At 41.6% G+C, this 72,089-nt stretch overlaps 2 protein-coding genes across 3 annotated transcripts in view; one reads left to right on the forward strand and one right to left on the reverse strand.

Moving 5' to 3' along the window:
* The window catches only part of alx4b (ALX homeobox 4b), a 19,425-nt gene extending 16,128 nt beyond the window's left edge, over nucleotides 1–3,297 (forward strand). The window contains exons 3-4 of the mRNA XM_085357557.1: nucleotides 2,583–2,711; nucleotides 2,977–3,297. Coding sequence (XP_085213683.1) covers nucleotides 2,583–2,711; nucleotides 2,977–3,297 — 450 coding nt within the window. The remainder of the gene's footprint in view (nucleotides 1–2,582; nucleotides 2,712–2,976) is intronic.
* Nucleotides 3,298–22,677: 19,380 nt separating this feature from the next.
* Nucleotides 22,678–58,292, reverse strand: tspan18b (tetraspanin 18b). Of its 2 annotated transcripts, none has more exons than XM_085357558.1 (9): nucleotides 58,029–58,292; nucleotides 38,466–38,549; nucleotides 27,322–27,417; nucleotides 26,055–26,249; nucleotides 25,694–25,768; nucleotides 25,010–25,108; nucleotides 24,593–24,769; nucleotides 23,855–23,938; nucleotides 22,678–23,545 (listed from the first exon to the last, which is right to left on the reverse strand). In XM_085357558.1, exons 2-9 carry the CDS (start codon nucleotides 38,466–38,468, stop codon nucleotides 23,498–23,500), a joined length of 777 nt encoding a protein of 258 aa, XP_085213684.1. In that variant the 5' UTR covers nucleotides 38,469–38,549; nucleotides 58,029–58,292; the 3' UTR covers nucleotides 22,678–23,497. The 2 variants fall into 2 exon arrangements, with proteins under 2 accessions (XP_085213684.1, XP_085213685.1); XM_085357559.1 differs by lacking the exon at nucleotides 58,029–58,292 and adding an exon at nucleotides 42,482–42,659.
* Between the last annotated feature and the right edge of the window lie 13,797 nt (nucleotides 58,293–72,089).

Raw genomic sequence — 72,089 nt, forward strand, 5'->3', positions numbered from 1 at the left:
AGAATAAATGTGTTCATGCCTATGCCAAATAAAACAGTACTTTTGCAAAGTACTGTTTTATTTGCTAATCATCTTCTTTTCATTTTAGTTCCCAAAACAATAGGACACACAACTGGGCTACATAAAACAGAATAGTACTAAGTTTGCAACTGAATATTATTTTCATTGTTTGTTATTAGAACAAATGAATTCTTCATTTATTAAAACATTAATTATTTTACCAGGTAGTTGTATGTGTGTAATCAATATCTAGTATCTATTTTTCCTTATTTTTATCCACACTCATCAATATCGTGTAACCCTAGATAAGGAAGAAACCTTTGGAAGAGCAAAAGTGATGAGATTTGTCTTCCAGTATGTAGAACATCATGAATTTCTACAGTGTATTAGGCATCACATCAATTAACACTAAGATTTTAGGGGGGAAATGTTCTTGGGGAGTTCTTTTAGGCTTCAGCCTTCATAGCCATCTTCTACTTTGCAGTCATGGAGAAGTGGACTAAGCAGCCTGCACTTGGTCTGTCAGTAGGTTCCCGAAAGCTCAACCCTCTGAGAAGTAGCAAGTCTACAAATCTGAAGAGCAGTAGTCATTTCATGTGCTACAAACAATGCTCAGTAAAGCTAATGATGAATATACACACATACATATACTCTATGCTCATATATACAGTATATAAGATAAGATAAGATAAGATAAGATAAGATAAGATAAGATAAGATAAGATAACCTTTATTAGTCCCACACGTGGGAAATTTGTTTTGTCACAGCAGGAAGTGGACAGTGCAAAAGTTATGAGGCAAAAATTAGAATACAATAAGAATAAATACAGTACACAACTGTACAGAATAGAATAAAATAAAATACTATATACAGTAGAATAAAATAAAATAAATATACAATAAGATAAAAATAGAATACAAATACAAATACTATATACAACTGAGTAAAAATACAACGATGACAGAAAGGATTATTGCACTTAGTATTATTGCATATGTATGGATGTGTGTGCTTGATCAGTTAAAGTCTTTATTATGGAGTCTGACAGCAGTGGGGAGGAAAGACCTGCGAAATCTCTCCGTCCCACACCGTGGGTGCCGCAGTCTCCCACTGAAGGAGCTGCTCAGTGCTGTCACAGTCTGCTGCATGGGGTGGGAGATGTTGTCCATCAGGGATGACAGCTTAGCCGCCGTTCTCCTGTCACTCACCACCTCCACTGGGTCCAGAGGGCATCCTAGAACAGAGCTGGCCCTTCGGATCACCCTGTTCAGTCTCTTCCTGTCCCCAGCAGAGATGCTGCCGCCCCAGCAGACCACGCCATAAAAGATAGCAGAAGCCACAACAGAGTCATAGAATTTCTTCAGGAGTGGGCTCTCCACTCCAAACGACCTGAGTCTCCGCAGCAGGTACAGCCTGCTCTGCCCTTTCCTGTAGAGGGCGTCTGAGTTATGAGTCCAGTCCAGTCTATTGTTCAGATGAACACCAAGGTACCTGTAGCTGTCCACAGCCTCAATGTCCATACCTTGGATGTTCAGTGGTTGCAGTGGAGAATGCTTGTGCCTGCGGAAGTCTACCACCAGTTCCTTGGTTTTACTGGCGTTGATCTGGAGGTAGTTCAGCTGGCACCAGTCCACAAAGTCTTGGGTCAGACCTCTGTACTCCTTGTCGTCCCCATCAGTGATGAGGCCGACTATTGCAGAGTCATCAGAGAACTTCTGCAGGAAGCACTGGGTGGAATTGTGGGAGAAGTCTGCAGTGTAGATGGTGAAGAGGAACGGAGCCAGAACCGTTCCCTGTGGGGCCCCCGTACTGCAGACGACCCTGTCCGACACACAGCCCTGAGTCCTCACATACTGTGGTCGGTCGGTGAGGTAGTCCAGGATCCAGGTAGTGAGGTGATGGTCCACTCCAGAGTTCACCAGCTTGTCCTTTAGAACCGAGGGAAGAATGGTGTTGAAGGCACTGGAGAAATCAAAGAACATGATTCTCACAGTGCTTCCAGCGGTCTCCAGGTGAGTGAGGGAACGATGTAGGAGGTGATATATATATATATATGTCCTGGTCAAAAGTTCAACATTTGTTCCATGGATTATACAGAGGATTCCCCACTGGATCCCACTGTGCTGACATGTGGGAGAGAGCACACCTTTCTCAGAGTGATTTATGCACGGCTACAGGCCCAGATGTGGATCTGTCGACGCGGGCAGCCTGAAGGGAGGCAGACGTCTGTGTATCAAAGGGAGGAGCTGAAACATGCAGCACCAGGGGAGACTCACCATTTTCACATCAATAGCTCAGTGTGGACGGCACTTTAAAGACACGTCAAGTCTTAAAATCGGGTCTCGGACTTTCATGTGCGGGAGAATTTATTTGCTTCACTGTCCTCATTTTATGTGGTCTTTTACTTTGTCTTTCTTAGCAAGAAGATGGCCCAGTTTTCTGTGGGAAAAACTAAAGCACTCTGTGTACTTTTTAGGAGCTTTAATGGCCTCGTTTAAGAAGGATATTCACATTTCTGTTTGATAGTGTTTGGTCTCTATTTGGTTAGAGGTATTTTCCTGATAGTCTGTTTTCTTCGCAGGTGTGGTTCCAGAACCGCAGAGCCAAGTGGAGGAAGAGAGAGCGTTTTGGCCAGATGCAACAGGTCCGCACGCACTTCTCCACAGCTTACGAGCTGCCGTTGCTCACTCGACCTGAGAACTATGCACAGGTAAATGTTCAGTCCTCAGTGGTGTGCACATTACAGATACACCTGATGGCAGATATCAGAATTGCAGGGCTTCTACTATTAACAGCAGCTGATGTGGCAAAAAAATCAAATCAAATCAAAAATAATTCTGTGCAGGTGACTATTCCCTCGGGATGAATAAAGTATTCTGATTCTGATTCTGATTACTATGGCGGGACTAATATTTTTCATGTGTTCATTTGAAACAACAGTTATTATGAAAATATCTCCTCCTTTTCTTCTCCAGATCCAGAACCCTTCATGGATAGGGAGCAGCAGCGGGGCATCTCCGGTGCCCGGTTGTGTCGTGCCTTGTGACTCTATGCCCTCCTGCATGCCCCCTCACCCTCACGGTCCTGGAGGCGTCTCTGACTTCCTGGGTGTACCAAGTCCAGGAAGCAGCCACATGGGACAGACTCATATGGGCAGTCTGTTTGGGGGCGCTGGGATCGGTGGGGGAATCAATGGCTATGATCTCAATGTTGATCCAGATCGAAAGTCCTCCAGCATAGCTGCGCTGCGTATGAAGGCCAAGGAACACAGTGCAGCCATCTCCTGGGCTACATGATGTTCCAGCCCGATCCCAACCTGCCCCCATAAGGCCCCTGCCCCGGAGCAGCCGTCAGCAAGCACTATGGGGGGAGGAGGCGAGCACTAATGATAACACAGGTCAAATGAACAGGGAGAGACTGTGGAGATAACAGAGGCCACCGCAGCTGCCGATGCAACCAAGACAACTGTGTCTATGATAATCAGCAGATGCTGAAAGTGAGAGACAAGCAGAGGTGTGACTTAGATGAGAATATCACCTAGATGTTCATTCTTGATTCCTTGATCTCTCAGGTCTCATGCAACTATGGTGTTTACACCCCAATAAACCGTTTAACATGACGCTGTTTTCAGTAAAATTCAGCAAACCCAAACCTGGTTTTATTAATGTCCTCATAGCCTTATAGCCTATAATGCCAAGTACGGTATCGTCATTTAAAGAGCAGATCTTGATTCACATCATTTGCCTTCTTCATCCTATCTTTTATACCGACCATCCCACCACACACCATTCTGTTCCACTGCATAAACCAGTTCATTTCTGTACATTTCACTAGTATGTTGTTGGGAGTTTATTTCCCTGCAGAGAAGGGCAGAGTAAGTGAACAGAGTCTAACTGAGCGAGAGCAGACATGGCCTGCCAATTGAGTCTGGGTGGAGGGCAGGGCTTGGATTGGCAGCAATTTCAAATGAAGTTGTCATTTCCCTCCCAGGGTTCCCTCCACAGGTTCAACTAATAGGCTCAGGCTTCAGGTTACAGGAAATGGTGTCTCCATTGGCACAGGAATGCACAGCAGCAACCTTCAACACCAGCTTACCACGCCAGCTCTAATCAGCAACCAGCAGGAATAGACACAGTTAATTAGCATCAAAATGAGCCTTTCTGCCCTGTGAAAGCTGCAGTACATCACAGTCTACATGGTGAGGACATACGGCACACACACAGAAGTGATCGCTTCATCACTAGACGCGGGCTCAGCAGGGATGAAGGTTCGATTCATAGCTTGGTAACAGAATCTTATACATGCCAGAGACTGCAGGCCAAATCAGTGGGCCTAATCGTCCCGAAGAGCATTCAGTAATGTTTGGTCAATGTGATGACATTAGAGCTGGACTACAGGAATGTGGTGAGCATGTCCAGTGATTGTAGGGGTATCTGTGTGTGTGTTACCCCGCCGGAATAAGCTTGTCACCAGAGCTGGGCTCCAGGCCGAGGCTAGAGACAGGCTTCATTAGCTTTTTGGCTGATCTCTCTATGACGCATGCTGGGCTACATATCGGTTTTCTTTCCTCCTGCGTGGATGATGGCAAGAAACCCAGTGTGACGTCTTAAAATGTCTCGCTGCCCAAAACCCAAAGATATTCAGTTTATGGTAACATAAGATAAAGTTAAACATCAATTCAACAGTTTGTTTGGTGCTTTTGCTTGACAAATGACTTCATTGATCAAGTGTATATGATTATAGTGGTTGAGTTACTGTGACCCACTGCTGCAGTCACATCTGAGATTTCAGCAATATAAAAAACCCTCTTTTAATGGTGATACTTGTCTATTCAACCACTAAATGTTGCGTCAGCATCTCAAACCAAAACAAAAGGGCCCGCTGGCCACTGCTCACCTCCCTCATTTCATATTTCAGTTACAGTTAGGAAGGTATTTTACATGACAGCCAAAAACACCAAAATCCAGTCATGATAATTGGCTGACGTCTGCATTGTGAAACTTATTGCATGGTAGCCATGTGCTTTAAGTCAGCTGATCATGAGCCCACCGTGGTGATGAAAGTTTGTGTTGCCGTTCTCCTTTTCCGTTCTGCTGCGGCTGAGGTGGTAGAATAATTTGACAATGAAGTGGAGGGTTAGCAGTTTGATGCTCCTCTCTGGGCAAGACAGCAAACCCAGTTTAATCTCAGTGACAGGCCCACACCTTGCATGGCTCTGTCCTCTTAGTGGTTGCTTACTGGTCTTAATCTTCAAGGTTTAGTTTCCTGGACTTGGAATAATTCTAGTCCTGGACTAAAACGTTTTTCAGCGGGGATCCTTATCAACGTTTTCTTTTAGTCTTGAGCTAGGCTTAATACAAGCCTAGGACTGATACAAGCAAACGTGCTACATAAGAACTGTCCATTTACTACTCCTCTGCTCTCTGTCTCACTGTGTGTACAGTGCGATGGAAACAAGCACAAGCAAAAGAGAGCAAAACAACAGGATTCAGATAATCTGAAATGATGTGACTGCACAGAAAAAGATGGATAAAATACTTATTTGCTTCTTGGGAAAAATGCTGATTGCTCAGCCTCTACATTGTCTTTTCATTTTTAGTGTCATTCTGGTCTCTTTATGAAGACGTCCCAAAGAGAGGGACTCACATGCACTAGCATGTACAACCATGTTTTCCGTTCAGAACATCAAAAATGTTAACGTTTACCTTTGTGTGTGCAAGGAAAGACCATTTAAGGAGGACCAGATGATGATGTCTGTATTCTCTTTATATATTCCCTGCAGAGGGTACTCAAACCTCAGCAAAGTAAAAGACAAGGACCTCTAAGATTAGAAATGTGTGGCTCAATCCTTACTTTGTCAAGTTGACCTTGCGTTGCCGGTACTCCCTCAGTGCTCCACTCCTCTGCAGCTCCGTCCGTGTTGATACTACTGAAATAAAGCAATTGAAATCCATGGTTGTAATGTCATATTGTGTGAATATGAACAATATAAATAATATTGTTCATTTGCTTGTACATTTGTTTTGCTTATTTGTCAAATAATGGACCACAAGAGATAAGCCAATGAAGTATTACCTTAATATTGCCGAGAAATGTAAAATTATGTTCTTTGTTATTTTGAAAAGTAGCCATGGAAGAAAGGCTGAAAACTTGTTCACATTTTGTTTATGGCTTTAAGCGTTTTTTTGTATATTAATCAAATATTTCCATGTATGATTGTGCCAGTGCAATAAGTTATTGCACTTAGATTGTCCGAGTTTTTTTTTAATCATTATTTTTGCCTATTCCACTGGGACGCTTCCTTTAATAAAGCCAGAGACTACGTGGTTTTGGCTTTGTCCCAGGAGAAACTAAGAAAAACTAAAAAAAGAGAAAAAAAACGAAGCCCGTCCATATTTAGCGCTGCTCATGTGCTGTATTTTTGTACAGAAGTAACTCGCTGTGTTTGTTAATGATGGTTTCTAAATGATTTTGAAATAAATTGATCTCCAGTGGTAGAATGAGTGCAAATAGTTTTGTTTTTCTTTCTTTGAAAGGTTAAGAAATTTAACTCATGTCCACCACAATCATTTTCTGAAAGAGAAGGAGTTTGGTTTATTTGGGCTGTTTCTTTGGGTGAGTGAATGCTGGCTGTAGGATTGTATTTAACGGATAGATGGACAGCGACTTGTAAACAATTATTAAACCGACACATTGAAAAACCAAAAGTAGTGGCTCTATAGTTATAACTTTTGGAGCTACTTGGTGTTTTTGTCCCTTGTGAATTTGGGAGCAGCTGAAAACATTTCTTGAATAAACAATAAGAAATAATGTTGTGCAATGTTTTATGTTTTCAGCAGTAGCACAATAAAGAGAAAAGTAAAATTTTCAGACTCTAAAAACACTCAGCAGTGTACTGCATGATCACAACAGTGACCTACGAACTTTTCATACAGTATATGCAAAAAAAGCACTGACAGTAGAACCTATTGTTTAACTGTTTATCTATGGTCAGCTAGTTAAGAGTAGATCATATTTCTTCCATACAGAGAGAAATCATCTTTGTTGGTTTCTTGTTAAATTCAGAATCCGTTTAAAATGTGTCTCCTTACATAAAAAGTTCTGAACGATCAGACCTCATAATAGTTACCTCAAATCTCAAAAACATCAACATATTTCCATTTGAATGCATAAACATTCTGTCTTCTGTATCTCTTCTCTTTCTCCTCATTCCCAAACCAGTCACGACACATAGCTGCTCCTCCCTGAGCAGGGTTCTGCCGGAGGTCTCTTCCTGTTAAAAGGGAGTTCTTCCTCCCCGCTATTAGTAAATTGTTGTTCACATGGGATCATGTAATTGTTGTGGATCTCTCACTAAAATTGTAGGGTCGTTTCTTTATCTTGCAACATAAATAGCTCTTATGGTGATACAAGAAAAAAATGTAACTGAACTGAACATAAAATTACACGCATTTATTAACATAAATAGAAAAATACAATAGGTGCCTCTAAAAATGAAATAATTAACATTTTTAGTGATGTGTGTGTGCGAGTGTGGATGTGTGTCTTTCTGTCTTTCTGTGTTCTTGGGGTTGATATCCGATTCCATCCTTTTTCTCGCATCAACAGCGTCCAGATGGGATGCTCTGCCTAAGCCATTAGACTGAAAGTTAAGCCTAATAGTTTGAATGTGCTTTAAATACCTACAGGTGGTCAATCTAGCTGTAGCCAGAGCTAGAATAAACTGAGATGTAAGAAAATATAGAACCTCTTTTCACACAGATGTTCTTTGTTTTTGCTTTACAAGTCATGAGACAAGACAGTGTTCAGGAAATCTTTTCTTATAAATGCTCCAAAATATCTTTCCTACACTGCAAAATCTCTGTGTGTAATCAATCCCCCCGTTATTACCCTTTGTTCTGAAAATCCTTCAGAGAAGGAGCAACCACTTAGAACAACTCTCATGTAAGAGGAAGAGAAAGCATGGCCAGGAAAAAAAGAATAAAAACAATTATAGAAAACCTGTGGCAATTCACATCATGCCACTGCTTTGGTCTTTGGCCTGGAAAAAAAGAAGAAAAAAACATTGCACTGAGGCACATCCATTTCTGTTTGCTCCCAGAAACAAATGCTAGCTTTTCCACTGCGCCGCAACAGTTTACTGGAGCACTTCGATCACGTTACAATGGCAGAACTCATGAGACGCCTGCTGTCACCCAATAAAGCTTCCATGTCTAGCAGAGGAACTGGCAATCGTGAATACGAGAAAAACGGCTTCATTGCAGGCTTGCACATTTCAGACAAAGCATACAGATTTTTCAGAACAACGTAACAAGTAAAGTTTACTTAGACTAGAAAGTGCTCTTTAAAATTCTAAATGGTCTGCACTTATGAGGCACCTCTTAACCTTAGCAGTTCTACAAAGTGCTTTACAATGTGCTTCTCATTCACCCATTCACTCACACACTATTGGTGGCAGAGCTGCCATCCAAGCCTCTGGCCTGCCATCTGGTGTTTTCCAAAGTCACTTGGTCAAGTTGGAAATGCCTGGGATGGACCCTAAGATTAGAAGACAACCTGATCAAACTACAAACAGCATTAGGAAGCCTCATAGTGTTCTTACAATAGCACTACACAAAAGGACAACAAACTCTAGTGTTACCATGCTTTTCAGTACCTTTTTACCTTCTTATCTTGTCTTTGACACCCAGCTCTAAAGTAAATCTTAAAGCCAATCACAAACCTTCTCCAATTAACTTGGTAGTTGTGTGATTCTGATGTTTTAATACTTTTTAAACAAAGTAAGTCTGTAGATCAGAACAATTTCAGTGTTTTTCCACTGCAAGAATATGGAAAATACAACATAATTCATCCTTGTTAACTGACCATTAATCACACAGCCCTATTAAAAAGAGAAAGACCCACAGAATAAAATGGACTGTGAGCGTAAGAGACATTGCCGCTGCCTTTGCACTTTGCTTCAGTCCAAAACACAGCTAGACGAGATAAATAAACACTTACAGAGAGGAAGAAGAGCAGCCTACTGTGCCCTTAGCAGCACTCGTTAAACCTAATAGGTCACGCTGCTCCAGCCAGGCTCCACTGACACCCCTAATAGAAGCCTGCATGGTTAAAGGACCATGAAGACCATTAGGGCACTTCAAAGTTCACCCCACTACATTAGGGCCCCGCTGATGTGGCAAAGAGGGGACAGATCCAATTCCTCATTCAGTACTTTATTTTTCCATCAGTTGACCTGTCAGTCAGTCTGCCCTAATAAACAAGTAGATGCCTGAGCTGCTCATTAAGGGCCATCGTTAGCCAGGCTAAGGCTGTAAATGAGTGCTTATATCAGCTTTCAGCAAAGATTTCTTATAGGTCATATTTTAGAGCTGGCACTTGCAGTGTTAAATGATCCCTTGGTTTGAAAAGAAAGCTGCTGCTTGCACTGTAAATCAAATTTCTGCACACATTTTTGGGCCAATGAAGAGACCCGCAAACTGTAAAGGACTGTAGCCGAAGCAAAAAGACGTGCAAGCTCTCCAGTAAAAGGCCTCACTCCTAACAGGCTTAGACATGCGAATTCACACCAGTCATGTTCACTGCTCTGAAACCAAAGGATACCGCGCTCAAATAAGGAGTTGTCATTGTTAATCTAAAGAAGCTGATTTGTTGATTCTGCCCTATGGGAAGTATAAGCAGCAGCAGTCCCCTGTTGTGGCTGTACATCAGTGCGGGGGAGTAGGCAGCAGAAGATAAATGTCCAGCAAAACATCCCAGTAAATAACTCAGATTTATAATTTTTGACACACATAAGAAACTAATCCTCAAGAGGATAAATAATGAATGATCTAAGAGAACTGACATCTGTTTTTAAGTAGGCTCTACAACTAAAGAAGGAAAACTGACAAAGAGCGTGATCGAGAAATGTGATGATACTGCCTAGAATACATTTTGTGACTTGCTGTAGTATCCAATGAAAATTTTGCCTCACAAAAACAGAAATCACTGGGGCCCAAAATGTGTTGTGTCTGCACAAGAGCATGACATGTCACAGGTTATTGTGTTTGCAGTAGGAGATAAATGTTGCAGGAGGATATGGCTCACAGCTGAGATTAGAGAGGCGAGCGGGTGAAGCATATAGACCTGCCTTCCCTGGGCTCCTTCTAATGGGGTCTTTGGCTATGAGCCAGCCTTTGCTATTACCTTTAACTGAACTATCATTGAGATCAGTTTCATGTCTTTTCATGCTCATACAGAACATCTGCAATGTTGTAAATTTGCATTTACAGCAGTTATACCTGACGGGCACATGTGTTTTCTACTTACTGTTACTGTCTGCAAGAAAGAAAAAGTGTTGAACTTTTTCAAAGGATCTAAACCAAGTATTATTCTCCTTGTTGACTTAATTAATTTCAATTAAATTATCTATCTATCTATCTATCTATATATATATATATATATATATATATATACATACATATACATACATACATAAAGCGATAGATCTTTCAGTCCAATTCTACTTTTTCTACATAATCCATCATACAAAATGTAATCAAATGGAAAAGTCTCTTTTTTTAACTTGTTTTATCAGTTTTAATCTTTTAACTTTATGCATCAAGCAAAAATTTAATTATATGCAACATTCTCTGACTTGAATAAATTAGTTTAACATTTAAACCTATTCTCTGCACATTCCAGCACATAAAATAAAATATTTTTTGTGTTTACACTCACTCTTTCAAATAGATGCAAGTAAAACACAGCAGGAAATAAATAAAGTCAAAGACTCAGCGGTCCTGTTGCTCTATTTTCACCTGTAAAGCAGGACTGCGGTAGGCGGAGGTTTACCCTGGTGCAGGTGTGCCGCGGTCAGTTGAAGAATCCGCGAGTTTCTCTGTGAATTTCCCATTAAGTTGTAGCGCACTCGGTGCTTGCTCGGAAGTTTAGGGGGTTTTTTTCGCTGTAAAAAGAAATTTTCTTCCCACGCACGATGGACGCTAATGTTTTTGTCACTTTTTATGGAATCAAACTCAAAGTAAGGTCAGTACTTCCACGCTTTAAACGCTGCACGCTCATACTCTCTCCCACAATTGATATGTGATCCATTGTTGATCTGCACACAGCTGTTGTCACTAACGGCGCACTCGCTTACGTCACTGTCGTGAGACATTCTCGCAAAAAATCACGGTTTTAGTAACGCAGTAACGCAGCGTTCCTACGGGAAAGTAACGGTAATCTAATTACCGTTTTTGCAATAGTAATCCCTTACTTTACTCGTTACTTGAAAAAAGTAATCAGATTAACGCGTTACTGCCCATCTCTGTACATACATATATATATATATATATATATATATATATATATATATATATATATATACATATACATATATATATATATATATATATATATATATATATATATATATATGTATATGTACAAATCAAAACAACGGTGCCTCAAGGTGCTTTATCCTACAATAATAGAGAGAAAACTCCAACAATCAGACAACTCCCTATGAGCAAGCTCTTGGCAAGAGTGGTAAGGAAAAACTTCCTTTTAACAGGAAGAGACCTCTGGCAAATATGGTGTAAGGGAGGCAAAGGTTAGGGGAGGGACACAGGACAAACTCAGCACTTAGTACTCAAGTGGGATTATTGTCAAAAATGGAGATTCCCAACTAATGGGCCACAATTAGTCCTGCTAACAGTCACTGCCAGGCTACAAAGAAACAATATAATTTGACAAAAAGACCCTCAGAAGATACAGAAAAGGCTCTCCTGTGAACTTAACCTTGGCAGAGTCTCTCTTTGCTGCATTTTCTCATCTCCACATGTCCAGCAACAACACACAGTCTTTTGTAGGTATGCAACACAACAATCTTTCTCAAACCAAAATTTGAATGTTGTCATGAAAACTTTGGTGAATATAGGAAGTAATCATCATGAAAGACAGTAAATAATAACTTTATTTACTATTTACTATTAAATAATAATAAAGTTAAATTTCCATTCACACGTTCTTCCAAGGTTTATTTGTGCAATAGCAGCAACAAATTTGCCAACTTCCGCTTATCCAATTCAGGGTCATGGCTGCCGTCACAGGTGAGAGGCGGGGTAGACCCTGGACAAGTTGCCAGTCTGTCGCAGGGCTACTTTGCCAACTCGAAAAAACAAAACTCCCGATTGAAAGCCTAAACGAAGGCCCAGGTGAGAGCAAGCATACTTGGAAAGGAAAGCACAGTACACATGCGCTGGGTTGTCTTCAGCCATCAGCTGATGGTGGCCACGAAACACGCCACGGTCAGAAGCTGCTTGACAGCCATCTCTGTGGTCTGTAACCATGGAGATGGCCTGGCTGCAGTTCCCATCCTTCACTGGCTCTCACTAATAAAATCTAGTTTATTACAGTGTGGAAATGTCTAGTGTGGCTTTTTGACATGCTAACATAAATATAGAGGCAAAGGATTTAAAGTGGTACTGGCACGTGGGTGTAGGTTTGGGCAGGCTAAAAAAGAGATGAACAGCATCAATGTAAAAAAAACTGGGTTAGTGGGTTAAACCAGCACTCATGTACTGTTATAGGGACTGTTAAGACACAAGAATAAAAGTGCATATTTGCAGAAGCATTACACTGGAAGAACAGCCTGGTTGGGTTTATAACAGCAGCTTTTTGCATTTACTAGACACGTGTTGTAGAACATGAATAATACGACGGATAAAACGTGCTTCGACTGTGAGCTGGCATGCTGTAGCCATGAATGACTCACTGTGGTGATTGCTGTAGTTTTTTACTCTGCCTGAGTCAACATACTGAAAGCCTGACTGCAAGTTCCACCCCAACACCCTTCAAGTTTGCTATCAGCCTGTGTTTTTAACCCCTCTACGTCTTCGCTCTGGAGCAGCCTTTCGTCTCTCCGCTCAGCAATATGCTTCCAATTATGAATCCTGTGTATATGGGGATAGTAAAGCGTTCTTCTGATTTATTACGCGCTCAAGCTCAGTTTTGTTCAGTGCATTTGCACATGGATCCCTCCTGCTGCAGGGCTCAAAGGTCAGACATACACAACAATTGACCTCTCGAGGACTCATGTGCGCTGTGTCACTCTGGATGTGATTGACAGGCAGAGATGATGGCTCAGCAGCGAAAGCCAAGAGGCCGACGCAAAAGCTGCCAAGCGCTGCATTAGCCTCACGTTGTGTGGAAACTTTGGAACGCAGAAACACAAGACAAACAGTGAAACAAAAATAAAACAAACAAAAAACCCCCGACAATGATACTAATCCCAAGGAGGCTCCAGCACTCACTATCACCAGATTCATGGCCGGCCACTAAACTTTATTTTTTTCATTTGTAACCATAGAACACTTTGCGGTCCTCTCACATGGGTTTGCTGGGGCCATCTATTTGTAGTCATCTGTCCCACGGACTGAAAACACATGCTCCACAAGTGAGTCACAGATCTCTCAAGCCAGTGGTGATGCTTGGCCTGAGAAGCAACTCATCCCCGTAGACTAATTTCCCGGCCTTTCTCGCTTACTTCCTGTTTCATGTTGGGCCGTAGGCACCGCATTGTGCGTCACAAGTGCGGCCTGGTCAAGTCCAAAACTGCTGTTTCTGTGGGACAGTTCTGATGTGCTATACCACAACACTGCACAGGGACCTAGAGCATTACCGAAGCTATTATGCTGTCATATGCATTTCCTAGATCCTTACATTTCTATGAGGGTTTTTGTGGATAGATGTGAATCATCTCCCATGGTATAGTTTCTGCTAAACTGTCCTCAAGGGCTTCTTGTTGAGCACTTCAGCTCTGCACCGGATGTAACACCTTTCACACTGGATCAGCAAAACACAAAAGAGAAACCCAAGTTTTATGTTAAAGAGTGGGTTATTACATGCAGGAAAACGACTCTCTGATTCCACTGGGAAGCTAACCACCCATAAATCACCAAGCAATGAAAGTTTCCTCTCCAAACAGAGGGCTAAAACAAACTGAACATGGAACCCCTCGGCCTCACCTCACCCCCATCCTTCACTCCTTCGCTCTCCTTCCCGGTAGGAATTTTTATGAGGAAAGAAGATATGCGGCGGTGCAAACATACACTCGAGCAAAGAGGTAACTGCTACGACATCAATCCTTTAAGATGACCCTTTACTATAACAAACCGAATAAATAAACAAATAATAATAAATAACTCTAACAATATTTTAAGACCTTTTAGGTTCTTAATCAGTAATGAATGGACTTCAAATCCAACCCCAGTAACTCATAACTGGAGAACAAAGGCGTATTCTCAAATAATGCCTTACAGGGTTTTGTTCTTCTATTAGAAAATCCAAAAGTTCTGGCAGCACCAATTAATATGGAAAATAATCACACACTGAAAGCAGTTTTTTCTTAAAACCACAAACTGTCAATTCATTTCACTAACTCAAAGCAAAAATGTTTCTTTTGGTGTTCTTCCCTTGTATGAAAGAACTCTCAAATGGAGATCGAAGATGCCAGATTTTGAATTTCAGCTGGTTTTAGTTTGATTTCATGGGTCCAAATGTGTGTCGAGCTATGATATCCCAGAGGCAGAACAGCAGAAGGATATCACAATAAATGTCACAGTACACTGTCTCCCGCGACTTTGTGCAGTGCTTTTTGGAGCCTCATTAACATATAACGATGTGACCCGAGCGTGCTGCAGAGAGTAAACACCCATGATGGGGAAGCGCTGCTGAACACCTGTAAGGCTTCACTGCTGAGATCCTGAGCAGATCCGAACATTTCAAATGACAGCAAAGGGAGTGGAGGGGGCACAAGCATACACAAACTGCTACTGGTGCTTAAGTCATTAACAGAAGGTCAAATGCAAAACGTGCTTAAAGCACCACATTGTTTAAATTTGCTTCACAGTCATGTCATGTTTGCAGGATTAAAACAATCAGGCCTCTTGAGAGGTTTTTCACTGTTTACAGATCTGATGAAATGTTACACTTTAACACATCCACTGGCGATGCTGCGTTTTGTGGCGATCCTTTATGCCATTTTAAAATACAAAACAACCTAATCTATAGACATTAAAGATGACAGATTTACACTCTGGGATCGACGTTAAAACACTCGCTACACAAAAGACCCTTCTTGTTCATGCTTAAAGAAGAAAATGTAGCCTCAAGAGAAGTGCATGGAGCAGGAGTAGGAATGCTACTGCCCTCATGTGGTGAATTAAGTCCCTGCTGCCTTAAAATAACCACAATTTTAAATAAATTGGCGTTATTCACAACTAATTTAACATCTACAGTGATGCGTAAAAGTGAATTTATTGGAACACGTGCAAAAATAAATGGACATAAGACACAAATGGAGTTGGAACAATTATTACCGTAATTGTCGGGCTATAAGCCGCTACTTTTTGCACAAGCTTTGAACCCTGCGGCTTTTAGTCAGGTGCGGCTTTTCTATGGATTGTCCATGAGCGGATTTGTTTTGTTTGTTCCGCTGTTGTACGGCACTACGTTGCCTGGCGGAAGGATCGGGGTTCAAGAGTGGTATGTTGGTCACATGTCCATCCGCCAGGCAACGTAGTGCCATACGAAGTAGCGCGAAAAACAAACTTCAAAGTAGCGCTACGCGTTCAGCGGGAGGCGTGGATGACGAGCGGCGATAAACTTGCGAAAAGCAAGTTATGCTCAACTCCACTGGTGGATTCTGACAGCGTGGAAAAGTGTGAAAACATCCACGATCACCAACGGATTTCGAAGGGCTGGACTGTTGCATGATGGAGAGGAGGACACCGCCACGGCCCTTCTGAGGGTGTTTGACTCTGACTCTGACAACGAGGATTTCTTTGGTTGGTTTTGAAAGTGACAACGAAGGAGAGAAGCGGAGAGTGGATGACGAATCCACCCTGAGCCTGTTCGTTTCCGACACTGGAGGAGAGGACTTTGGTGGTTTTAGTGCGCAGGAAGAAGAGAAAGATGGTGATGAAGGACTGACTTTTCTTCTTGTTGAAGCCGTGTCACTGCACCTGAGCCTAAAAGGTAGGCCGAATCTATTTTTCTGGTGTGCTGTAGGTTACTGTTATGTACTACATTTGTTACTCATTTATGAAGCACAGTACATGTTTCGTACTTGTAATTACCGCTACTTGTACATATACCTAAAAAGTTATGCAAATATGTACCCATAACTTGTTTTTCAAAATATTAATAAAAGTGATTTCTCCAAACAGCCGTCTCTTTCTTGACAATTCCCTTTGTGCATATTCTCTTACATATGATAAGTCAACATTGAAACACCTGCGGCTTTTAGTCAGGTGCGGCTAATGTATGTACAAAACAGGATTTTCCCCTGATTTTAGCTTGTGCGGCTAATATTCAGGTGCGCTCTGTAGTCCGGGAAATACGGTAATTAAAAGCTCTTCTTCTCTCAGCACAACCTGCTGACGCGTGTGAGGTAATCACCCTTTCAGCTAAATACATTTGGCATTTTTGTAACAAGTGGTAAGTAAAAAAAAAAAAGTGCCCCAAAGTGCAAATACAAATGGGTTCTTTGTTAATTTTTTAAAAAGTATCTATTCCTTGGGTTTGGTTCCCTTTTGCTTGAATAATTTATCAGTCATTTCTCTGATAATGTTCAGTTACAAGAAATGGACTGAAAATGAGTGAAAAAGCAGCCAATGCCCTAAGAAACTTTCAGAAAGCTCAGAGAACTATTGATCAAGAGTACTTTCAAAATGACAAGAAAGTCTGGCTTGAAAGCAACACATACATTAAATTCCTTAAATACTGCAGAGTGAATAATAATGCTGCGGTTTCCAAAACCTCCAAAATAACATCCCGGTGAGCTCTAATAATTGAACTTGGACTGATTCAGTTTGGCAACAATTCACTTAACACCGATGGTTACTGTTTGGGACCATTTTTTAATGCCTTTGGCATTTCTGGAACAAGAAACGAAGCTGTACATTCTTCTTTTATTTGAGGTGGCAGTAATGAGCTCCAGTATATGGTAATGAGGCAGCGAAACTAAAAGAAGTCAGCTGGTCATTGTTTGGTACACCTTGAGCTTAACAATTATTCATGCATGTGTAAAAGTGCACTCTTAATAGGGTCATTAGGAAAATTGTGATCATATGTTGGGTCGGGTTGAGTTTTTGAGAGACTGTGAACAGTGTAAATGGTTTATAAAGAAAGGATGAACACAAATTATACATACAATTAGAAATGATAGATTGTATAATAAGACTGAATAACAAACCAGGTTAAAAATTAGAGTATTTTTCAACATGCTCTGATTGGCATGTAAAATGATACGATGCCTCATTTAGAACTAAAGTAAGTGAGTGCTGCAGTAACCCACTGTACCATTAACATGACTATAATATTATGAGCTGCTATATATTCATTTTTGCTGTAAAACTAGCCAAATGACAAAGACGAATGACAAACCTAATGTTGGTCATCCATTTTTTCTTAAAAAAAGCAAAAAAGCAAAAAAACCTCACATCACGCAGATAATCGTAATCACACTGGATATACAGTCTGTGTGTGGCATTCCCGTCTTGCTCTGGGGAATCCCAAGCACAGATTAGTGAGGATGATTTAAAGTATTAAAGTATGGATGATATAACCTGCATCAGTTCATTTTGCTTTAGTTGCTAAATCCAGTTATAAAGTATGCTATATTGTCACATATATACTGTAGGATGCCTGCAGTAGATGACTGTAGGCAGCTGTGTTATGTTGAGGTTAATCCAATCGTTTAAAGTGAAGCAAATACTGATTTTCTTCATGTTTGGCAAATCTAACCTTTTATTAAGAAAATCAGTCTCAGTTAAACAACAACATATGACATATTATACTATTTATTTAGCAAAACCTACACCGGCATTCAAAAGCAGCATGTAATAACTACAATCCTGCTGCGTCTATAGGAATTAAGAGGGTGAGTAGCAGCTGGGTTCTGCTAATTGTATGCATCATCACCAGGAAGTGTGAACATCTCTGTAAAAGCTGAAATTTGAACCATTTGCTGATCTGCAGCATTCAGGTGTGGTGGTAATAAAATCCCAAAAAGGAAATAAATCATATCTTAGTTGACATACGAGACCAAAGTGGAGATGTTTGACCAAGATGCACAGTGCTGTGTTTGATAAAAATCAAAAGCAAATCGGCACAAACACTTTGTGCCAACTGTCAAGCACGATGGTGCAGGGTGCTTGATTTGTGCTTGTTTTGCGGTCTCTGAACTCCTCTGTGAACCAAAGAACGGGATAACTATCCCAACCACATCAGAAAATCTACAGCAGAATGGCTTCAAAACACCAGAGTTATGTTTAAATAACTATATGACATGATGTGATGTGTCATTTGTTTCATCTCAAGTTGTATTTACCTAATTTTAAGACCTGCTAAGGACTTTTTCATTATCTACAAACGGAATAGAATAGTCATTTTGTTAGGTGCAACAAATTTTATACTGCATCTCTCCTATGATCATCAGAGTGTTATCAGTTCAAGTTATTATAGCGTATGAGTGGGGGGTTAAAGGGGTTTAAAAAAAGCGGTTCCTTCCTGGCCTTCTTCCTAAGATAGTTAGCTCTATTGCTATCACACGCTGTGTACTCTATTATCTCCTGATATGTAAAACCTGAGAATTGACAGAGGGTGCCATTTCTTTGTACCTCCTTATTTTGTTCTTTGTTTGGTTTCAGTAAAAGGTTTTCTGCTGTCATCATGACAGCTGAGGAGCTGAAGCCTGGTTAATTTTTTTTTATTTTAGATGGAGAAGAATTCTAAGTGACATCAACAGAGCCAAGAACCACAAAAGGTTGGTGCAACTGTTGAGCTGAAGCTTGAAATTCGACTACTTGTTAGACAAAAGACAGATTCAGTGTGGGCATTTAAGAAGACAGACAGATTTAAACATGCAAAGAACTCTTTACCTTTTTTGACAGTGGAGGTAAAGAGCAAGGGGTGAATCTGAGAGACACTGTACATTCGTGCTGTAGCAGCTTGTCAGGAGATAAAGGCTCCCTGAAAACAAAACCTGCTTTTTGACCTTTTTAACTCTAGGGGAGGGGAGGGGTGGGGGCTAATTCATAAACTAAACATTCTGCTGTAGTCAATAAAACATGAAGCTAACCCATAACTCATCAGGAACGCGTTTACTAAAACAGAATATTATCTGTCTGTCACCACTGAGAACCTAAATAATCCACAGAAGTTCTGGAAAATCATTAAGTCTCTTTCAGTGAGTAAAAGCTCCCACGCTCTACCCACCTATGTTTTTAAGGATTCTGTTCCTGTTTATGATAGGAAGGAGATTATGAATTGTTTTAACAAGCACTTTATATCTTCTGGCTCTTTGTTTGACTCTCTGAACCCAGTCTCTGTAAAATCTGGCACAAACCTTCCGGTGTACACTGGTCAGCCATTTAACTTTGTTCCTTTCTCTGTGCAGGAGGTCTGTAAAGCTCTTAAACTGTTAGATCCTAGAAAATCTCCAGGGCCAGACTTACTAGATCCTTACTTCTTGAAACTGGCAGCTGATTTTGTAGCAGAGCCTCTCACAACACTTTTCAACCTCACACTGGATACGAATAAAATTCCCTCAGTATGGAAATCAGCTTTTGTTGTTCCTCTATTAAAAGGGGGCGACCCAGCAGTGTTAACTAATTACAGACCAATATCTAATCTATCTGTGCTGGCCAAAGTTCTTGAAGCTCTTGTGTGTGAGCAGTTAAAGGAGTTTTTGCACATCAATGCCATTTTATCTGAATATCAATCAGGCTTTAGGAAGAATCACAGTACTATCACAGCTGCAATTAGAGTGGTAAATGATATTACTATTGCACTTGATAAAAAACAACACTGTGCATCCCTTTTTATTGATTTGTCAAAAGCATTTGACACTGTTGATCATTGTATTTTAAAACTTAGACTCTTCCAGTCAGGACTCTCTGAGAGAGCAGTGGCATGGTTCTCAAACTACCTCAGTAACAGGACTCAGTGCATTAAATCTGACGGTCTATGTTCTGACTTTGTTACAGTGCACAGCGGAGTGCCACAGGGTTCTGTATTAGGTCCCCTTCTATTTATCATTTACGTAAACAATCTTAGTCTACATGTGCCAGATGCAAACTTGCACTTCTATGCTGATGATACAGTTATTTACAGCTGTGGTTCAACTCTTGTCCAAGCCATCGACTCCTTGCAGAAAGCCTTTTCTGCTGTCCAGCACTCATTACATCAGCTTAAACTTGTTCTCAATGCAGACAAAACAAAGCTCATGTTGTTTTCTAAATCAAGGAGACGAGCCCAAACAATCCCATCAGTAACCACTCTTGAAGGTAATAAAATAGAGTTGGTTCACACCTATAAATATCTGGGAATCTTAATTGATGACTCGCTTACCTTCAAACCACATGTAGAGAATCTTGTGAAAAACCTGAAGTTAAAACTGAGATTTTATTTTCAAAATAAGTTGTGTTTCTCTTTTAATACAAAGAAGCGGCTTGTTGCTGCAACATTCTTGCCTGTGCTGGATTATGGTGATATTCTATATATGAATGCTTCTGCTCAATGTCTTCGAATGGTTGATTCTGTGTATCATGCTTCTCTGAGGTTCATCACTAACTGTAAATTTCAGACTCACCACTGTGAGTTATACTCTCAGGTAGGATGGCCTGCTTTGGTAAGTCGGAGGAACTCTCATTTATACAGTTTTATATATAAGGCGATACTTGGGTTGCTGCCTTCTTATATATGTTCCCTGCTTGTAATGAAACATGCTGGTCGGTATTCTCTTCGTCCGCATGGTTACTTGTTGCTTTCTGTTCCATTTGCCCGAACTGAACTTGGTAAAAGAGCTTTTGTCCATTTAGCACCCTCGGCCTGGAACAAACTGCAGAAGGAATGGAAAATGACTGAATTCATTTCATTAAGTGATTTTAAATCTAAACTACGAATCCTTGAGGCCAAGTCCATAACATGCAACTGTTTCAATTAGATTGATTGTCATTTTAACTGACTTTTTATTTTATTTGAATTTTATTGAATTTTATTTTTATTTTATTTGTATTCTTTCACTTATTGTTGCATGTGTGTTGTTGCTGCCTGTGTTTGAGTAATTTCTGTAACTGTGAGACATCTGCTGCTGCCTATCTTGGCCAGGTCTCCCTTGAAAAAGAGGTTTTTAATCTCAATGGGATCTTCCTGGTTAAATAAAGGTTAATAAATAAATAAATAAATACTGAGATCATCAATCAAAGGAGCCAAAGGGTTGTTTTCCCAGAGATTTCTTGTTGTAACCAGAGGCGTCGCCCTCTGCTGGCTGTAAGAGAGACTGAAGACTTTACAGGCATCACCTCGCTTTTCAAACGATTAAGTTATGTCCACCTCTCAGAAATGTTCTACAATGTGAACCCTTTCAAGTTGACTTCAACATTAAATTGCTGTTACAGAATTCTTCCATAAATTCAGGATTCTCTCAGCGCCATCTGTCTTCTGCACAAAGTCTGTGGGAACCAGCATTTACAAGCCACAAAATACAGCCTATGTACTTTGCACAATCGGTTTGCTTGCATATGCAAATAGAAAGATTAACTGTTAGTAGCACAACCCTCAAACACTATAGCAAGCTAACAAGCAACACACAGCAGGAATGAGGTTGCAAGCACTACTCTAAAAATAATATTTATGTTACAGAATAAGCATTTTTGCTTCTCTTTGGATATCACTTACCAGTTGCTATGATCTTGTGTTTTCCCCTCCAAATGGCTACATTTTGCTGAAAATGTGGATTTGTTACTAAATGTCAAACAAAGCCATACTTGGGTTTTTAGTAGGCTTTGTCATGCACGCTGTTTGGAGGGAGTATGCAAAAAGGTATGCAGTAAAAAAAGAAGATGAAAAAAAGACCACATTTAAATAAATAAATAAATAAAAAATAAAAAATAGGATGGCAAAACAAGTGAAAATTCATGTATGTAGGAACTAACCTTCATTTTTACCCATGTTAAACAGTTTTGTGTCTTTTCAATTTCCATCGGTTTCTTTGCTCTGAATACTAATGCAAATTCCACAAATGAAGGGTTTCATTTTCATCCCTACCATGCTTTTTTGTTGCATTGCATGCCTCCCCTTTTTTTCCTTTGATGTATTCTTCTGCCATTTTCTGAGGCTGCTGCAATAGATCAATGTCCACAGGCATTTCTAATCAATACCTTTACTTTTTTTTGCAAATAAAATCAATGCACTCCAGCAATATGGTTGAGATTGATTTCGTTACAAAAGCTACACCCGGAGTCATATAAATATATATGGACACTAAAGGCTAATGGCATTTTCTTATGGTTTGGCTATTCAGCAAATAAAACCCCTTCTTTGTTTCCAGACTTCAGTAGCACAGAAGAATAATTTCATGTGGGAAATGTGTAACAGTCACATGTATCCTATAAATGATCATAAATGTGACATAAGCTCTTAAAAGTTAAGCTAGTTAGTGATCTAGACTTGATAAGCAATAATCTTTTAACAAACACTTGTTTTTAATTATCCTGTGATGCAATATCATTACTTACCAGTGTCTTTATAAACGGGGTCGAGCTTTCATTTAAAAAAAGAAAACGAAAATGGTGTGAAATTGTGCAACCAGCTTGAGAAAACACACGGGAAGGGTCAGGTAAAATGCCATTTATGTAACTTACTTTTCAAGAATCTAATACAAAGGCATACACATTTCACCACCAAGAACCACATATAACCACTAATGCAATAAAACATCACCATACAAACAGGAAAAAAAGAATTAGAGTAGTTGGCATTGAAGCTTGGGAGAGATCACGGAGAGCCACAAGCTCACATGCATACAAATAGGCTCATACACATTCATAAAGAGCATTCAGTATACACACACACACACACACACACACACACACAAATAAACAGAGCTTATATAATACAGCATTGAAGAAGTGTGGCTGTAAAAAAGGCATGTGGAGGAAGGGAGGTTATTACATTATACAGTATGAAAGGGGAAAGGATAACAGCCAGAGTTTACAAGAAACACATTTTTCATTTTTACAGTCAAGCCAACTTTACTTAATATAAATATTCTTCATCCAAAAGTCAGTGCAGTGCCTTCTGCTCAGGCTTCACCTGGTCCTCATCCCCGGTCCACTTTACACCCAATCTGCTCAAGACCTGGTCCACAAATTACCCTTTCCACACAAATCTTTTTTTTCTTTTTTTCTTTTTTAAACATCAGTTTTCTCTCTAGTCTAGTCTCAATGCAATGTGTGTCTCTCTATGTCTGTGTGTGTGTTTGTATATTTTTTTAATCACCCAGTACCTCAAAAGTCCAGCTGTGAAGTACAAGAGTTTGTTTTTCTACCAATTAGCCAATAGAAAAAGAGATCCACAAAATTTACAAATGTCCATTTTTTTTCTTCTTTTCTCCTGAATTCCCTTTTTGTTTTTTAGAGAAAAAAAAAGAAGTTTGTGGATGGAGCAGCTCTACTGGATTCCCCTGAAGAGACACATTGCAAAAACCATGGCAAAAAGCTGAGGAAAGAGGGAACGAAAAAGAAATAATGAGCACACATACAGAAAATCCCTCCCTCCCAAATTGTTAATAGAAATAAATACACTGTACTGTCCAATATTCACCTCATTTTAAAAACCACTATGTTCTGTGATACTGAATTTTAGCACAAGGTGGCGATGTTGCTATTCAAAAAGCATAACACTGGCATATTCAGGCAAATAGCCTTGGGTTAAAGCAGCCTTGCAAATTTTCTAAAATGAATATTCAGAATACACTGGAGGCAAAAAAAAAAAAAAAAGGTTGCATATTTTAAAACTTGCTCATACCTCTATGGTTAGCACCACTATGGCCAGGGCTCCAGCCACATAGATGTACAATTCGAAGTAGTCAACTACTGCAGAGTAACAACCCTGTGGACACAAAGACGTGACACTCAGCAGAGAATCAATAGGCTATAAACTTGCAGAATTACAGAGACAATTAAAGTAACATCACAGCTTCAACTGAGTGAGAGTCTGAACAAAGGCCTGACTGAATGAGTGGGAAGGAGGGCCTCCAGCCTCACTGGCTTTTAATGAGAGCTCTTTGTGTGAATGAACAGAGCGAGGCACACACGGTGGATATCTCTCATTGTTCTAATGGGCTGAAAAACAACAGGTGGAGACTGCAGTAAAAAAGCTCTTCCTATCAGCTTTCACTGTAATTACACTCAAGGCTTCCTTTGTGCACATGGAAGCCATGTGAGCAGGGATGTGGGCATGCACGTGTGTGTGTGTGCGTGTGTATACATCTCACACAAAACACACGCACACATCCACACACATACATAGCGCTGTTGTCTCTGTGCTCTACCACACAGTAAGATGGTCTTCTGTGACACCCAAAACACAGAAAAGCACTAATCAGCCATGGAGGAGTCAGCTAGTCCCTGGATGTCACCCCTCAACCGTCTTCAGCTCTAATTAAGCCTTGAGGAGGTTTAGAAGAAGGAAGTGAAAGTGAGAGAGAGAGAGAGAGCGAGAGAGAGAGAGAGAGGTCTTGACATGGTGGATGTGAAAAGTTACCTTATTATTACGGAACATCATATTGCCCGATAAGCACTGCTCCTGGCTGGTATAGGCTGACTCGGCAGTCTGAGCGGCACGCTGGCAGCAGGCTTCTGGCACCACATGATTTTGGTTCATCATCCTGAACATGCTTTCCTTAAAATCCTCTGGGCTGTTCACCCCACAGCAGTCAAACTGAGAGGAAGGAGAAGAAGAAGAAGCCCTTATTGTTAAGCGCCCATTTGCACACTGGCCTGTGGTCCACTGTGTGCGTGCTGCAATCCAGCATGAATATTGACCTAAATGTCTCGGATTTATCTATAAAATATAGCCCTGGCTGTTAACCTTAACGTTTCCACAGACTGTTTGGTGGAAAGGGTGAGTCGGTAAAAGCTGCATTACGTCAGCTCTCTGCCATGTGTGCGGTGGTCTTACTGTAGTCATGATGGCGTTCCATGTGGAGGTGAAGACGTCGCTGTTATTGTAGCCCTGATAATGTTTCTTCAGCTCTTTGGTGAAGTACTCTCTGGTCAGCTAAAGCGAAGGCGCACATGTTAGCGTCACACAGATAACATCGGTTACTTCGAATGATTTCACTGAATTCTGGGTTGGGCTGAGTGTCATTTATATTAGGGGACTGCGCTAACTTAACACATTAAAGTCTTCTCAGGGAAATCTGGTGGTGCTACGGCAAAATCTAGTGGTGTGGAGTTACAAAGAAGTGAGCTCACCAGCAATCTGCTCCTCATATGTGTTTGGGGCTACAGACTCGAGGCTAGATTAGGCCAAATCTTTGTGGTCACACGCCTAATGAGTAATGTACCAAACAGGTTTTGACATGGAGAATTAGAGTGCATCTCTGGTTGCTGAATAGAATTTGATCCCAATTTTTAACTGTGCATCACAAGCACAACATTGTTATAGGAATGCAATGCTATAAATACAAACACTTGTGCAATACCTGAACACCGTCAAAAGAAATTTTCAGAATCATGATTTAAATTAGCAGCTGTCAGGTCCGGAAGTACAAAATGTAAGAATCTGAGCCCTTGCGTTTTGACACTCAGCCCAACTGCAGACTTGTGATCAAAGGTGGGGTGAACTTTTTAAGAAACTTACATGCTCCCGGAATATGAAGGCTAGGATGGCAGCAGCCAGCTCTGCTAAGAAGATCAGGAGGATGAGCATGAAGAACTGCAGTAAGACAAAAGGAAAAAAGGAAAGGGTCAGAAAGAGTATGACAAGGTAGATGAGAGTGAAGACAAAAAAGTGCATGTTCATGTGTTTAAAAAAGAAAAAGAAAGGAAAGTGAAAAATCGCATTTTGGTGGTGCTCACTTCACTCAGCACAAAGACAGCATACAAAAGCATTTTGCTCTTTTGGCTTTCTGTTTCAAGACTGACAGAGAGAATAATCAACACACACACACACACGAGCGAGTGGTAACACAGCTATGTTTCGACTTTGTCAGCCAACTCACAAAGAGGAGCAGACACTTGTTTTCACGGATGGCTCCACAGCAGCCCAGGAAGCCGAGGAGAAAGAGCATGCCTCCCATACCAAGGATGATGTAGACACCGGTGAATAGCAGGGGGTTGGTTGCTACGATTTCCCTGAACCCTGTGGGGTCCACCAGTACCCACACTCCCACTCCAAGGAGGAAAGAGCCCCCCAGCTGATAACGACAAAAGGCAAAGAGTACATTACTTAGACAAAATAGAAATCGACAATTCAGAAGATATAGTAGCTTTGTATCCCCAGCAACTCAAAAGATTCAACCAGAGGTCATACGGTGACTTTTTTTCTCCACTGTTAGCTATGCAAATACCACAGAGGTTGGAGGTAAAGCTAAAATAAAAGGCTGGGTATCTACAGAGCCACAGTACCTCAGTGGGGGTAAGGGTGGATAAATCTACCCCCTTGAACTACTCCTCCCAGCCTCCCCACCTGCTAAAGAAATGCAATGAGCTTCCATCCTTTCCCATCCTCCCTTTAATAAAATCCTCTCTGCAGCCACTGTGGGGTGACTCATGTGATTAAGAAAAGAAGATATTGAGTCAGGGGGAATAGATCTGAGCTTCCAACATTTTTACCCCAATCCCCTTCTTCCTGTCACCTGGGGTTTGTGCAAATGATAGCCACTCTGTGGTACGAGGAGAAGAAGCAGCCATTTTCAAGGCACTGGGCTTTAAAAGAAATGCTGCTGAGTTACACGAGTGTGAAACGGCCTTAGATAGACACACTTAAAAAAATAATAATAAAAAAAAGAAAGCTGTGAAAAGTAGTTGTTACAGTGATGCCGACAGTCAAGTTCATTCTTTGCTCTGCTGGTTGCATTATTACCCCAGCCTTGAGCAACCTCATCTAAACAGAGACTAAATGGTTTGGTTGTGCTTAATAAAGCAGGAAAAGAGACAAACCTTCTTACTCTGACCCTCCCCCGCTTTACGGCTTCAGACTAACAGGATTACCCTTGATTGTCTGATCAAGACCGATAAACTCAGGTGCCAGTCACAAACTCCACATGGCACAATGTGCCTCAGATGTGTGTCAGCACACTAAAATTTAATCAAAAGAGAATTTGATAGAATCAAGATTGCCTCATCTAATGAAATGCAAATGTGGCTCCATTAGTCAGTCAGGCAGGGAGCACGCAGAAGCCCTTCTTAAATCATTAGATTGACACAAACTTCAGAGACGGCCAGATTAAGTGTCTTTGAGAAAGAGATGAAAAAAAAAATACTCACAAAGATGAGGAAATTGAAGACAAACATGAGGTACTTGATGCAGCTGAGACAGTCCCCCTCCATGGTTGTCCCCCGTGCTGAAGCCTCTCCCTGCCCCTAAAAGAAAAGACATTAAACACAACATAAAACGTGCCACTTAATGACTCCTGCCAAATGCTCACAGTATTCCCCACTTTCCTGCACCCTGGATAAGCATTACGCTGAAACTGCCAAGAAAAGGATGCTCTGCCAGAACCTGCTCACATTCTTAATGAGTTCTGTCAGTCAAACACACAGCACACACACACACGCCTGTCAGCTGATTTGGTCCAATTTCAGATGAAAATCCTCATATTATCCCTTTAGGTGCATTGTCCCCAGCTATAGTCCTGGAAATCCCCAAGCAACTACGAGATTAGGCAGCACAATGTCAACCTATCTGACACATCTCATTTTAGCGTGCTCTCAAACTTAGCCGTCTGTCAGCTCCTCCTGTCTCCGGAAAAATGGCAACCCTATGTTAGTGCGACTGGAGGGGACGTCCATCTCTGAAGCATTTTAAGGAAATGAGTCCTGACAGGGGTTCCATGTTCATTAGCCGACATGAGATGGCCTTTGCTATGGAACTTCTTCTTCTTCTTAATGTAATGAGAGGCCTTGTGCTCCCATCAGCCACCCCTCCATCTGACACAAACACACTTTGCTTGATGAAGACCCATCCTAGAAGCACTCCTGGTTAATGAAGAACACCTCTCCTGCATTAGCAGACAACACTGGGGCGACAGTGTGTATGTGGGGTGGGGTGTCTAAAAATCCATGTCCCAGTACACCTAAAAATGCAGCGTGCCCTCGCTGAAGCAAATGTTTAACCTTTCAAGCTGCAGATGAAAAGATTTCTCCCTCAGCCTTTGTGAGCTAGGGACTAGGGGTGTGCGATATGACCAAAATCTCATATCTCGATATAAGACATTTATCATCCGATAACAATATAAATCACAAAACTTTAACATTTTCTGTAAATTCTGTGAATCTCGGGCAGCTCGACTTGAGTGAAGTGTTTCCAGCTGGGCGTTGTGTACCTGGAGTCAAGTGTTTTAACCGATGCATGAAACGATACATTTTAGACATAAGTTGTAACAGCCGCCGTTTTCTTTGTGAGTATTTATTACACAGGGTGCTGCGGGGAAAAGCCTGTTCTAACGTTTGAATCTAATGTTTATTTTTTAGCACCTGACGGCTCTTTTTTGCTTCTCAACAGTAAGCACTCCACATAGTCTTTCACGTGGGTAAGTTTATTTTGAAAAGTCTCAACAGGATCTTGAGCTTTAGTGTGAAAGGTTTATGCGGAAAATAAACAAGCGGACATGCGATGGCTTTACCATCGTTGTTGCTAACGACAACGCATAAAAACAGGCGCTTGTCCATCCCTAGTGTGGTTATATTAAATATAAGAGAAAGAACTTTAAGAAATTAATATAACCACTACAGTGACCATCAAAACGATGAAAAGATATTGCCGTAAACTGTTTATTTTGCGACACCACGAAACAAACCATAGCATAAAATGAAACGATAGACGTTTTTATATCGTCATCCGGTCGTTATATGGAACAGCCCTACTGGGGACTGTGTAAGGACTCATATCTACATATTCTGCACAAACTGAAATGAAAACAATCTGTGGGGCAGCTGTAATTGCAGTCTCAGTGAAGGAAGAAAATTAATTATTTGGCAGAAATGAATTGACACTCTTTGCTTTGTACTTTCTGATTATTAATTTGCTCTCCCATAGTGATAGCCAGGATTGAGGCTGGCTAACAAGCGGATTAAAAAACGATTTCTCAGAGGAATTGTAAATAGGTTTACACAGCTACACACTGCACCTGCAAATTGAAAAAAAAGAAAATCTTTAAATGCCTTCTTCGCACTTCTTTTATCCGTACTTGCAGAACATCCATCAGCTGTAATTTCATAACGTGTAGGCAAGCTTTCCTTTGCTTGATGTGATGTCAAAGGACTCCTCTGGGTGATCTCTCTCTGCTTCTCAGGCAGGAGTGAAACCTCTGTTGTGATCAACACCGGGCTTGATTCCCGTCCATCTTTGAAGACCCTCGGCTGTCGCTCAAATCTCATTCGGCCTTGACCCTTTCATCCCTGTGCTGCACACAGCAGACTCACAAATGTTGGCTTTCAGGTATGATAAACCATAGCCCAGCACAAAGCCCTGCCTAGGCACAAGCAGTTTTGAGCTGCTGGAGCAATTATTTCCCACAGAAGAAAAGGAAGCGTGTGAATAATTAAGGCAGAACTGATATCTTTTTCTAATCTGTTTTTCTATTATTACAGCGCACTAACACTGGTTTGTTTTTCATTCTGCGAGCCTCATGAAAAGCTTATTTTTTCTTCCCCCCATTGCATTGTTAACTCTCATAAGTTGCCGTGACAATAAAATTAAACAGTACTAAAGATATGACGGCATTCTTTGTCTGCTGTGAGAAGAAGCTACCCTACAAAAAAAGACCTTTTCCTCTCCTCACCAGCCAGAGGGCTTATGCTTCTGTTTGTTCCCCTTTACCGCTTTCCTCTTTGGACCCAGGAAATTGATTTAGACCTATGGTTAAACACTTTCTGTAAATCATAATAATATGCTTAGGTATTGATTACCCTTCTAGTGGTACTCTGAGAGCAACCAACAGATTCATTGTCTGAGATGGGTTTTAATTAACCCCTCCCTTTCCTAAGCCCCAGAAAGGTCTAATGAGGGCACAGGAGGTCTTAACTGAGATTTGCATACATTACAGTCTCATAGAAAAGCATCAGAAAAGGTCCATTCCTATCCCTCCAGCTCGAGCCTGTCAATTCTGGGCCCTTATGAAGGGTGCAAACTGTATTTATTGAGGCAGGGGATGAAGAGGTTGAATGAATAGGAGGGGAGGAGGAGGAGGAGGAGGAGGAGGAAGGGGCCGGCTGGAAAACCTCTCAGGGCACAGCTCACTTCTTATTCTCTAAACAAAATGTCCGATTTCTTTTCCAGCTTCACCCTTTTGCTCTTTGCTCCCATTTCAGGGTCAAGCTGACTGTCAGATCTGGAGCCAATTTTCTTCTGTGCATAAAAATGCATTGAATATTTAAGAATGAAATGGGTTATAGTGTAAGGGCCCAGACAGGCTCCAAATAACAAGCCTATGGTTGAAAAGCAGCATGGTATAAATCAAAGTGCCACTGAGACCCCGGAGAAAGTGCAGAGTAAACAAACCGGTCTTTCCCATGACTCCTGTGGGATCGCAGGTCCTCATCGATCACTGGCCAGTCGCAGAGATCAGACCACTAAGGCTTTCTCTGAATATTCTGCAGTGTATATGATGTAGACAAGGAAAAACATGGTTCACACCCCAGGAGCTGCAGGCTTATATCACTTTTGAAAAATTGCTACTAGGTTAAAGGCTGGTCCTCCTCAGGTGTGCCGCTGAGCAATGCTAGCGATGTGTCAAGAAAACACGCTGTACTGGCTAAAATCTATTATAAATAAACATGCCACACATGCACACACAAAAACAGTGAGGAGTACTGCACTGCTACAACTACACAATGTGCTGGATTTTTTCTTTAAACATGCAGGAAATACTGTATGTCCTCAATCTGACAAGCTAAGCGACAGTCTTCGCCCCGAGGTATCCAGCAAATGCCAAATCTGTCTCCATCTCCTGTAACTGACATCATAAAATGTCATGCGGCGCTAAGAACCCATTGTTTACTCCTGGTGAAAACTGATCCACAGTCAGCTTAGGCTATGGAAATTGGCACAGATGAGTTTGATGGTGAATTGATGTGAACTGATCCTAAAAGCATCAACCTCCCACTACCAAAAGAAGCAAGAGCTCTCTAATGAGGACAAACTGATCCGACCTATATTCGTCTCAATGGAAGCGTGAGGAATAGACCTTTTCTTTTTTTTCCCCATTCCTAACTCATAAAACCAAAAGTCTGTTCAGTCGGCACCTACACGATCAACCATTATGGTGGTGTCAACCCGCTGTAATTAAAAGATAAGGAAGACACAGACTAGATTGAAAGTACTCCACATATAAATAGCACACCCGTGGGTGATTCTCCTTGAATATGTCACTTTCAGCAGGATTAATGAAACCAGTCCATATTCCCTTGCTCCCCCAGCGGCTGCCCTGGACAAAAGGATCAGAATTACAAGGACACTCTGTGTCTGCTCCTCGTCAAACTGTCGCCATCCTCCACCCTCACATAACCAGCAAGTTCACTTCATCTTGAGCATGATCCTGCATTAAAAACAATCATTAATACTGAAATCCTCTCGAGATTTTATGGGTTGTATCTTGACCCCTTTAAATATCATTGACCCTCTAAGTGATCACCTGTAATTGAACCCTGGGGAGGACACATTCGTTCCCAGGCTCCCCGATGCAGCTGGAGCAGGTGTGTTTTGTCATCAACTGCATGCCAGTCTAAGCTCTCCGTGCATGCGCTAATACCCTCTGACAATGACACTAGGGGACCACACACATGCCACATCAGCCTTTATCTCAATTAAAAACCCATTTTCATATTTCTCCATGACTTCCTAGATCAGCCACAGCAAGTAAACACCCCCAAATCCGAATAAAGACAGGCTCCTCTGGCAATGAAATGGGTTCCCGTGAGGCGCACCAAGTCCTTAATGAACCTCCAATTAGGAGAGAATGAGCCCTGGGCTCTGCTGTCACACGGAGGAGCTTTGAAGTGCACAGAATGCTAAACAGCAATAGCACTGTATACTTTAGAGGGCATACAGTTTTCAGACAACAGCAAACAACCACACGGAGAAAGTGTACAAAAGTAGCTCAAAGGCAGCTCGCAGTGTGTGCGTGTGTGGGTGTAGCTCTCACACAGAGAGGAGTGCAGACACTGAGCCGGGCAAGCTAAAGCAAAGGTCCTAATGCTGGTTAGATGCTCAGGTAGGTATTTTAACTTGTCTTTCCTCAGGCAAGTTTAGCTTAATGAGTTTTCAGAGTACACACAGAATATCATCAGCTTCTGCACATTACAGGGAATGCTAGTTTGCTCCCCTCCAAAAGTGGACAGTTTATGATGAACTGGTTCAGTCGTGCAAAACCCTTTATAATTTCATTCAATTTGTGCTGGGACTACAAAAGAGTTATACTCCAGCACTGTAACCGGTGCAGACAGGCTACTTTGGTATTTTTCACGTTTGTTTTTTTTCATTTTATTATTATTGGTTTTCAGTTCACTTTAATTCCATTACGTTTCCAGAGTAGGGTTCTCTCATTTTGGTTAAGTTTTTATGCAACCCCCCCCCCCCCCCCCCCAACCCAACCTACTCAAAAATCTTTTTACAACATGCCTCACTCACCCATATTTAAACAAGCCCCCTTTTTTCTTCCCCCTATCTAACATTCACACACACTCAAACTCCGATTAACGCATCAGAGAGCAACTCTGGGTTCAGCATCTTGCCCAAGGATAATTTGGCATGCAGGCTGTAGCAGCCAAGGATTGAACCACCAATCTTTCAATTAGTAGGTGACCTGCTCCACCTCCTGAGCCACAGCCACGCAGAGGCATAAAAGTTCAGAATAGGTACAAAAACATTATTAAGGCAATGAACTAAAAGACTACATACACACAATATGCATTTCAATCAGTTAATTTTCATCTAAAGTCAAATTCTTCTATTTTTCCAGTTCAGATTTCAGTTCCTAGCCTACTCAGTTTGAAATGACACTATGTGAACCCCAGAAGGAAGCAGTCCTCTGACCAGGCAGCTGACACACTCCTGAAAACCAGGCTGATTAACAAGAGGAAAACTCCCAGAATGAACACTAAGAAACAGACTGACCATGTGTTGTCAACACTGCTGCAGGCTACATTCCTGACATCCCAACTGGGCACACATCCAGCTGTTAGTTCAGTAGTAACAGTTGCTCCGAGTCCTACAGCGAAATCGACTCTCCAGCTCCTTAGATTAGAACTACTGGACGGGGGAGGGGGAAGAGCGCTAATAACTTCTCGATAGTTATCTTGAGCAGAGGACATGTGATTGAGTGATGAGCAGATTTTGACTTCTATTGAACCCTGCTGTGTGTGAGATCGCTCATAGCAGAGGCTTTCACTTAATCGTCTCGGTACCTCTATCTGGCTGAGCGAAGATACAAACTGGCTGCGTGAGGATGGATCGATACCAGGCCCGGGCACATGGTCAATGATGCATTGATCCCCTAGAGCTCCAATGCTTAGTCCACTGGTTGCCTGGTAGTGAGGGCATGTGGTAACAGCACACAATGAACACATAAACACTTCGGTGCTGCCGGCTGTTAGGACTCGGCTAAGGCTTTTCCCACGTTTTTAGAGAATGACACATTGCCTTTGGGGCTTTCCACAAAAATGAGTTATAACTCAATTCAAAACTAAATGGTCTAAAATTACTGAGCGAACAACTGAGGGAATTATATCACTGCACTGTCTACTTCTGTGGGTTATTCCACAAGTTTCTCAGTCTCCTTCTTATATATCGGAGTCACAGGGAGAAGAATCGATATCAGTTCCGCGTTTAACAAAAACTTGGAAAAATCCAGTCAATAATTTCACCAGCACTCCCCTGACCACCATTTGACCCTCAGGCAAGAAACAATTAAACAATTATTTTCTTAACACTGAATATTGTTTTAAACGCCACTGAATACGAGGTTGTTGTCTCTGTCGGATGTCCATATCATCACAGATGGCCTTTGCAGAAGTAAACAATGGACTATTTCAGGAAAGACAACACTTTTAGCCTCAGGGCACTAAACAAGAACAGGACACTGGGGAAAAAAAAGACAAAGGAACACAAAATACACGCAAGTCACCAAACATCACTAAATCCAGGCTGAAAAACCCCAAAAAACAAAACCATGAAAAATTAAAAAAATCTTATTTCTTAAGCAAACGATACACATCTTTCAAAACAGAAGGATTTCCTAAATCACGTGCTGGAACATTTCCAAAAAAAGACTCTGGTCTCTACGGCAACCCGGATATGGGGTGAGAGTGGCCTTTGTCTGCAGAGGACTGTTTGGCATCTGCACTTAGCTCGAGTTCCTGTTCGAAAACAAAGGGGAGCAGAGCAGAGCACTTTACAACGGGGGGGACAGCTTGGCCAGCCATTTGTCTAATGAGCAATCACTCACACCCTGTTGCAAGGCCATATGCTAGTTTGAATACAGCTAGTTCCCCCGTGTGGAAAACCTAAAAGCTGTTTTATCACTTACTGATGATTCTTGTGTGTGGCGTGCACACACAAATATCACGCACTTGGCAAAAGTTCAACAAAATGAAAAAGAAAAATAGCAAAAAAACCAAATCAAAAAACAACAGTGTAACCTACTTTGTGTTACAGGCTGGGGTTTCAGTGCAATGCAAAGATCAAAACAAAGCCTTGAGGATAAAGCATGTGAACGTTTGTGTTTTTGTGGAAGCCGCAGATAAAAGAGATAACGGCATACTGTATATTTGAGGCCCCACTGCAAAACAAGTTGATGTAAGTAAACCAAAAGCATGTTAGCAATACTGAATGTATCAGAGAAATTAAAAGATTATTCCAGTTTGTTTGGATCTCAGTGGATCGCGATTTTGTCTTTAAATACTGAACTGTAAAGGAGGAGCTAAAGCTCGCCTTTCATTCCAGGGTAGATAAGAACTAGATTAATGTTTGTGGTGAGATTGTTGAAAATGAGCTTTTAATTCCACCACATTTCCTTATTTAAAAAAAAAAAAATCCTCAAGTGAAAGCTCAAATCAGACCTCAGATGGCATCACATAATAACTATAAGGATCGAGCAAACATCACAGAGATTATTGGAAGCAGAAACTTAACTAGAAAATTAAACTAGCTTTAAACACACCTTACATTTTGATTAAACTAACTGAAAGTTTAAAAACCAGACTTCAGGGAAAGAAACTCCGAAATAATAGAGAAGCAGAAGAAGACTATTTCATTTTAGATCATTGTGCATGTATCCATCATTAAAGATTTATACATTAAATGTCTTTAGACGTCGTCAGTTTTATCAGATTTGTTAAGACAATTATGAGGTGGTACTAGTTTAGGTCCAGAGTGTCTACATGCCTGTGAGTCAGCTGCTGCTACTGTATGTGCATGGGTTGGTATATTGGTTTATACATGCATACTTTACAGAATACAGGAAGACAAGGATTGTTGTTATTGCTGAAATTATTGTTACTATTAGCATTTATTGTCAAAGGAGCTTGCAAAGAAAAGCGTCTGGACTCCTTTAAGTTACTTGAAGACGTTTCACCTCTCATCTGAGAAGCTTCTTCAGTTCTAAAGTCAAATGGTGGGGAGTCCCAGATATAAACCTAGTGGGAGTAACCCCCCACAGAGGGACAAAAGGACCCCCTGATGATCCTCTAATCGCCTGAGCCAAGGTGTGAAACTGGGTGTGGGTTCCAATAAGCCAGAGTTTTGGGTGAGTTCATTGTGAAACCTGGCCTCCACCATTTGACCTTAGAACTGAAGAAGCTTCTCGGATGAGAGGTGAAACGTCTTCAAGTAACTTAAAGAAGTCCAGACGCTTTTCTTTGCAAGCTCCTTTGACTACGATGACCTGGATGACTGAGAACCTTCACAGACATTATCATTTATTTTGTCCCATCTTTTATTTGATCACTGGGGGAACATGATTGAACCCACTCAAACAGCAGATCTTCGCACAATTTGCATTACACTCATTTTTCTATCCCCACAATCCCCCTTTTCCATTCATTGTTTTCCTATTTGCGCTGTTCTTTTGAGTCTTCTATATCCTTGTCCTGGATTTGTCTCTTTCAATTGCTGTCCTGCGGTAAAAGTAAAACTAAAGTTAAAAAAAAAACTGAAAAGAAAAGAAACTCAAATATAAAGCTGGTTCAAGGTAAAACTGAAAGTGACCCCACCCAACAATGTTGAAATAAAAAAATAAAAATAAAAGAGGAAGACATGTTTATAAGTGAAACCAGGAAGCCAGTCTAGACTGGATGTTTAAATCTTATATCCTGGCTTGTATTTTTTCCTCCTTTAAGTTTATTTATTAATGTGAATGTTTGTTTCTTAGATCAATCAAACCAGCAGTTCCTCCACTATAAGGGAGTGACTCGAATGAGTGACAAAACATTACTCCCACTGAAAACAACGCCCAGATGAACAAAATCCACTTTCCTGTATTTCCTTAGCTGAACAACTGAGCATGCATCAAGGTGTGACTCCTCATATATAAAAGCTGAACTCTTCATGTATGATTCTAAATCAAATTTAGATCTTAAATCTTTGCAAATGAACCTCAGCTGTAACGGTCGAATCCGAATTCACATGACTCATCAGAGCAGAGTGCAGCAGAGCATCTCGTGGGCTAAAGCGGTCCTTTATATGCTCAATTTTACATAACATTATTTCCATGAAGCAGATTCACCATCCCACCCCTCTTTGCTGCAACTCCATATCCACACAAAGCTCTGTATACAGGTAGCAGCTACTGTGCCACAAAAAAGCCGATGTCAAAATCCTCTTCCTTATGAAAATCAAATTAGAGAACATATTTTCTGGCACTTACGGCACAGAAGACTTACAAATGAAACCGTTACTGCTGGTTTCTATTTTGTTTATTCTTGTTTACATCTATAAAATAACATTTTAATAGTTTTTGCTGCACATACACGTCAGTTTAGAGTTCACTCTGAAATCTGTTACTCGTATTGTCCAGATTGGGCTGGAGTCAAACCTAAACTTTTGCTTGTGTTAAGTGAATGCGTTAACCACTACACTACAGAGCCACTATCACTCAAACCATTTTATACTATTAGTTAAAAAGCACCAGATTTGCTGTTATCATCTCCTGAATAACACATCCTTGCCACTTACAAAAAACCTCTGCATCAGTGTTGGTATAACAGCAGAAGAAGTCGAAAGAGGAAGCAAAGTGATCAGAGATTTCTTCAAAGTTTTCTCCCAAGTGTTTGAGCTTTTCAAGCTGCTGCATGGCGGTAAAGACCAATACAATCACACCCTTCCATCTTCAACCCAACCATGCCGGCTGCACATCAGCTCACAAAAAAAAGAAAATCAAACAGCTATGGTGCCACTTTTGGCACATGCCGCCATCCGCAAGGGCAATAATACGAAAACCATAAAAGGACCGTTAGATTTGCAGTCCGATCATAGCCATAGAGAAGTTCAAAGGTGGTAATGATCTTGCAACAAAAGATAGCTTGGGAAAATTCCAAGATGGTCATAGCATGGAAAGAAAGAAAGAGCAGGAGTTGCAACTGTGCGTGTCATAGCCTCCAGTTCAGCAGCCATTATCACTGCACAGTCTACATCCAACAAACCTGATGTCATTGCCAGGTTTATTAGATTCATGCACAGTGTGGCTTGACCGTAAGGCGCCTGAAGGGCACCCAACAAGTGACAGCTTGAGCATTAACACACACGTTGCAATAAACTAAAATGAAAAGTTTAAAATCAATACTTATGTAACTGAAAACAGCTCGACTTTGCTCATGATCTTACATGTCACTTGCACATGTAGCACATATTATTTGCTTCACTGGATGCTTTTTATGCTTCCATGTATGACTGACTGCAGCTGATGTGTCTGGGTCTAACATCCCCTTTAACCTTTCAATCCATACGTGTCTGCTGCTCTGCTGTGTCTGGAATACTAATGCTACAAATGCCAATGCAAATCAGGGACTAACAAAGACCAGTGCAAGACTGCTATGATAGCAAAGGGACAAAAGCACGTCTGCCTCTTTGCAGGACCGGCTTCTCACACACACACACACACACACACACACACACACACACACACACAGGTTCTTGCTCTAGCACTGTGCCTCCTGTTGGCGATAACAATGGTTTTGCGCCTGTGCTGTCAGCATCTTACTGAAAAGAGTCTGTCAACAACCTCTTTATGCAGCGCCTCTCAAACAATTTTAAGTGTGTTGAAGTGGAATTATTGTTGGATTTGCTAGAAATTATTCATGAAAACACCCCCACGTTCCAGACATATACTGAGGAAAATGTAAAGGAAACACATAAATATAAGGTGAAAATGAAAAACTGCGCGTGTGCCGCTTTAGCAGATAAAACACTACCGTACCATGTGTATCTGCTTGTTCCTCGTCTTCGTTCAGGTGAAGCTGATGACTTCTCTCGCTTTTCTCTCCTCTCCTGTTTTCATGGGCTGTTGGAGAGAAGCACAGCAGAAGGAGCACAGGTCAAGACTGAGGTAATGAGATGAATGAACAGTGAAGCAGCGGCGAAGAGAAAGTGGTACATTTGTCTTGGTGCACGTAAGTCATCTGAGCAGAGTAAGAGCGAGAGCTTGGAAAAAAAAAAACAGAAAAAACACAGAAAATAAAATTCTAGGACACTTAAAATGACCGAGTTTGCATTTATTATGTATGAAGCGCTCGCTCCCCGCAGTGCTCCAATCTAGGACTGTAACAGTGTTTTCTCTGTGTGAATTTTTCCACTTCTCTGCTGGAAGGCAAAATTAAACAGGGACAGAACAGGAAAATGCACTGCCTTTAGTCGCAGCAACCCAGACCAAAGTTCTGGGCAGGTAAAATTTTAATATCTGCCTCGAGGTATTAGAAACTGTGTATCTTCTCACTAATTAACTATCCTTTATTAGAAAACCCAACACACCACAATCTCCTCATGCAGTTTGCGACTTGACCTTGATGAGCATTTGAACTCATGCATTATTCACTGGAAGTAGAATACCTTGCTTTCTTACCGCACGTTGCTGGCTTTAACTGTCAGTGTAAGATACGTCTCCAGCCAAGTGTGTCTAATGAGCATAAATGCTTTAAACTTTTTCCTGTTTCTAAACTGCTTTGCCACAACTGTCTCCCAGCTGAAAATAATGATATCGCAATGAGAGCCAATTAAATTGGTGGTATTTCAGCCTCCATATACAAAAATAGGCAGCAGCACAGTTTTGACTGACAATACTTTGGAGCCAGTTTCAAAGCACTGGCACTGACAACTACCGCATCAAATATGGAGAGAGCTGCCTACGAAGACATGAACGGCAAGCGGCTGTTGCCACATTAGATGGTGAAATACAGGCAGGGTATTCTCATTCTGACAGAGGCTCGGGGATGGAGAATATCCCAAGAGTATTCTGGCTGCTAGAGCCAGCCACATCATCCCGCAGACACACCATATTGCCAGCAGACATCAGATTCACCAGGACACAAAACCTAACTGACGTTGCCAGCCCCATATAGAATAGAAGGCGCTGATTGCATCTGGAAAAGGCAATCAAAGGCTGACTGAGGAGAGTGGACAAATCTGAGAAGTGGGGAGATGCACTGGAATGATACACTCCCTTATCTAAGCACCCTGAACTCAGACAATACAAGGTACACGTGCTCAGGAAATCATTAACATCCTTACAGTGGATACGCATGCATGGGCAGCCTTGTTGAGTGAGTCTTATAGAAAATATTGACCATATGGTTTAGCTCAGAGATCCCCAGGTAACGCAACACTGTAATCCTTTTCAGTTTTGCAGCAGATTATAACAAACAGCAGCATATATGTAAGTAACTCTCGTCATTACGGTTTGTAATCAGGTACAGAGCGGTCAGATTTTACCATGAAGCCTGTTGCAGTGGCAGTCTCTTTTGAACCCCTGTTTAGAGAGTTATTAGCCAGTGAAGAGCAACAGTGTTGAGGGTCTGCATTATTTTTTGGTTTCCATGGAAACCCTTCCATGGGAAAGTGGAGCACCAATAGGATCGCAGAGCCTCAATGAATCGCTTATGGGGGGGGTGCGAAGAGAGATCAGCGCAGGCGGCTGAGAAAGCACAACAATAGGACGAAACCTCGAGGGGAGGACTAGAAAGGCCAGGCCACTGAGGGTCCAACAAAGAGAACGAGTCAACACTAGAGAAAAGGTTTCATCTACATCCGCTCGATGACTTTCCTTTTAAAGGAAATCTCCCTTGCCAATTTGTCACTGACATTTAAGCGCCGAAGCCCTGTGGGCAGTTTAAACATCAAGGCAGCCACTAATTGATTAGTCTGTGCTGTTATTTCAGGCTCTGGCAATATTATTGCATCATCAACATCTATCTTGTGTGCAAGCCATCAGCACATGATAAATCACGTGCTTCAATACCACTCACAATAGAGATAGCAGGGGAAACTGTAGTATCATAATGCAGTAAGAATATACTCCTTATATAAACACTGCCCTCACCTTTCCAGGCATTTCTCAATACAGTCTAATATCCATGGCCATTCTGAGTGTCAGTGCTTACGCAGATAACCGCTGAAAGGGCTGAAAGGGAATTAGAACAAATTCATTTTGGTTGAAGCACCAGTACTTAGTGAGTACTTATGAACTATGGATATCAAGCTTCTATTCCCTCCTTTTTTTTTTTTTGTTTTTTTTAAAACGAAATTGATGATTTTTGTGTGCATAAGGACAAATGCCTTCAATAAAAATGCTCAAAAGCCTCCGTATGTTACTGCCATTTGTCAGCTTCTCTGTCTCTTGCATCATCTGTGATGCCAGATTGATTCTTTTAAACATGCAGAAACCTCAAGAACTGAACAATGAACCCACCACAAAGTGCCAAAATCTGCAGTTCCTCCAATCGGCACTTGAGGCCAATTTCAAAAGTGAGTCAAACCAGATGGAGTCCGCTGTTAAAATGCATCACTTTATAGAAGAAAAAGACACATCTATAGCTTTGTACAAAGAAGCTTTTGGTCTCTATAACTAATACCCACCTTCATAAGAACTGTAAGGTGAGTTCATCTTTTCAATAACTCATCAAGTTGAAGCACAGCTCCCCCACAAAAACTGCTGCTGCTGAATGAAACTCTCTTTGAAAGCATCCTCACAAACAGCATCAAGGTGCGGTGCAGAAGCTGCACAGCTGCTGAGCAGAAGGACCTACACTGTTGGTGAAGACTGCCTAGCATGTGGTAGGGTTGGAGCTATGACACCACAGAGATGTCTACACTAACCGTCTGAAGAAGGCAAAAGCCTCAATTCAGACACTTTCCCCTCCGGTCAGCCTCGATTTGAACTTCAGCCATCAGGCAAACAGATAGACAAACAAATTAATACAGTCCCACACAAGCTGAGCTTCCCCCGAGCTATGGCCTTCATCACCCCCACCCAACCCCCCCATACACTAGAACAACATGCACTGACAATAACTTTCAGGACTATCTTTGCACCCCTATATAACCACTCCATCTTGAATAATAATCTATTTATGTTCATTTTTCCCGGTGAACATAGGAGAGATGGCAGTCTAAACATCGGTATACTTGTATAACAACAATAAAGTATTTTCGATTCCATTCAAACTTCACTAATGCTAAATGTTTGAGTTATTAGGGCCTGACAGCTTTGAGTGGCACTGACAGCTGTAGCTGCTAGCTGCCTGCGAGGCTTCACCACAGCTGAGTCACTGAACACAGTCGACCACATTGATTTTTAATAATCTAACATTACACGCATGACTTTCTGTGCTCATCCAAGACACGTTGATTTAATAACATTTTTTTAAGCACAGGCCAATTTGCATGTTAGGCAGGAAACCTTTTGTGACATGTCAGAAGTCAGAGCACAGCACCCAGTTTGAGCTGTGGCACTTCCTCTGAGGAAAGGAAGTGGAAAGGACAACAGTACAGGAATAGACAGTATTTCCATCTACACATTATAATTGGGTTTAACTTCAACTTCTCACTAATGATGACAAAGAGCAAACCCCTGAGCTTTACAAGGAACTCCAAATTTGGAGATAATAACCTAAGGGGCGGTTTACGGCTCAAATCCAACTTTCATAAAGACACTTAAAGGAAAAATCTACAGCTCTGGATGTCATTCCTCCCTGGTGATCTTTCGCCATATACATCAAACTCTAATATTACAGAAATGAGAAGGAGGCCACTTGCCGGCAGCTATACATCTCCTGAGCGTCCTCTTTAATGAGGGCAATGCTGAGGCAGAATTATCGCCTTACTCCATCTGGATTTATTGATCTAACAGTGCGAGTCAACTACCAGAGACAAAGATAAACCAGCACGATGGAGAAACAATCCCTGCACTGATCAGAGGGCATCCAACAGCTAATCACTCACCCTTTCCTCTCTGGCCACAGCAAACCCAATTCTTCTTTGTTCCTCACGCTACAGTAGGTGCTCCGGGGAGGTTACACGCGGGGCAAGAGCGTATTCATGCATTTGGGGTGCACTATTTTTCCAGCTAAAAGATGCAGACTGAACTCATTAAGCAAGCCTTGTGTTTTCTCAGTGTTAATCGCTTTGAGCTAAATGGGAACCTGATGAGAATGCAGCTCTTGGAAGTGTGTTTGGAGGGTGCTATTTTGATGTGGATGAAAGATGACACTGTGTCCAACCTCTGTGGCAAACATTAGCCAGGGCTCGTCTCTATTCGCCAGGTTTTTTCCGGCAGGAGCTTGTACCTCTCACCTCTGCAAAGAACAGCGAGACATGTCTTACACAGAGCCTTTCAGGTGTGCGACTTGCTTCTCTAAAAACACAACAGCAATTTCTCTCTTGTGACAAAGTGATGAAAAAAAAAGCAGTTGAACTACTTATTTTCTTTAACCCATGCCTGTCTAACTTAACCAGCTGCTTTGTGCACCACCACACTTTCACCCTACTTCCCAGGCCCCCAAGTCTAGCCCTCTCCTTATCTCCGAGGAGCCAGGGGCCTGGGGAGGGGGCATCAAAATACCGCTTTGAAGTCAAGCGATTAAAGAGGAAACCTGTCGAATTGGGATGATGGGGCTAAGGTTGGGAGAGGAGGAGGATCAGTAAGAGGGACAGGAAAGGCTGTGAATACTGAGAGCTCGGGACCCATGGGACACAATTAAGAGGAAGGTTTTTTTTAGTGAGGGTTACAAAAACACAGAAAGGATAGCAGCAGTGCACCCTTCCAAGCCAAGGTAAGAGTTCATTACTAGATACACAAAGGGGGAGGGGGCTGAGGCTGCTAAATCCAGTTTGTTCACCGCCAGAGGTGCGAGCTGTCGAACAGCCACAGGATAATCATTTTCCAACCCACAGAAATCCCTCAGTCAGTAAGTCTTGAGAACTGTGCAGAAGTGAGCTCAGGGAGCTTCAAATCTAAGAGGAATTTGGAAGAAAATCCAAGCTGCATGCACAGAGAGGAAGTTAGCACAGTTTTCATAAAGTGTTTCGTGTACACAAAAAGAAACAACGCCAGATCTGCGCTCAGTTCAAACTATTAGATCAGACTATTGTAGACATTTTTTTCATTAGTAGAGCTGTAACATGGGATGTATACTGATACCAATCCCATTATTGATTCCGTTTACTTTTTAGTTCTTGATTACCGTCCCTTTTTGATCTATGTGATCTCCAAGTCTATATACAGCATACAAACAGTGCTTGTTTGAGGTTTGTAAAAGTTTCATATCATTGTTTTGCTGCATGTAAGTCTTACAACAGCATGCCCGTACTGATGAAAGGAATTGATTAGCTGGAAGGCAAACGATTCTGATAGATTCTGATCGATTAGACCAAGGGTGCCCAATCCTGGTCCTCGAGAGCTACCGTCCTGCAGCTTTTAGATGCATCCTTGTTCCCACACACCTGAATCAAATGAATGGCTTGTTATCAGGCCCTTGCCAAACATGATGGCATGCTGAAGAGATCAAACCATTTGATTCAGCTGTGTTGGAGTAGGGATGCATCTAAAAGCTGCAGGACGGTAGCTCTCGAGGACCGGGATTGGGCACCCCTGGATTAGACCATTTGGAAACCATTCTCAGCTGGTTCCGATCACTAATTGTTGTTTTATTTATCAATCCCAGTTAAAGGTCCTAAAGCTCAATGCAGTGTCTGCACATTGATATTTTGAATCTTTGCAACAAAACCCAAAGCTTCTGAAAACATAAAATAAACACCATTTACTAACAATTTAAAATATGGAACTTTTGGCAGCGTCTCCTGAGTAACTGACAGCCTATTTTTTGTTGGTCACTTACAGCTATAGCAATGACAGCTTGTCAGTCAGCCTGCACATACAGATCAGGCTCGATGCTGCAAACAGAAGACCGTTTTACAAAATGATGTATTATGCATGTATAGAACAAATACAGATATCTGCTGCACCTAAGAGACTGAAATATATTATGAATCAGCTACATTTTGTACAACAGCGTATGATATCCTGACTCCCCCCGAAGCACGCTGTAGAAATATTGGCCCACTGTTGTCCTATACACCCAACAAGCTACTTTAAAAAAAAAACAAACATCTGGAAACCATTTCTAGGCTTCACTTAAATGTTTCTGCAATACCGTGAGGTAATAGTGTTTTTTGTATAGCTGTGAAGATCTGATTCCCTACATCTCTGAGAAGAGATGTAGAAATGGCAGAGAGAAACATCCTGTACCTGTGAGATTAGCTGCCATGGGATATGATCTTTCTCACCTTGACCTTTCTGTCAGCTGAAGCTCATGACTCTATTTAGTGGGTCATGAGCGGTAAACATCATAATGCAAAAGAGACACAAGAAGTGGAAGCAAGAATATGTGCGCAATGGGACCAGATGAAATTTATTTTCATGATTAAAACCAGGAGGAGGAGGAGTGACTTGGACTCCTTCCTCTTCTGAAACGTCCATACGCTTGACAGGCTGTGCCAAGCCAGTGATGTTTTGCTTTTGTTAATCTGAATTTGCTCCATGGCCACTTTGTAACAGTTTGTACATCACACTGCCGCATGAATGAAAACAAAAACTTTTGGCACAACTAACGTATAAATCCCAAAAAGGAGCAATGTCTGGATCACTGCCTGGTACTTACAGCATCAGATCTGGTTCCAATTCTTAATGGTTTTCACTACATACCTTGGTGAACACACCCCAGTGAAGCTTCCTACTTCAGAAATAAGATGATGATGATGCACCGACTGACAAAAACTATTTTGTCGGCGTATTTTAAGTTCTAAAACCGCTGTTTGCAAGTTGTTGTTGTGTTCAAACAAGGGGAACAATGCTGTAAAGGCTGGGCTATAACAACACATGTTGGGCTTATTAGCGTGCAAACATGTGGGTCGCATTACTAAAGAAAAAGTACAAACACACACAGAGAAAGACTGCAGGACATCCTGATATATATCCAGGATCTGATGTCATTTTGATTTCATACCTCAAAGAGATGCTTAATGTGAACAAAAATAATCCAGATAACATAAATATACATACATTTTTGGCTCTCCTTTAGGTTTGTAAACACAGCAAAAACCCCTTGTTTACTATATTTATAAAAAAAAAGAAATATGCTTGAAGTTTATAATATTTTTTACATTTGCCTGCAATTAAGACTGTGACATGTTGGTTTCATCTTGCAGTAAATTATGTGAATGTCAAAACCTTTTGAGCCCAATTTATTGAGAAATAAAGAAAAACATTAGCCATTTCAGCATAAGCCAGTTAATCACAGCGTGGTTTGGCAGTTTTCTGCGGCTGACAAACACCGAGGCATTTATTCGGGTTGTCCAGCAGCTTTTTCCATCCATCAGACGCATGTTGGGAAAATTAAACATGGTTTTTAAAATAATCACACCCGGCAAAACCAGTTCAACATTTAATCTGTTAAGAGTTTTCATTTAGGTGAATTCAACAACGGCTTTAAATTGAAACTCCTAAACCAGAGACATGCAATACAAGCAACACAAATACTCCACATGCCTGATATGCAGCAGCACGTTATGACTCCTCCTCCTTCCAAGGAAAGATGGTAGCCTTCGTTTTTGTGGACTTTGCAGAGGGCTGCACGGGAGCAGTAAGGCAGGTGTCCCACTGGGTTATGAGAGCCAGAAGCTTTGCATCTGGATCATTTCCTCGGCACACAGGCTCCACACTGGGAACTCCTCATAAAGCTGCACATATGCCAAAGAACCCTGTATCCCTCAGAATTCCTCATCCATGTCGGCCTGTATGTGGCAGCTGCGGTAACAAGCAGCAGGTAACAAGCTGTGACAAACTCACAACTGAGAGCGACACATGCGTTTTGTCTCTCACACTGTCAAATATGCCTGCGCTAATAGCCAAATACCGTGGAAGTGTGTTTCAGCGTGAGCCAGAAAAAAAAAATCATTTTATCACCATGAGAGCAGGGTGCGATTCATGGCGGGAGGATTACTGGAGCAGCGGACGAATGATGAAACCTGGATAAAGTATAAGTACAAAGTGTGTGAGTAAGACTCCTGCTCACTGCAAAACCTTTCCACACCGGTTCACTCTACGCTCGATTCTCCTCGGACAAAGCTGAGAGATATCTGAATGAAAGAGGAAGCCAGGAAGGCAATGAAATGTGGAAAAAGAGGGGGAATGGAAGCTGGACTATTGCCACGGTCCAATCTCGTGAAAATGCAGAAGTGCTTTGAGAAACATTCCTTCAATAGGCCGAGGGAACCTAGTGAGACTCCTGACGATGAGGAGACATCAGGAGAAATCATGCTTGGCTAAACACAAAAAGCACTCAGAGAAATGAGATTTAATCTGCTGATCTTAGAGTAAATTAGCCAGATGTAAACAGCCAGTGCCATTTGTGAGAAAGTTCACTTCCACAGTCCTGCTGCTTGGAAAAACGAAACACCAAATATCACCAATGAAATAAACTCTGCAAACACTGCTTTTTTCTTTTCTTTTTTTTCTTAAAGGTCAACATGAAACTTTCACAAGACATGGACATCACAAATGTGGGAATCTGAGGGTTAAGGTTAACAGGCCACACTGAAACACTTTCTCCCTGAGAATGATCTGCCTCCAGTCCTGAGATGTGGGAAAGGGAGTTTATGCAATTACATCACATTGATTTATGGGAGAGGGAGGAAAGATAGGGAGAGGATGGAAACTGAGCTGCTTGGAGAGGCTCCAAGATTAAGTCCCAGAAGAAACACAAGTCAATAGATTTACACCACAGAACATGATGGATCTGAGACAATCGTACGGGGAGGACTGCGGTCGTAGAAGCACGGGCAACACGGTGAGGTCAAACCCATCTGAAATTATTGGTTTCGATTTAAAACTAAAAACAAAAAAAAACAAAAACGCTAAACTATGAAAACAGACATAATTGTAATGCAGACTCTTCTCTGCGAACCTGCTCATGGTTGCACACGCCGATAACAAGCTCAGAATAGCAATCACACCGCTGCTGATATACTTTTAATTCTCTCAACTCAACTGAACTCAAGCAGAGGGACTGATGCAGATGCTGCTGATGCCGTCTTGAGTATTAATTGGGATGGTGACGAAATTGTGAGTAATGCGCTCAAGCGTGCACTGCAGCTTTTGTGGGGTAGCACAGGCTAACAGTTATAAATAAATAGTCCACTTAGTGCTCCCACAGTCCTGAAACAGGACCACAGGAGTGACCACCGCTGGGATATTTATGGCGAAACACATTACAGATTATGTGTTTATTTAAACGTCTGACTGATTTTAAAATGAAAAAAAAAAAAAAAAGACTGTGATGCACATTCAGCAATCCTGCGAGCTGAAGCAGAGGAGTACTGCAGATCAAAGGTATCCAAGGGGTCTGTTATATAGTCTTAACAACAACAAAAATATATCTACAAACAGCTGCAAACAACATTTAAGCCTAGAGAACAAATATAAGATGCAACTCATTACTTTTCACGGCGTGGGACTTGTGTTTATGTGAGCCACCAAATGGTGAAGAGATGAACAAAGCAGAGGGAGATTACAGATGATATCCCGTATAATGAGCTGTGGTGATGCAGGAGGAGATATGGAACGCTTTCTTTTCTTTCCTTTTTTTTCTTTAAAGTTGCTGTCTGCAAAGTCTTGAGCTTCTTGGAAGCACAACACACATTTGGCTCAAGCCAAAAGCAACAGGATAAATATATAGACACACGGAGCTGACCAAATATTTGAAGGGGGGTGTTTTGAAAGCTCACAGTGTATAGACTCCACGGCCGCACCCGATGTGGCAAATAGCTCACCCTGAGATGTTTTGAGTGAGGAAAGGGTAGACATCTGTTCCTTATTTTAAAAAAAAAAAAAAAAGGGGGGGGGGGGGGCTTGTCCATTTCCAAAGTGCCTGCAAAGATAAGCAAAAGTGGTTGTGATAACTGCCCGCTATATTGGCTTTCCTCTGCCTCATTGTTTCTTTTGTGAGACCAAATTTTAAGCATTAAAAGGAATTCATCTAAAAGCTGTTTTATCTTTGTTAAATCCTGTTTTGTCATCTGTCCAATTAAAGCAGCAGTCTGGAGCCAGCAGCAGAACCACCATTTTTTTTTTTTTAAGCTAAAAAGAACCTTTACACGTCCAGGGGTTTTCACAGACACCCACAAAATTACTTTGGCTTCATAGTCGGTGCCGAGATATTTCATATGGGATCTGCCTCCTGCCAAGCGTTATCGGGAAAGACGATCTGGCAAGCGATCCTCCGGGGTGCAAACTCTTGGAAAATTGCCTGAGCTGTCTGTTTTGTCCTCAAACACTTCACACTTGTGAGCGTCACAACCAGGTGGTCAAGAGTACATTGGACCACTGTGCGAGCAGCCTGTCATCTTGACGTGAGACGAGTGACAAAACGAGCGGGAAGCCAGCCAAGCTCACCTGATGTTCCACTGAGGGGGGAAAAAAAATCTCCAAGTGTGTCTGATCTGGGGGGGGGGGGGTGTTCTCGCTTTTTGAACATTTAAATCGATGAGCACTGCAGCCAATTTGATTTCACAGACTGGAGACACCTGTCCTGCCTGTGCTATCTTTGACAAACACACGTGAAGGTGATCCCTGGATGCTGGTGTCAGAAATGTTGGAATCAAACACATTTTCATAAAAATATCAAATGCTTTAATATTACTTTAAATAATTAAACAGTGGCCAGCTTTTTCAATTCCACAGACTCTCTTCTCAAGCTTCAAAGCAAAGAAGCAACAGAGAGTTACGGATTAAGGAAAAGGGAATTATGCTTCATGGTTTGCCTGTGTTTACCCTAATAACTATTAGTGAATAAAAACTATTTTACCATGAAGAACTACAAAAGAAAAAAGAGATCTATTTTCTTCTTAGAAAACGCATGACTTCTTAAGAATTCCTCTTGGAAGTTGCAAAGCCACAGAGAATATTAAATGCAGCACATTTCCTTCATACTAATGGTGTGGTTTGCTTGTGGCTGCAACACATCAGCTGGGGTTGACGTACCGTTTGCCCAAAGGACAGAGGCCGGGTTTTAGTGCACTGACCCATGAATGCTGTCTCGAGCACGCCGCACTTTTAAAGAGGCAGCAGGTTAAAAATTTCATAAAGCGCCATGAAAAAGTCATGAGGCAGCAGTGCGTACCGTCTTTGCCGTCTAATTGTTTTCGCCTTTGAGGAGTAAAAATAACAGTCTACACCGTGTACATCTGATCTGCTGTTAAAAGGCAATTATTCAGTCAGACGTGAAGGGGGCAGACGTTCAGCACGCAGGGAGGCTGTCCAAGAACCATCACTACGATCTTCACACAGGCCTACTCTGGATTGCTGGAGGATGCTGGTTCACTTGGACAACCTCAGTTGGCTTTGAGGGATACATTGCGAGCAACAGTTCAGCTTCAGTTTTCAACCACATGTAGTCCAACAGTGCGACTGTGTGCAATAAACAAGGACGACGCTGAAGGGAAGCTAAATCCGGCAAGGAGCACACCTGTGTCACACTCGTAAGACGCTCCATAACCTCAGGCGACAAAACGTTATTGCACGAGTAAAGCGAATCACAAGCAAGCCTACAAAATGTAAACAGAAAACAGCGGAGGCAGACGCCCGCCACATAAACTGCCACGACTTTTAAAGATTTTCACTTTCCTGTTAACAAGCTCGAGGTAAATGCAGTCGTCTCTCTCAGAGGCTTGTGATCATGGTGGGAGAGAGACCGTTATTGCCCCCCCCCCCCACAAGTTTCCCCAGGTACAGCTTCTAACCTGCTGCGAGCTTCTTTTTTTTTTTCTTTAATTAGAAAAAACCGATCTGTGGCCTTGATGCCCTGGAAGCTAACAGGGAGCCCGTATGTCTAATAGACCTGTGGCAAGTCTGACCCTGTGGGAGGGCCTGTAACATTGCTGTTATTCCACAGGAGCTACAGGGGGGAGCAGCACTGTGGACGAGGTGTGTGGGCTATAAAGACAGCAAAGCCAGCCAGCTGACAGGAAAAGGGACTGAAACGTGAATATGAACGCACATAATCAGTTTGCAGTGAAAGAATCACATTAGCCTACTTACGTCTCTTGAAGTTTACAACGTTTTCTTCCAGGTTAAAATAAAGAAATCTCTGCTTAGCTAAGGTTCCCCCCCCCTGTGCGATTCAAAACATTTCACCCACATTCAAGCAGATATGAAAGACATATGCAGTAAATATGAAGCAACCCCATTTTCCACTAGAGTTGTAGCAGCAGCACCCAGGCTGCAGGGGTGTGTGTGTGTGTGTGTGTGTGTGTGGGAGAGCTTCATGTGCACTTGTGGTTTTGTATTTGAGGTTTGTATGGGTATAACTGACTGGAACAGCAAAGTGTTATTAACAGACCGGGATGCAAACCCATATCACGCTGAATATAAATCTCCAAAAAGCACTCTATAATTCAGCCACTTTGGAAAAGCAACAGACAGCAAACAAGACGACGTCACACACCAACCAAGCGTCCGCTCTGTATCATTAAACCTGATGCGACTCCACCCTCGCCGCTTTGTTTCCCCGACTTCCAATCAGAATGTAAATGTTTGAAAAAGTGAGTTAATGAGGTATCATCCAGCACCAACATGCCTTTAATTTGTTTACAGTGATAATGACCTAATTATCTGGGTCATCATTAACAACCTGCTGTCCATCCCTACGATAATTTGTACGCTCTAAATTGCCAAATCAATTTCTGACAAGAGCAAGTGTGTTTGTATTTGCAAGCAACAATTATCATATCACATTATACTGTGTAGCCCGTCGTCAGTTATTAAAAATAAACAGGGATATTTACAGGCGCTCAGATCCCCTGTAGGCAGAGGAAATAAAAAGCACCGTGCTGAATATGGAATAAAATAGGGCACATTTTAAAAGCCTGTGATGACTAATAGGGGTACTCTTGTAATGCTATGGCCTTTTTATCCAAAAACCTGGATGCACAGAGTGCGAGCACTCGAGGAAAAGAACCTACAGAAAGAGGAGATTTGGGACGCAGTTGTGGTTGAAGCAACAGAAAAAAGGAGGAGAAAAAAAAAGACCAGAAGCTGGGAGAGAGTCCCATTTCATCAGAAAAAATGCCTGAGTCAGGAGCAGAGAACCATTAGGCCCAGTGAGTCACAGGGAGAGGCTGTGAAAACAGATCTGAACTGAGTGCAGCTCCCAGTACCATCCTCAAAAAGCAGCCAAAGAGTACAACAGTGGCCTTAAACGAAGTGCGATGGGTTTTCATGTCCGCTGATGTCTCCTTATCAGTACATCTACTCAGATAATGCGCTCATGCTAGCCACAGACTGCTAATGTGCTTCAAGGATGCTCAGTTAAATGCATAAGGGACTGCAGGAACTTTCTAAAGTTTGCAATTTTATGTGCAATTGGAAATAAAACAGCTGGTACACTGGTTGGTAAGAGGTTTTATTTGACTCAAAATAAAACAATAAAACACATATATTGGCTGGGAAAGTATTGTTTTTTGTTCAATTTTCTGTTGCTACCTACAGATGAGTAAATATAACTTAAGCTGCTCTGTCTGATATCCTTTTTACTCACTGCAATGATGCTCAGTCTTCAGTTTGCCTTGTTGCTTGGATGCAGATGTAGTGACTTTGCATCCGATTTAAAGGCTTTAAAAGCCTCACAAAAAATGGATGACCAGGATTGCATTTTGCAAGCAAGTCTTGCTCTCCTGGCACAGCAATGTTTTCCTTGCCTTCTCTCTGGGTGGTGAGCACTGGTGCACCGAGTCAGAGAACAATAAAAAAAAAAAAAAAGTATGAAATATATTCTTCTTCTGTGTGTTTGAGTGAAAAATCTACATTCATGTTGAAATTGCAGATGTGATCTTAACTCCTGTACACCAGCAGATACTTATTATTTTTTCGCTATCGATTACCATTGAAGCTCAAAAGGCCAAAACATGGCATTTAGACAGCGACAGCCCTAAAAAACACAAACAGTTGATCAGAAAAACTTAGTGAATAACTGACTGATGACTGGCATTGATGACTCACTTCAGCTCTATAATTGCACAATTTCCAATTCTCAGATCACCGCTGAGAGTCAAACACACAGTGAAGAATGCTTGAAACACAACACTGGAGCTGAAGTGGACAATCAGAGTGACGCTTTTGCACATTGTGCAAACAGAGAAACATGGTGGAGTCTTACAATGGAGTCTTTTCCCATTGTTGTAGAAAATGGGTTATTCTTCCTGTAACACACTTCTTTCCTTCCTCATTGATTCGTAAGCAGTGTATAATCCCCCCCCCCATTTGAGTTGCCTAATGAATCATGTGAGCACAGGGGCTTTATCACAATGTACAACAGCGAGTGAGTCGTTTCTGCAAAAGAAGACAAGAAACAGTTTAAAAAGGGAGGCCAAAAGTCATCTACAGTGAGAAAGAGCCAGCGTTAGGCAGAGAGCGTGGAGAACAATCGCATCCGTAAAATGAACTCTTCCTCTCTGGTACTATTTGATTATCAGCCCAGTGAGCCGGCACTGAACCCAATGTGAGCGAGCCCAGCCGCAAACACAAAACAAATGCCTCCCTTTTACACACCTAAAGCAAAGAAAACTTGTGAGGCACTCTGCTGTACCTTTGCTACAATGCTTTCTGCATCAGCGACGCGCTTAAACTTAAACATCATTCAGTACAACCAAGTCGCTCCACTCTCTGAAGCCAGGCAGATAATCTCACCGTGTCACATACCTAGACTCCTGGTCTGCCTAAGCCCCTCTCTCAGCTTTAACTACATCTGGGGGTGGGGGGGATGAATAGACCACAAGGTGATGAAGAAACCTCCCGGCTAAAGCACAGGGGATTTAGCAAGTATGCTCGCTCTGTGTAATAACTCGCGGTTCCTCACCAGTAGCCTTTAATGGCCACCTGAGTGAAATGGTTTATTAATTCTGAAAAACATTATGCAGAAGGAAAGATGGCTTGAGGGCGGGGTTGGTGAGGGGAAGCAGGGGGGAGACTTTGAGATATTTGAACAATCTGAAACGTGGCTGAGAGTGCCCTCAACTAAGAGCCATAAGCCTATTGGAGAGCCTGCTATCTGCTGAGGCCAGCTTGCCACATACATACCTTTTACCTCATTACCTGCTCTGCACAGCCATTATTGAGGGAAATAGGGTGAACGCTAGATAAGCACAAAGAATTCTTGGGCTGAGCACAAACAGACATCCTGCTTCCTCCAGATAAAAACGGAAGAGGCCCCTTCAACTTCCTGCTCTCAGCGAAGTGTGGAGCTGCCAACTGCCCCATGTTTAGGTCACTCTCTGCTTCCTGGTGCACATGGAGACACACCGGGGACACAGGAGTGCACGATTGTGTGTTCATGCAGAAACATGACTCGACAGCAAGCTAAGACTGAATTTATATTCACGTTGATTGGTACTTTATAATATTTATAATTATATGCATCTCAAATAAACAGTTTATATGCACTATGATGTAGCAAAACCTTTTAGGTGTGTTGTGTTTCCAACACACCTTTGTTCTAACAAGCAACTGCACTCGTGAGGTATCCAGAATTAGCATATAAACACATACAATCATCAAATATAAAATTATAAAGTCCCCTTAGAAGGATATGCAAGCGTTTAAAATACTTGCTTAACCATACTAATGCTTAACAATTTCCATGTCTCTTTTTCGCTATGGCAACATTTACAGTATAAACAATTTACTGTGTCTACTTGCTGCTACAGCTTTGACACAACACTTTCTCACTCCTGACCAAAATTTGTTGATACCCGATGCAAACTCTTTCCTCGATCCAGATGGATGTTGTTAATCAAAGAGTTTGAATGCCTAGATGATTATTTTTACACTTTCCTTTTCCATTTTTCCTCCAGTTGTTTGGTCAGGATCACGGTTCAGGTTAAAACACCCAATTATGACACACTTCACCAGACAAAGTTTTCTGATTTGCAACGAGCTTCTCTCCAAGCAACGACAGCAGCACAGCAAATTTGAGTCTCAAAGCATCTACTCCAGAGGTTTAGGGACTGAGTCAATCCTACTGGAGAATCTTGCACATTGAAAAATGATTTAAAAAGGGATATGCCTTAGACTGCTTCCCCAGCGACTAATACCCAAGAACAAAACAGAAAATGGAAGCGTGAACGGATGAAGGTTGAAGATGATGGGGAGGGTAGCTAAACCCTAGAAAACCCAAGAATGTGCAATACCGCTGGTCAATACTGCAATAAAGATTTGGCTTTTTAAAGATGGTGCATATTAGCTGTTCACTTCCTTATAAAAGCTAAGTATAGGTCAATCAAGAATGTAAATAATCTGGTACGAACAAGGTTAAATGTTGCCGTGCCTGGCACATTTAAAGAGAATAACATTTTTCCTATTCTAATTAAGGGCAGCCTCATCTGAGGAGGTTAATGTGTAAATTCATATTGGAGTGTGGATGAAAGTACCATTTATTGCGCATCATCGCCGGACAAGATAAGAGCTGTTGTTTGTGCTTGCTTCTTCGCTCTCCAAAATGTCTCATCAGACACTTGTGATCTCAACATGCTTGTTTTGGCCTGCCACAGTTTCAGGCGTCCTCAGCGAGAGGAAGTAGTGGGCTTCACTGACCTCGTACGCTCATTTTTCTACCGAGCTTTGCTGCGTTTTGCTTTCACGGAGGAGCAAAGTTTTCCACCTCGGCTTTATATTTTAGCAGAGCTGTGTTGTGATCAAACTTCTAGCGGAAAAACTGCCCTCAGCAGAGAACATCAAAACACGCCGGTTTGGACATTCAAGCGCAGACGTGGCCCGTACACCAACACGCACCTTCGCTGCTTTTAAACAGCTGATGAAAAATACACCTTTCAGAAAGTAAATTATTTCTGCCAGCTGAAAAGCAAATTTCATTTTCTCCTGTCTCTCGACAACAAAGATGCCGAACCCATTACAGGCCGGGGCCTCTGCATCACACACATTAAATGAAGGGTCCTCTAGCAATCGAAAAAAGCAATTTTCTCATTGAGCCAATAGATACTCCATTTAGTTCCGGGATCTCTACGGACCACTGCTGCTGTAGTGAGGCTGATACAGGGGAAAGCGAGTGTAGAGTGATGACCCAGCCTCATTTTCCCTGTGCCTCCGCTGCTCTGAACTCATCAATATACAGACGTGTACTGCAAACTGTATAAGGGCAGAACGAAGAAAGGTACGATAAGAAAGGATGGGAACAAGATGAAGAAGGAAAAATAGATTAGATGCAACAGACGGAGAGAGAAAGAGAAGATGGAAGGAGGTTATGGTGAGGCATAGTGAATCAGGAATGTAAACTCAGGGTCGGTGATCAGCCTCCCCACCCCGTCATTTGCATGCACATCAGCTGATATTAAAGAAAGAGAGAAAGAGTGAAACAGGAGGGGACAGAGAGAAATCAGAGGCACCCAACCATGTGGAACCGCAGACTGATTAATTTCAGGCCTTTAATGAGCGATGCACTGCCAGGCCAGGCGGCATCAAGTCAGTCACCCCATCTTCACAGCGGGAGCTGCCATACACTACAATTCACACTTCCCCATCTCTGCCAAGGACTGAATGACACAGGAGCAGAGAACTCACCACACTTCCTCTCCCTCTTTCCATCTCGCCTTCTCTCTCCTATTAATGTGTTTTTGCTGTTCACTTCAGCGCCGGCGCATAAACGTGTGATTAAGAGCAACACATTATCAGAGGCACTATTAAAACGAGTGCACTGATCACCGGTGGCAAGTCTCACACCAGGTGTTCTCTGTCTGTAGGTGGAATAAATATCAGCCGGGCACGCCGGAGACTTGAGTCTACTCAAACATGTTCCCATCTAATTGCTGTCCTCCGGAGTCTGCATTGTTGCTGCTAACCTTTATTCCCCGTATAAATTACACTGTAGGTTTGCTGACATTTGTACTTGTATTGGAAACATCGCTGAGCAAAAAAACAATTTCTATTTTCCAACACTCATGTGAATCAAGCTGAGGAGAGAAAGGCTTCAGGCGGAGTTTAGTCATCCGTGTTGGCTGCTGCTCCAAAAGCATCAATACTACTGTTTCTTTTCCCCCCTTCCTCCTCCTCCTCTTTCTTTCTTTCTGTCTTTTTTTTTTTTTTTTTTTTTTTGACAAGGCAAATGTTCATCCGCAACATGGTGAACAAACATGCCTCTGTTCCCAGTTTCTGTGCTTCTTCTCCAGCCACCAGCTCACATTCATCTGATTTGTAGGGGGGAGAAAATGATAATAAAGAAAATAAATAAGGTGGAACAAAGAGCAGGCAGCAGAAAGAGAGACGGAGAGAGAGAAATCTTCACATGAGGCAGCAGTATAGTGGAGCTCAGCTCATTTATCAAGACAGAAGCTGATTTGTCAGTCTGTCCAAGCTGCTGGGGCGTGATATGATTCTGCTTTCTCCTGACACACTGTACCAGCCTCGGGGAGACATGGGCCCGGCAGTGACTTTAACTTGAGGCGAGAGAGCCCAGCAGACCACGCTCACCTGGACACACCGGTGAGCGTGTTAATGGGTCCCTTGGAGCCAATCTCCTTGGGCAAAATCTGATTATAACCCGATTCCCAGCTGTTACACTCAGTGACAGATGTTTTGAGTTTCTCACTGCATACTGAGTGAGTTAGAACGTCAACTTTTCACTCTATCCAACTTATCAGTTTAAAAACAAAAACAGCCCAAGTTTACTAGGAAAAGCCACAAGTACGGGACTTTCCTAAGAGTGCCGGATTTGCCCTTTCAGTCTCTGAGTATTTCATGTCTGGTCCAGAGGAGCTCTGACAGACAGAAACATGGAGGAGGTGATTTTGGATGATGCATCCCTCTGATTAACGCGAACTGACAGTGAACTCCTGCCCTACAACGAAGGTAGCGCCATGAGAGACATCCATTTGGTGGCTCCATAAGTCTCTGCAGACAGCCTGCCCGTTTTTTAGCTGGACCCCCGTGGGAAGAAAGCCAGCTTGGAGACTGACAGACGTCGCTCTGGACTGCCCCTGCTGTCAGGTTTCTCACACTATAACCCACAATTAAATGAAAAGATTGAACTACTTTCAAAGAATGTAGATATGCATCGATGCATTTTTTTTCTGCATCTCTAAAAGACGAAAGAGAGATCTGACCCGTGGTTAAAGAGGTTTTAACAACCCAATAAACGACTTAAACAATTAACAAGCGCGCTCCTGCTCGTGTCACTTCTTGCGAGGCATTTCATTTCTGCTCCTTGTTTGATGTGAAAATTAAACTCTCCGCAACAAAGTAGCTTCTGCAGAAATCAAACAGTGCGCACACAACAACACCCCTCACACCACCACCCATTAGACAATTAGACACGCTGTTGAAAATAATGACTCAGTTCAACGACGCAGTCACGAAATTCTCTTTTAAATCTTTTGCCTCGGTGCGTAACATTTGAGTTGGAGACACTTCTGAAGAGCAGTTTCTTACCTCAGTGCCGAAACCTCTGGCTGTGACACGCTGTTTTCGCTGCTACTCACAGCCTATTTCTGAGAGCTGCTACTACTGATTGCAACCTACGTATTCAGGTGAAACAAAACCAAAAAGAAAAGAAAAGAAAAAAAGGAAAGGCGGAATCAGCTGGGATGTCCACTGGAGTGAAACGTGCCCAACGGCGTCCAACTGTGAAAAAAGATCCACCACTACGAGATCGGCGATCCCAATTTAGACCCGCACGCAGTGTTTGGGGGAAGATTGGTATGCAAACAGTTTTCTGAACTCACTGAAAGCTGAGCGGCTCATACAGCTGCCTGCTCTGCTCCGGAGGGCGGAGACTCCGGACCACATACACGCCTCGAGTTTACGCTCACTGTGTTGTTTGTGCGTGTGTGGCAAAACGCAGCAGAAACGTGCGTTTACCAGCTTAATGGAAAGCATCAATCTGTCAAAATTAGGTGTAAGAACAGATGGGTGGTGTAATACATATCGCCAAATATGCCCTCCCCCCCAAGTATTTTAATAATAATAATAATAATAATAATAATAATAATCATAATAATCATAATCATAATAATAATCATAATAATAATAATAATTAAGCTAGTACCGATCAATCAGTTCTTGAAAAGTTCATTAGTCACACATTCATTCAAATACCACCAAACACAAGTGTAATCAACTGTAATAACGGCCCCAGACCCCGACCCCCTGCTTAGATTTGGTCTCCACTAAGTTGTTTCTACCTGGTTTCCAAACTTTGGGGAACTCTGGATCTCTTAGGTTTTGTTCATTTATATTCAACCTTTATTGAACTCAGAATTGGAGCTGCTGAGTTCAATAACTGATTAGGCCTAGTCCATCTAAAGAAAATCATAATTTTTAATGGGTAATTAATTGTTTAAGTCTTTAAATAGGAGGGGGAAATGCAAGGAACCTTCTCTGTGTCTCATAGTTTAAAAATAAATAAAATATAAACGCAAACTGGGTGTGGGAAAGATAATTTACACACTGTATTGAAAATAAGTTGCAGCACTAGGCATGATTCAAATAATCACTTCTGCAGCTTGTGGTTAGCAGAGAAATGGCTTATAAAGTTGCTGGGTTGCTGGATAAAATGATCATAATGTTTGCAATCATCCCTTGTAAAGGAAAACCGTCCGCTCAGTGTCTTTTTTGCACAGATGAGGGACTCTGTGGTTCCCTATCTAACATTACAGGGTTTTTATCTTATACTATATAGCATCTTGAGATTGCTGCTGTTGTGATCTGATGCTATATAAATAAAACTGAATTGAATGCCGTCAACACTTTGGGGGAAACTAACAAAATTCCACAGCACAGAACAATATACTGCTTCTAGCGAGTACCCCAAGGCATACAGGAATATTATCTTTATGAGACTAACGAGTATGGGTTCCTTTGAAGCACTGTTGATGACAGTCACAGATAAGCAACAACTTACACATAGGCAGCTGATAGTTATTGTTTGTCCCTTGTTAATTATTCATGCTGTGTGACTCTCTCACCAGCCAGAAAACAAGGCGAGTGCTTTTGTTCCAGGTTTGGGGGCGTGGGGGGTTGAGCTTGAAGTGTTTTCTATCCCTCTGTGCTCCTCGTGTCACCAAATCTACTACAGATGGAGAGCAAGATAAGCGCTCCGGAGACTGATCTTTTTTGCCCACTCCTCTAAGGTCATGACACTGACATTCCCACTGGCACATGTGATACCTCCAACCCCCAGTCTCCTGACTCTTTGCTCATTGGCTCTCGGGACACGTCTATTATTTTAAATGTATTTCTAATGTTAAAAACAACAACAGCAAAAAAAAAGAAAAGAAAAGACATCCAGCGACTTAATGTGAAGTTTGGAGGAGGGCAAAGATTAGCTTATGGAAAGGCTGGATTCAATAGCTCTTCGGGGTTCAGGCGTAGGGCGAGTAAAGAGAGGTATATCTGGAATGATTTGGCTGCAGAGAGAACAGCTGTGAGGTATTTTCCTTTTGGCTCCTTGGGTATTTTCAGAGGGCTCAGAGTAAAGAAAAGCTGAAGTGAATCACTGACTAAACAGCCCCACTCCCATCTGAGCGCTCACATGGTTCACTGGCGATGGGAGATGTGCACTCTTTAAGCTCTGACACGGTTCAGTTGAGTGATTATTTGTTCTTTTCTTAGCTAATCAGTGATTGATCAACGAATGTACTGATCTGTTGTCCACATGATGCAGCGCGCCAGTCACAGTCAATACACAGCCACAAAATTGGATTACAGTCTCGGGTTTTGACCTTTATTTGATGGCCTAAGTCGGATTGTAATGGCTTAGAGTGACATTTTATCCCCCCCAATACAAAAGAAAATCCAGGAAGTTATTTGTTCTCGAAACTCCAAGTCATATTTAAGGTGCTTCAGATGGAAACTGGTGCAATTAACCATTTATTTGTTTATCATTGCTGAGAATTTCCAGCTAAGTCATGTGCATGTTAAACTGTTTAGAATTTGGATTGAAAGCAGACTTCATTACTGTTTCTCCTCCATCCATGCAGCTGCCAGTGAAATTTACTTTTGTGTCCATGGTAATCACATAAGATGCACATGACACTCGCAGGTAGAACTATCTCAGCCTATAGGCAGCTCCTCATATGCACATCCTTATCGCACACATACCCATTTAATTCAATTTACACTGCCGGCACTTCAATTTCACACACATAGCATCATAACACATGCTATCTCATTAAACAGGCCATGGCCATGCTTCACAAGCTCACACAAAGTGGGACTCATTGTTATGTACACACAGAGACATGCATAAGCACACACAGGGGATGGAGTCTGAAGGAATTTCCCCAGCAACGGCATAGGAGTAATTTAATTTACCGCATTTTGTGTTAATGCAATGCTGTCTTGTTTTCTCTTTAAATGTTTTGCAGCATGCAAATATCAAGTCCTTATGAGCAAAGGATGAAATATCACCATTGTGTAGCCACTGGAGGGAGAAAATAATGCTCCTACACTTCAGCAGCACATTTTAAAGCCGGAAAATCTGTGAATGTTTCTGCTTGAACAATCATTTCAGCCATTAATCAATACATAGAGAGTGACAATTTGTTTTCTATCGATCAGCTAATCAATAGGGTAATTGTTTGTGTTCTAGAGGTTGGCTAAATATGTAGCTAGAGTCAAGGGGCCAATAACTTGGAGGGGTAGGATCACATAGGTTTATACTTCTTCCTATTCCTTTTAGGAGTTACTTATATGCAGATGCATGGTTAATATATTCCGTATGTTTGAAATAAACAAATCTATCTATCCAACTTGTCTTTAAGACTGAAAGCAGATGGAAACAGCTGGCTAAAAACTACTACCAACACCCATGGAGCTTTCACGCTAACACCGTAAGTTTACATTTAAAACACAGAGGAGCCTGGCCACACCTTCTGGAGCAGAACACATTTACCCCCATTATATGCATCTGTCAGCTGAAGTGCTATTGGCTAGAGCTCTGTGTCTACTTAGTTGTAAGAAAGCTAATGTCAGTTATGCGTTAGCAAGGCACTATTTAGCCCTGAGTTAGCAAACATAATTAGCGTTACTTATAGCTTTTAGAGTATTTTACATTGCAGTGTAACACTGTTCAGTGAGCCTAAGGTGATATTTGGATTTTTACCTTATTAGTGACCAGTGTTGGTCAAGTTACTTGAAAAAAGTAATCAGTAACTAATTACTGATTACTTCCCCAAAAAAGTAATCCAGTTACTTTACTGATTACTTATTTTCAAAAGTAATTAATTACTTAGTTACTTTTTAAAAACATGATTTACAACCTGAATAGGTGATGAAGAAATAGATCTTTCAGCCCAGTTCTACTTTTTCTGCATAATCCATCATACAAAATGTAATCAAATGGAAAAGTCTCTTTTTAAAACTTGTTTTATTAGTTTTAATCTTTTAACTTTATGCATCAAGCAAAAATTAAATTATATGCAACATTTTCTGACTGGAAGAAATTTGTTTAATATTTAAACCTATTTTCTGCACATTCCAGCACATGAAATAAATTTTTTTTGTGTGTGTTTACACTCAGTCTTTCAAATAGATGCAAGTAAAACACAGCAGAAAATAAATAACATCAAAGACTAGCGGTCCTGTTGCTCTATTTTCACCTGTAAAGCAGGAGTCGGGTAGGCGGAGGTTTACCCTGGTGCAGGTGTGCCACAGCGGTCAGTGGAAGAATCCGCGAGTTTCTCCGTGAGTTTCCCATTATGTGGTAGCTACTCGGTGCTTGCTTGGAAGTTTAGGGGGGTTTTTTCGCTGTAAAAAGAAGTTTTCTTCCCACGCACAACGGACGCTAATGTTTTTGTCACTTTTTATGGAATCAAACTCAAAGTAAGGTCAGTACTTCCACGCTTTAAACGCTGCACGCTCATACTCTCTCCCACACTCATATGATCCATTGTTGATCTGCACACAGCTGTTGTCACAATGTAGCACTCGCTTACATTCTCGCAAAAAAAAATCACGGTTTTAGTAACGCAGCGTTCCTACGGGAAAATAACGGTAATCTAATTACCGTTTTTGCAATAGTAATCCCTTACTTTACTTGTTACTTGAAAAAAGTAATCGGATTACAGTAACGCGTTACTGCCTATCTCTGTTAGTGACATAATGCTTGCTCCAAAGTTAGATATACTGATAACTGTCCGATTCTTTCAGTGTTACCTCATATCTTATATCTGTGTTACTTTGGTCCCTGAAACACACAGGATTGACTTTCTTGCAGTGCAAATTAAATGAAGCAGAATTAAATTGTATAAAAGATGGACACAGCGTCTGGGTCTGAAAAGTAAAGGCAACCGTAAAGAATCTTTAAACCTGCATTGTTTTTTGGCTAGCAAGAGGTGACGCCTCTATGTGCAAAAAGTGTTAGGACTGTATAAATGTCTACACCAAAGGTATGCCAAATTATGCAAGAACTGGACTTTCAGTGGCAACAGATCTTATGGGTAGAATGTGAAATTGTATGGAGGTGGTCAGCAGAGAGGTACAACAGTGAGTGTCTAGACCCATCTGTAAAACACGGTCGAGGCTCTGTCATGGTTCGGGACTGCATTTCTAACAGTGATGTTGGGGATCTTGTCAAAATTGATGGAATTATGATGAAAACTATAATGAGATTTTGATCCATCAGCTAATACCATCTGGAAAGCATCTGACTGCCAACAGCTTCATTTTTCAACATGGCAGTGATGCCAAACACACTGCCAATGCAGTAAAAGCATACCTAGATAGCACACGTTTCAGTAAATCGCCTCACCTATTTTTCATTTCCCTTGCAAAATATAATGAAATCAAGGGTGACTCTTGCACATTACTGTAAACAGAGCAGTCCAGCCATAGACTTTTATGACAGATCAATTTTTTTACATGTTATTTACTTGAACAAACAGACCTTTACTTGTCCCAAACTGCGCAGTTTGTCAATTCTGATTAATGTAAGACCCTTAAGCGCACACAGTACACAAATGTGAACACATCTTTGCAGCCTCAATCTGTCAGGGGGCATCAGCCAATGCCCAGGGGGGACGTGGCATGTGTCCCAGCTTTTCTGCCCCCTCTAAGTCTCCAGGACGGGACTCAAGCTGTGAGGCAGAGAGTAGACTCATCCTTTGGATCAGGGCTGTATAACACACATTCAAGTTGCAATGCCACTGCACTGAATGAGCTTGCTGTCTTTAATTTTCCATTGTATTGTTTGAGTCATAATTTGGTTTTCCAGATTGAATTTAGGCATGCATTTGCCCAGAGAGGAAACTTTTGGAGAAAAAATGATGATATATATATGTGAAATATATGGGATTTAAGCTGAAGCAGTACTTGTGAAGAGAGTGGCAAACAAATTTCCCCTCTATGACTTTGTCTGCGACACCATTTAAAATCAGTGTGCTTTCACATGAAATCATGTGTGAATTCATGCGGCTCCATCTGGCTTAGTGAGCCTTTCTGCATCTGTCACGTTCACCAAGCTGATGGAGAAGGGTTAGAGGAAGGTGACAGTAGACGTGTCTGTTTAACTCTTAAGCCAGAAGCTAAGGAATCATCTTTATTTGGAAACACCTTCATCTTAGCAACTCTGTGGTGACTGCGTGTGTGTGTGTTACCTGGTGGTAACCTAGCAACAAGCCCCCAGCGCTGTTTAGAGGAGTAATTGGACAAATCCGTGGGAAGATAAGATAAGATAAGATAACCTTTATTAGTCCCACACGTGGGAAATTTGTTTTGTCACAGCAGGAAGTGGACAGTGCAAAAGTTATGACGCAAAAATTAGAATACAATAAGAATAAATACAGTACACAGCTGTACAGAATAGAATAAAATAAAATACTATATACAGTAGAATAAAATAGAATAAAAATATACAATAAGATAAAAATAGAATACGAATGCTATATACAACTGAGTAAAAATACAATGATGCCAGAAAAGATTATTGCACTTAGTATTATTGCACATGTGTGGATGTGTGTGTTTGTTCAGTTAAAGTCTTTGTTGTGGAGTCTGACAGCAGTGGGGAGGAAAGACCTGCGAAATCTCTCCGTCCCACACCGTGGGTGCCGCAGTCTCCCACTGAAGGAGCTGCTCAGTGCTGTCACAGTCTGCTGCATGGGGTGGGAGACGTTGTCCAACAGGGATGACAGCTTAGCCGCCATTCTCCTGTCACTCACCACCTCCACTGGGTCCAGAGGGCATCCTAGAACAGAGCTGGCCCTTCGGATCACCCTGTTCAGTCTCTTCCTGTCCCCAGCAGAGATGCTGCCGCCCCAGCAGACCACACCATAAAAGATAGCAGAAGCCACCACAGAGTCATAGAAGGTCTTCAGGAGTGGGCCCTCCACCCCAAACGACCTGAGTCTCCGCAGCAGGTACAGCCTGCTCTGCCCTTTCCTGTAGAGGGCGTCTGAGTTATGAGTCCAGTCCAGTCTGTTGTTCAGATGGAGAATGCTTGTGCCTGCGGAAGTCTACCACCAGCTCCTTGGTTTTACTGGCGTTGATCTGGAGGAAGAGGAATAAAGAAGGAAATCAGAGCATTAGCAGGCTAAATCTGGAATTAGAAAGCTTTGAAAGTATCTTTAAGGCTCACTGTATTGAGACTGCTCTGGATTGTGTTTCTCCCTCTGCGTGTGCATTCCTTAGCATTAAAAAACACCTGTAGGCAATCTAGCGCGATGCCTTCCTCCACCTTAATAATTATGGATGTCTACCTGCTGTATCTCAGTCTGTGACAGGAGCCCGAGGATATGAGGGGGTGTGAGGGGGAATACTGTAGAGTTATATGCCAGTCTAACCAGATACTTTATACACCTCTTCATTCAGGAATGCACACAGCAGAAACATCTGGAGGGCCTGAACTTAACCAAGCGGAAAGGGGAAAGAAAGAAGCCACACACGAGGCTTATAGGGCCACGGGGTGAGTGCAAATGGAGAGTGTAAAGATGGAAAAGAGGAGCGAGCGGTCCATTTTTTACCTTTGCATGCTGACTCTCCACCCATCCCCTCTTGCTTGATGAGTGCAGCCATTTCTTTGCTGTTGTGGTGGCAGGCCAAGCGTGGCTGAACTCCCTTCATATACCGTACCTCCAGTCTTCCCAGGAGGATGAACTGGCTGATGAATGGAGGAAAGTAGGCCAGGCAAGCCACCGCTGCATCCCCTCCTCCAGAAATCTGATTCACTGGCAGGGAAAGATCCATTTGTCTGTCACACTGAATTTCTCTCCTTCTTCGTTTGACATGGGCTGTTTGTTCTATCTCAGATACAACATGCACTTTCTACTCTGTAGTCCTGTGCGTGTGCCACACAGTCTGCGTATGTTTTGACATACTTAATTCAAACAGGTTTACAAGGAAGCTGCTGAAGCCAGTCAGAGCCCCATGATGCTTTGCAGAAGTATGGAGCTCTGTGGTTACTGGTTGAGCCAGACACATTTTCTGGTCTGAGAGTCTTGGAAAATGGAACCGTGGGACATAGAAAGGTTTTTCCACCCCAAACACATTCACTTTGTGCATAAGACAGTCAGCACCATCGCTCATATTCAAATGAGTTCATTTGAACCAACATTAAAGTAGAGACATTACAAGTAAGAGACTAAAAGGATCCTGTAAGAAGTCTCCAAAGATATGCTACCCCTGCCCTCAAAGAGCCAATCATCCGAAAGAGAAATGAGCCAATCAAACTGTTGCACTGATGCGCGTGCACAGTAGCGCTATACAACAGTTCAGCTAATATCTGGTGGGAATTATATCCACTTGCTATTGGAGTAAAGATGTAGGTGAATGTTAAGCTGTTAATAAAGTTGTAATAATGTAATGTGGGGGGGAAAGCTTCTTAAAACCTACATATTGGGGCAGAGACAGCAGAAATTTTAATCTGTGGCAGTTCTATAAACAATTATACTGTAAAATTGCTCCAATTTTAATTCCGATTACACCTTTACACCTAATTACACCTAATATCACCATAATTAAAAAAAGATAAACAAAATAAAAACTATTATTGTGCTGGATTCTGATTTGTAATAATGCTCTTTCAGCTTTCATTTTCCTTTTCCCTTTCTCAAAACATCCAAATTCACTCCACGGAAAGTGCAAAGGGATACAAGATACCTGCCAGAGAGCCCTCATGCACTTGACAATTTGAAAGCCCTTGGTCCTCATGGACTTAACAGAAAGTCTGTGAGTGTGAATTTGAATGTCTTTGCTGCTTTTATGTCACATATTGGGCCAGGATAGGCATCAGGTTTTTGAGAAAATGCATGACCCTCTTACCGTAGCAGCATTTTGCACCCATGAGTCACTGTTCTGCTTCTACTGCGCCTCTCAATTCCTTGATTAAATAGTAATTTAACGTCTGGGATACAATCACTTGCTGTAGAAGATCTGTGGATCTGCTGTGATACATTTACAATGAAGAACTGCTTTAAATTGCTCTCTGATGTTTTACAGTGTACTTTGGTGGCTTGTCAGCCATAGCCTGCTTGTCTGGTTTTGAGTGGAGAGCAGCAGTCAGGTGTGGAAACAACATCACGGTGGTCACTGTTTGTTTTGCTTTGCGTCTTCTCTCTCTTCGGCCAGTTTGGGACCTCGTTGACCAAGTTTGATGTGAACACGTGTTTATAACATTTGAATACGGGGCCATAAGTCTAACAACTGTCATATCCAACCACTCTGGTTGTTGTTTTAATGTCCTGTGAGCCAATAATGACGTTCACAGAGTTTCTTTTGGATCTGATACACTTTACATTGCAGCCTTCCTACAGATGTCCAGGTAATTTTCCTCCTTTGGCTTCAGAGAACTCGTATACATAAATGAAATATGGATGTAGCTTGAAATCATCTCCAGCGGCATCCAATCTCTTGAATCAACTTTGGGGATGTTTCCCTGCCAACTTCTGCTTGGATACCAGCACTTCCTTAGCAACTGCATGGCCAGAGGCTATATATGTGCATTTAATGCTGACAGGAGCTGCAGGGCTCAGCTGTTGATGGAACACAGTTATCCTTTTTCTCATTACTGTCTGCTCTATGTGAGATTCAGCAGGCCTGAGGGAAACCATCAGAGACTTGCGCGTTTGTGTGCACAGTGTGGCCAATAAGGAGAACAGGCCGGCTCCTTGGAAAAAAAAACACCTGTTCAATACCCCGAACAGAAATCTGAGCACACAAATGAAGGATTTCTTCCTCATCACACTCCAGATGTCATCAGATATGATGTCAACAGAAGAGAAATTGCTCAGACATGTTCAAAGCACCAGAACTTGCGTGCGTGATTTTCGTTGAGCTCCCAAAACACAAATCACAGGCTTCTCCTGTGACCCTGTTTGTACATGCACTGGAACTGCAGGGTGGGCGGGTACTCTAAATCCACTCTGCAAAACAAAATGTACCATACTGGATGGACCTCTATTTTGGGCCTAATTCTAATGATAGATAAAAACCCCAGGGCAGAGAGACGTAATCTAATTTTTTTTCATGAGACATCTTGACATTTCATACTTTACAGCTGGCATCGCCAGACAAGTTGCGATGCTTGTTAAACCAAGTAGCTGCAAAAGGAAAAATGTCACAGAAACCTATAATGTCATTGGAGGAGAAAGCAATATAAACACTGTATTCCTCTTTATTGATTCCTCTCCTTCCACCCACAGAACTTATTGTGCGTGGGCAGCTCCTAATGGTCGTGCAAGGTCAACAGCACAGGCTTTCCACTGCCACAACAATGCATTTATAATTAAAGTTCAATATTGTAGAGCCGTATAGTCTTCAAATGAAATCTGCAGAATCTCCAAAGATATACAGTTAACTGAAAAACTGTCTAGATTGTGTAGTTTATTGTTTAAAGCTTATTATTACAATTAGTCTATGCTCACTTTTTGGCTCCAAGCAAGCTTAAGATTTTGAATTGATTCGGGTTTTTTTTCACCCATTAAATTAGTAAGCACCTCCTAAACTCTGTGATCTTGTTACTTCGCACATTCTCATGAAATCAGTGAGGTCTGCTGACCAGATGCTCCCGGCTGTCACGAGGTCCAGATAAAACCACTGACAAGTAGCTACTTCTAAGTTGTTGAACTGTCTGCTGCTTCACACGAGGATCTCACTGAAATCAGACGTCATTAAAAACTCAACTGAAAATACTTTTTAAAAATTCATCAGCTTTAAACCAAACTGAGTTAAGCCATGTTTTGTTACTTTGCCTCCAAGAGCCCAGAAACTCAGTTAATGCAGGGCTTTGTGAGGGCATACAGTACTAAAGATACATATAAATTAAAAGGAACTTGTGTCTGATTAGATGTTAAAGTTAGCTCAAGTATGGCTGTATTAATATGTTTTGAATCCAGTTTTTACTCACAAAAATGTCATATATACAACATGTGTGTAAATGACATATATGTGCATATAAAAATAGTAATAATAAATAAATAAATAAATAATAACAAAAAAAAGAAAGATTCTTTAGTTTTATTTTAAGGTTTAGGGATACCTCTCATTGTTGATGAGTCAGAGTTAAGGAAATTTGGAGATAAAAAGCTATCTCGACAAATGCACTGCACTTATAAATAGCGTTGTGTTCTTTTTTCATTTTAATTTTTATTAGTAGTAGTATTAGGAATAATTATTTAGACATAACATGTAGACGCAGAGTAACCTTTTAAGCAAAGCTATTAATTTGTACTCCACACCTCCCATCTGTGCTTTTAGTGATTATTGCCTCGCTCAGATCCAGAAAAAAAAGAAACTGCTGTCAGATTCACAAGCTACCGTGTTCAATATCAGTATAATTATAGGGACCAGGTGGTAATTATTAAAGGGTAAAAGCAATCATAAACATCTATCACAAAAATTGGCATCTACTAATTATTTTTGTCTTGCAGAAAATATAAAGTCCTGAATAGTTTAGGACTAAACCTTGTTAAATCTGAATATACTTCTTAGTTTGCTCAGACTTGAAAGGAACAAACAAGGGTTGGTAGATACACTGCCCTATTAGTTAAAGAAAGTCTTAATGCTCCATTGCATCGCTGAATTTTTTCAACAATGCTGCAATTGAAGCACTGGTGTAAAACGCACGACATACTGTTTACCCGTAGATCATCTAATTACTTGGCTCGTGGCAGCTGTCATGTTAAGGACATCCTCTTTTGTACTTTCTCTACAAGGGAGACATGGATATGTAAGTATCAGCAGCAAGCAGGTTCTGGTGGAGTCAAGTGTGCATGTGACTATGACTGCATGGCTTTTAGGTTGGGGTTGGAGGAACTCTTCCTCCCCCAGTCCAAAGATATGCTTGTTGGGTTAATTAGTCAATGTTTGTCTGTCTCTTTGTTTCACAGCCCCTGACTAGCCCTGTTATAGACTGTCCGGGTTGGACTCCACCACGGCCGATTGTGGCTGAAGAGTTCGGAGTTCGCCTTGTAATCGGAAGGTTGCCGGTTCGAGCCCCGGCTTGGACAGTCTCAGTCGCTGTGTCCTTGGGCAAGACACTTCACCCGTTGCCTACTGGTGGTGGTCAGAGGGCCCGGTGACGCCAGAGTCCGGCAGCCTCGCCTCTGTCAGTGTGCCCCAGGGTGGCTGTGGCTATAATGTAGCTTGCCATCACCAGTGTGTGAATGGGTGGATGACTGGATGTGTAAAGCGCTTTGGGGTCCTTAGGGACTAATAAAGCGCTATACAAATACAGGCCATTTACCATTTTTGTACTACGACACACCTGCCCTCACCCCCAGTGGTTAAGAAAACACATGGATAGATCTAATTTTCCATCTTACACACCTTTGTGCTGATGTGAATTAAAAAAAAAAACCCTCACACATTCTCAGCTGTTTAATCTCTTAATAATCAAAAGACTAGAAATGATAGACAGCTATACACACTGATGGACTGTAATTAAGTAGCTGCCATGAAGACAGTGCTGGGACAGTCACGACACCATCAAGTCTGTCAAAGAACGTGAAAGGGCGAACAAAAAATAGACATTTATTTGTTCACCGACAAAAGACAAAGATGATACCCATTTTGTCACAATGATGTGACACTTTCATTTACCGATGAATCCCCATCTCATTATTTGAAGATGTCCTAGGTGTCGCAGAGACAATCCGGGTGATTGATTAGAACAGTCTATCGTGAGTCCATGGTACAAATCTTTGTAGAAAGGATGAGGTTGAGGGGCTGGTGGGGGCTGATATAATGTTTAACCTTGAAATCACATCAATGGCAATGAGTCAAAGCTCAGGCTGTGCTTACAGAGTGCAAAGCTGAACTATTGCTTTATCAAAGTGCAGCTTCAAGATCCAATGTAGCAGCTGTTCCAAGAATAAAACATGTATAAAACCGAAAGGTTAACGAAAAAGGAAAATAACAGGGAAGTTGAAAAAGAAAAGAAGGGGAAAACAACAAAGCACAGGTTAGTTCTCATTTTCCTCATCCTGTCAAAACTCAGCAGGTAGTTTCAGGGGAAACACCTGACTGCTGAGTTTCATATAAAATCACATTTTTAAATCAAAAATCCACCCTGGCTCGGGTCTATCAGGGGAGAGTTGATGCCTTTGTCAGCTGGCAGTGTACATATTCTTAATAAAAAGGATCTGATTCTTTGATGCGATATTTATATTCCCCCCGGGTTGAATGTTCAATTTGCTCCGATTCTGAAACTGACAGTAACATGGAACTATATATATATATATATATATATATATATATATATATATATATATATATATATATATATATATATATATATATATATATATATATATATGCACACACACACACACTGCATCAGTTTATCTTGTTGGAGCTTTACAGGAAGACTTGTTATGAATTTGTTCCCGGCAGTCAGAGCGTGCTTCAAACTCGACTGCTTTCTGTTTCTTTATTAAACTGTTGTCCTAAAGGTAGCTGCCTTGTTAATTACTGCTAACAATAGTGACGTTTGATTGCCGCAGGCTCATGTTTAATAATGAATGCATTTTCCTCTCCTGGAAGCGGGGTGTGATAAACTGCACAATACTGGTAAATTGGAACAAATGACTGAATTCTTTTAAGACACCGCTGCTTAAAATACACCGTCCATGTGTCAAACTCAAGACTGAAGAAAGATTTCCTTTTTTAAAACTCGTATTTATTGATTGTCACATCACATGCCCATGGTTTTAGGTGCTTGTATTGTTCAGTCTGCTGTATAGTGTGTTGATCTTTTAGAGTGTTGTTGTTGTCTTCTCTTGGCATTAGGTGCGTCATTGGCCTCATTAATATGCAGACTCCACTGTATCTTTCTTTGTGCCTTTTGTCTGCTATTTACACAGGCTTAGACTGCACATAAAGAGAAAAAAACAAACTAGGAGCTGCATTGTCTTTGAGCGGAACAATGCTGGCACAGTCATGTGAGAAAAAAATTACACCCTCTGTCAGATCTAAGGTTTTATGTATCAGGATATAATAATAATAAATAATAATTAAAAAAATCATTTTGTCCTTAGCAGGTTATAAGGTAAATGGTAA

This window comes from Diplotaxodon limnothrissa, linkage group LG7 (genome assembly GCF_057381915.1).
Source record: "Diplotaxodon limnothrissa isolate DT_005_m linkage group LG7, D_limnothrissa_male_GT1.1, whole genome shotgun sequence".
Lineage (NCBI taxonomy): Eukaryota > Metazoa > Chordata > Actinopteri > Cichliformes > Cichlidae > Diplotaxodon > Diplotaxodon limnothrissa.

What these genes read in the sequence shown, in the direction of transcription:
- tspan18b (XM_085357558.1), bottom strand. An exon ending in TCTTCAATTTCCTCATCTTT is followed by an intron (nt 26,250 to 27,321) that starts GTGAGTATTTTT and finishes TGTCGTTATCAG; the next exon opens with CTGGGGGGCTCTTTCCTCCT. An exon ending in ACAAGTGTCTGCTCCTCTTT is followed by an intron (nt 25,769 to 26,054) that starts GTGAGTTGGCTG and finishes GTCTTACTGCAG; the next exon opens with TTCTTCATGCTCATCCTCCT.